At 45.2% G+C, this 71,542-nt stretch overlaps 1 protein-coding gene, 1 long non-coding RNA gene and 2 pseudogenes across 2 annotated transcripts; 2 read left to right on the top strand and 2 right to left on the bottom strand.

The window, feature by feature from the left end:
• Nucleotides 1-12,185: 12,185 nt before the first annotated feature.
• On the top strand, nt 12,186-45,556 carry SDHAF3 (succinate dehydrogenase complex assembly factor 3). Its single transcript, XM_002713688.5, has 2 exons — nt 12,186-12,467; nt 45,283-45,556. Exons 1-2 carry the CDS (start codon nt 12,294-12,296, stop codon nt 45,490-45,492), a joined length of 384 nt encoding a protein of 127 aa, XP_002713734.1. The 5' UTR covers nt 12,186-12,293; the 3' UTR covers nt 45,493-45,556.
• Nucleotides 20,834-22,068, bottom strand: LOC100359299 (cyclin-J pseudogene; annotated as a pseudogene).
• A 7,600-nt stretch (nt 45,557-53,156) lies between the features above and the next one.
• Nucleotides 53,157-53,799, bottom strand: LOC138845812 (DNA-directed RNA polymerase I subunit RPA12 pseudogene; annotated as a pseudogene).
• A 1,742-nt stretch (nt 53,800-55,541) lies between these two features.
• Nucleotides 55,542-56,753, top strand: LOC138845813 (uncharacterized). The gene is made up of 2 exons (XR_011382989.1): nt 55,542-55,657; nt 56,287-56,753. It is a non-coding gene; the product is annotated as an uncharacterized lncRNA (long non-coding RNA).
• The last annotated feature ends 14,789 nt before the right edge of the window (nt 56,754-71,542 follow it).

Raw genomic sequence — 71,542 nt, 5'->3', positions numbered from 1 at the left:
GGATTATTCTCAGTAGTCAAGATATGAAAACAGTCGTAGGGTGTGTCAACAAATGAATAGATAAAAAGTGTTCTATATAATTTAAAAGCAAAGCAGAAGGATGGTGATGAGGGACCCGGGTGTGATAGAAGTGGGGGATGCCAGCCAGTGGGTACACACCTCACTCATGGCATAAATAAGTTCTGGGTCCTACCGTACAGCACAGAGAATATTGCTAATGGATAGTAATGTATTTTCTACTTAAAATTTGCTTAAAAAGTAGATATTGCAAGTAGACACACACACAAGTTACTAAGGAGATGATAGATATATTAATTAATTCTGGTAATCATTTCACAATGTGTACATATAAAAAGCTACTTCAAAATGTTTGTCATGGGGCTGGCACTGTGGCATAGTAGGCTAAGCCTCTACCTGTGGCACTGGCATCTCATATGGGCGCCAGTTTGAGTCCCTGCTGCTCCACTTCCCATCCAGCTCTCTGCTATAGCCTGGGAAAGCAGCAGAAGATGCCCTAAGGGCTTAGGTCCCTGCACCCATTTGGGAGACCCAGAATGAGCTCCTGGTTCCTGGCTTCAGATTGGCACAGCTCCGGCTGTTGCAGCCAATTGGGGAGTGAATCAGCAGATGAAAGACCTCTCTCTGTCTCTCCCTTCTCTGTCTGTAACTCTATCCCTCAAATAAATAAATAAATCTTAAAAAAAAAGTTTGTAGAACCTTTGCATTAATTTCATTTCCTCCTACTTTTTTTTGAAATATCCTTGTATGTCAAATAACACATTGTATACCTTAAATATATATAATTTTTATTTGCCAATTATAAACCAATAAAATTGGAAAAATAATTTAAATATTTAGATAATTGTAGTCTGATTATACTATATCACTAGTCTAGATAATTTAAATTTCATGTATCTAACAGTAATATTATGATCTAATATGAGAATTAGTCAAAAATCGAATTTCTAAAATAGGCAGTGTGGTTTCTACTGATAATTTACATCATAATCATCGTTGTCATCAATCATCATCTAACTCTCAGCATTACTTCCTACGTGTCAGGCACTAACAGTCTAAATGCTTTCTACAAATTAAATCTTTAAATTACACAAGAAGTTTAAATGCTTTTAAAATAATATTTATTTTTATTTTATTTGAAAGGCAGAGAGACACAGACAGATCTTCCATCCAGTGGTTCACCTCCCAGATGCCCGTAACAGCCAGGGCTGGAACAGGCCAAGTCCAGGAGCCTGGATATCCATTGCATCTCCCACATGGGCGCCAGGAACCCAAGTACTTGAGCCATCATTTGCTGCTTCCCAGGGTGCATGTTAGCAGAAAGTTGGAACCAAGGTGGAGCCAGGACTCGAACCTTGGCACTGCGAGGTGGGATGTGGGCGACCCACGCAGCAGCATACTCAGTGTGCCGCAACGCCTGTCCCCTCAGGAAGCCTTTGAGGTACAGGACGTCATTCCCCTTTTATGAGCAGGAAGCTGAGATACAGCGAGGTTAAACAACCAGTCTGAGTTCACGTAGCCTAAAGCTGGCAGAGCTGGTTGAACATCATTTAGTCACATTACAATTGTGGAAATGTGAATTTATTCTAAGTTGGGGTTGGAGTGAGAAGAGGAATAATTTTCTCCATCAAATTTTGTGTTTGCTTATATATTTACTTTCATTTTCTGAAGGCTAAAAGTACAATGGCATTTTCAAGTTGCAATGTTTGAATTATTGCTTAGAATTTTTTTCCTTCAATTTTTTTTTTTTTTTTTTTGGACAGGCAGAGTTAGACAGTGTGAGAGAGAGAGAGAGACAGAGAGAAAGGTCTTCCTTTTCCATTGGTTCACCCCCCAAATGGCCAATCCGAAGCCAGGAGCCAGGTGCTTCCTCCTGGTCTCCCATGTGGGTGCAGGGCCCAAGCACTTGGGCCATCCTCCACTGCACTCCCGGGCCACAGCAGAGAGCTGGACTGGAAGAGGGGCAACCAGGACAGAATCCGGCGCCCCATCCGGGACTAGAACCCCGGGGTGCCGGCACCGCAGGCGGAGGATTAGCCAAGTGAGCCGCGGCGCTGGCCTTTTTCCTTCAATTTTAAGAGTGCCATGCACAATATAATTTCAAAAGTGGGTCAACAATAGTTCAGCTGCAACTTTTGTTTGGTTGAGGCCTGACTTTCCATCCAGCTGTATCCTTGAGGCAAAGATTTTGCCCTGGAAACAATGGGAAAGCTTAGGAAGTGTGTGAGCTAAGGCAGGGACCTGAATGAGGCCATATTTAAAAAAGACAAATCTGAGCATTTTGTGTCCAATTGATTTGAGGCGGAAAAAAAGTAAAGAAAGGAGATCCAATTAGAAGATGATTGCAATTCTTAAATCAAGAGATAAAGAAAGAGTGTAGGCTGCACAAAAGAAAAAGTGCCTTTTTTTTTTTTTTTTTTAAGATTTATTTATTTATTTGAAAGTCAGAGTTACAAAGAGAGAGGAGAGGCCTTCCATCCGCTGCTTCACTCCCCAACTGGCTGCAATGGCCTGAGCTGCACTGATCCGAAGCCAGGAACCAGGAGCTTCCTCCGGGTCTCCCATGCAGGTGCCGGGGCCCAAAGATTTTTGCCATTTTCTACTGCTTTCCCAGGCCATAGCAGAGAGCTGGATTGGAAGGGGAGCAGCCGGGTCTCAAACCAGTGCCCATATGGGATGCTGGCGCTTCAGGCCAGGGCATTAACCCGCTGCACCACAGTGCCAGCCCCAAAAATGCCTGTTTTATGAAAGAAGTTTCAACAAGGATTCCTCGACAACAAGATATATGGAGGAAAGGAAAGGTGTCACAAATGCCACTGAAGTTTAGGTAAATTGAAGAAGGGTGGAGAGAAAGGTCTTTGGAAAAAATTGGTGAGTTCAGTTTGGACAAAGTCCCTGGAGGGATGACAGGACCTGCAGTTGGGACTCATCTGGGGGTTGAAAGAGAGGAAGGTTGAACCTGTTGGAGAGGTCAGAGGTGCAGGTGAGATTTGGAAACGCTTTCCTGGCCCGGTTTTCCTGGTTAAGAATCCAGCCAAGACCTCTGAAGTGATGAGCGTGGGCTTGGCCAGGTGGGGGCAGCAGAGCATTGCCAATTGCTGGGGACAGCTGGACAAGCCAAGAGCAGTCAAGGAGCTGTTTGCATTGAGCCTTTGCACAGGGACTGGAAGAACTACAGTCAGCCAAGGAGGCAGCGCAGCGGGCCCTGGGAGTGAGGTCACTCTGGGCAGTACGAATGCATGGAAGCCCTAGATGCAAAGGTTTCTAGAAAGTCAGGAGGTGGGAGATGGCGGAACACAAGCAAGGGTCTAAGTGTGTGGAGTGTGGAGAAAAAGTTTAGGGGAGTAGTGGGGTCAACACAAAATTAAAAGGGATGAAGTAGGAAATGGTAAGGAGATGGAGAATGTGGGAATATGCATTTTCAAGTCTGTTGATGAAAAGAAGCAGAGTAATAGGTGGTAGTTCAAGGGAGAAGGTGGAATACGTGCAGGTGTGTGTGTGTGTGTGTGTGTGCTAGAACTATTCATCTGAGTGTTTATGTGCTCAACAGAGTGCTACTGGGGAGACTGAGGATGGCAGTGAGAGAAAGAACAAAAGGCCAATTGTGAAGACACTTCCCTGGTGAGTTGGGATAGCGTGGAGAGGCCTGGGAGAAGGCAGGAATTGGAGGAGAGTGGGGATCAAGGTCAAGAGCGTCAATGTTGTGTATTTAAGCTGTGTTCCAAATGTGTGTCAGTTATTTGGAATGTCTAAGTCATTTTCCTAGAGAAATGTGGTTTTGGGGGTGTGGCCTGTGGGCAGATTCTGGGGGGAGTAGCTCAGACAACCCTATGTTCTGATCACCTCCTGCTTTATAACTGGGGAATTAACTCAGTTATTTTTTTGCTCTTTTTGCCTTATAAGCTTTTCCTCAGAGACAGGTTGCACTTTTATGGTTTAAAGTATTGTTAATTATATTAAAACCTTTGTTCTCTTTGTTGCCAGGACTCTTAAGTGTTGAAAAGGCTGAACATTTAGTAACTAGTGGTTGACACAGTAGCTTTAACATCTTGAGCATTTTTCCTGAACACAGTGTCTCCAGGATGAGATTTTGACCGGTCTTACTGCTGGCTGCTCATCAGATTCACCTTAAGGGAGCATCCAAGCAATATCATTGCCAAGTTCATACCCATTGACGTTTAGAGTGATTCCTAATTCAAGTGGTTTGGAGGGAGGCCCATGAATCAGTATTTTTTTTTTTTTTACCAGTTTCCTAGGTGATGGTAATACACAGTGCAAGCTGAGAACCACTGACTTAGACCACGAGGCAATTGCCGTGACACAGTTAGGCAACTTTTCAATGCATCATTTAGGGAAGGCTGCCCCTCCAAAGTGCGTTTCCACAAGCAGTTCTCCCTCCTGACTTCTTTCTTTCTTTCTTTTTTTTTAAAGATGTATGTATTTATTTTTTTTGACAGGCAGAGTAGACAGTGAGAGAGAGAGAGACAGAGAGAAAGGTCTTCCTTTTTCTGTTGGTTCACCCCCCAAGTGGCCGCTACGGCTGGCGCGCTGCCACTGGTGCGCTGTGCTGATCCGAAGCCAGGAGCCAGGTACTTATCCTGGTCTCCCATGGGGTGCAGGGCCCAAGGACTTGGGCCATCCTCCACTGCACTCCCTGGCCACAGCAGAGAGCTGGCCTGGAAGAGGGGCAACCGGGACAGAATCCGGCGCCCTGACCAGGACTGGAACCCGGTGTGCCGGCGCCACAAGGCGGAGGATTAGCCTAGTGAACCGCAGGGCTGGCTCTGGCATGTGTTTGTTATGGTCCATGCAGGGCCTTTTCTTTGTATGCATGGAAGTATGAGTTCATTTATTCTCTCAATAGTGTATCCTTTGCACAGACTGCCAGATTACTCTTTTTTCTTTTCCTGTTACCAATTTAATGTACTTGAAATCTAATGTATTTGAAAGCCGGAGACACAAAGACAGATAGAGAGATATCTTCTGTCTGCTGGTCAAACACCCACAGAAGCCAGGCAAGGCCAAGTCAAAGGCAGGAGCCAGGAACTCCATCCAGGTCTCCACACAAGTCCTTGAGTCTTCATCTGCTGGGTGCACACCAGCAGGAGCCTGGAACTGGGAGCAGAGCTGGGACTGGAATCCAGGCTCTCTGATACGGGATGTGAGTGTCCAAAGTGGCATCCTAGCCACTATGCTGAGTGCCACTCAGATTTTTCCTTATAGAAGACTGTTCTCATCATGTCCTCCTGGCTGAAATCCTCATTACTTACCCTATAAATGACGAACTGCTTTGTGGGCCTTTGAGGCTCCCTGTGATCTACACCCCTCAATTTAGGAAGTTATTTAACTCCCCTGGTTCCAGTTTTACCAACTCTAAAGGCATCATTGACACACATGCATACACACAATGCCCAAGGGTGCTTCAAGAAGTTTGGGGAAGGGCAGGTTAGGTCGTTCGCTGGGGCTGCTACATGGAAGCAATGGTCTGAGCTTCTCTCCACCTCAGATCCAGCTCCCTGTTGATGCGCCTGGGAGGCAGCAGATGATGCCCAAGTGCTTGGCGCCCTGCCATCCGTGTGGAGACCCAGATGGAGTTTCTGGCTATGGGCCGACCTAGCTCAGGCTGTTGTGGCATTTGGGGGGTGAACCAGTTGATGAAAGACCTCTCTCTCTCTCTCTCTCTCCCCCTCTCTCTCTCCCTCTCTGTCACTTTGCCTTTCAAATAAAATAAATCAGTCTTAAAAAAAGAAGGAAGCTCGACTCAGAAGCAGAGCCAGTTCTTGAGTCTCTGAGGTGGGATGCAGGCATCCTAAGCGACATCTTCACTGATAGGCCAAATATCTGCCCCCCAAGGTATGCATGTATGTATCTGCCCCCCTAGGCTGGAAAATAAGGAGAATTCAAGGTGGTCCGGAAACCGTGAAGCACCCCTTAGAAATGGATGGTAAATGGAAGCTGTTTGAAATAGAAAATCCAGCCCAGAGGTCAGCAGAACAGCACAGCCAGCAGCAGGAGAGAGTGATGCCTACAATGCAGAAGACAGAACTCAACAACAGAGAGGGTCTCCGCACCACCAAGGGATTTGTCAGGGTGCGAAGCAGGAGCAGCAGGCGGCTGCCTCTAGGGGGCGCAGTGGGTTTTGGGACCTCGGTCAGAAGGACGGAAGAGCGCCCTAAAGAGGCTGACAAAGGCACAAGGGGATGGGCGTTTCTCCAAGTGTAAGACTGCCCACTAAGATACCCAGGGTGGCTTGATATCCTGGTGGCAAATCCTCTCTGCTCCCCTGCTGTTACCCAAAACAGATGGCCGTGCAATTCCTAGTAGCCTGCATTGGCTCTCTCTTGAACGAGGCAGGGAGAATAGATGGGTGCACTGATTGCATCTGAAATATGAAAGTTAAATACCTAGTTAGCATCGCCTGCATTTGAGGAAAATCAGTATCAGAGAAGATAAAGCACTGAGCAAACGGAAGTACTGGCATGTCAGCTTGACAGTTAACAGAGCAAGCAAATTGGGACTTTTGGATAAGTACAGGAATATCCACAAAGAGGAGATAGTGCGTCATCACTAGGAAAGGGAAAACGTAACTGGGTGATATTAGAGACTTAATGGATGAGCTGACTGGCAGAATGAACACATCTGTGAAGTCAGGGGATTTTTCTGTTACAAAGTACCAAGGGCTACAAACATGGAAGGTAGAGGCATTAGCAACGGACTTGAAGTTCCAGCATCCATCGAATAGAACGTCCAGTAGGGATAGCAGAACAAAACATCAAATTTATTTTATTATTTTTTTAATCTTTTATTTAATGAATATAAATTTCCAAAGTACGACTCATGTGTTACAATGGCTTCCCCCCCATACCGTCCCTCCCACCCACAACCCTCCCCTTTCCCACTCCCTCTCCCCTTCCATTCACATCAAGATTCACAAAACATCAAATTTAAAAAAAGAGTGGAATATTCCACATCTGAGGAGTTACATGCCCTTGGTTTGAGATAGATTAGAAGCAAACCAAGCCAAACTAAATAAATCCAAGCCACCAAAATTCTCCTCCTATTAGATCCTAAAATGAATTCTGGAGAAAGAAATGGGGTACAAAAAACAGAGGTGACACAAGAAATCTGTAAAAATTAATGTTAAATATGTGTCCCTAAGACAAACATTTTAAAGCAATAATCTGGACCTACAGTTCCAAGTGACATCCACACAGGACACTGCAGAACATAGGCAGGGGAGGATTGATTAACTTCAGGTATTATTTCAACAATTTAATATTGTGGATACATGTTCCAAATGCAAGAGTGGAGCCTGGTGGTAACCACCACGTGCGATGCTGCTGTCTCATATCAGAATGCTGGTTTGCATCTCCACTGTTCTGCTTCTGATCCCGCTCTTTGCTACTACACCTGAAGCAGCAGCAGAGGACGGTCCACATGCATGGGTCCCTGCTACCCACGTGGGAGACTGGGATGGAATTCTGGGCTCCTGGCTTCAGTATAGACCACCCTGATCATTGTGGCCATTTGGGGAATCATTCTGTCATTCAATTTTCTTTCTTTCTTTTTTTTTTTTTTGGACAGGCAGAGTGGACAGTGAGAGAGACAGAGAGAAAGGTCTTCCTTTGCCGTTGGTTCACCCTCCAATGGCTGCCGCGGCCGGCGCACCGCACTGATCTGATGGCAGGAGCCAGGTGCTTCTCCTGGTCTCCCATGGGGTGCAGGGCCCAAGCACTTGGGCCATCCTCCACTGCACTCCCTGGCCACAGCAGAGAGCTGGCCTGGAAGAGGGGCAACCGGGACAGAATCCGGCGCCCCGACCGGGACTAGAACCCGGTGTGCCGGCACCGCAAGTCGGAGGATTAGCCTAGTGAGCCACGGCGCCGGCCTGTCATTCAATTTTCTAATCTGACTTTCAGAGAGTAGGATTTCTGTAAATATATTTGCTCTACCATTTCTTGACCTGTATGTATAAACTTGATTCAAGACTATCTACTTTGTTACTACTGCATTTCAATAATTAGAAATACTCAGAAATCAAGTAAAAATATTGTAAAGAATCTTCCCATTTTATATTGTCATCTCCATTTAGTGTTATACCTAACTTTGGGACCCCAAGGTTAGGTGGGAAATAAGGGATCATTTCTGGTGTTGTTTGAGGAACTTGTTGATAGTTTCCATGGTGAGACCAAACTTACTCTTCATCTTCTAGGCCTCTAAGCACATGAAGGTTATTTGGGTGTCTTGCCCCAGATTTTTCATTATTCTCAATGATTTTGAATTTCAAATTTCAGTAACCGTTAATTCAAAATTGATTTGCTTGTAGAACCAAATACAAGCCTGTGAATATTTTGTTTCATTAACTAATAACATGAAGTTATTTCTAAATCATTTATTTTATTTATTTATTTTTAAAGATTTTTAAAATTTTATTTAAAAGGCAGAGTTACAGAGAGGCAGAGGCAAAGGCAGAGAGAGTGAGAGAGGTCTTCCATTCACTGGTTCACTCCCCTAATGGCTGCAACAGTGGAGCTGGGCCAATTTGAAGCCAGGAGCCAGGAGCTTCTTCTGGGTCTCTCATGTGGGTGCAGGCACCAAGGACTTTGGCCATCTTCTACTGCTTTCCCAGACCATAGCAGAGAGCTGGGTCAGAAGAGGAGCAGCTGGAACTAGAACCAGTGCCCACATGGGATGCCAGCACTGCAGGTGGTGGCTTTACCCGCTATGCCATAGTGGTGGCCCCTCTAAATCATTTAATACCAGCCTCTACCTCTCCCTAATCCTTTGTTACTCTTGCTATAGAGAAAAATACTTTAACATTATTTGTAAGGAAGACTTATTTACAACATTTTAGAGTTAAGACTAAGATCTAATTCAAAGTGACTCCTCAGTGTGTGCCATGTAGGCATTCCCTTTCTCTGGGTTTATTTTTCTTTATTCATCATTTTCCCTATCTCTTTTGATCTCAAAATTCTCTATTTTATTTTTTAACTTTTAGCCTTTTATTTAAGGTACACAAACTTCATGAATTTCATAAATACCAATTTAGGAACATCGTGATTCTTCCCACCCTACCCACCCTCAACCTGCACTTCCACCCTTCTTCCTCCTCCCTGTCCTATTCCCAATTATTTCTTTCTTTTTTTTTTTGACTAAGGTCTATTTTCTATTTTTTAATCTTTATTTAAAGACAGAGTTACAGAGAGAGGTAGAGACAGGGAGAGAGGTCTTCCATCCGCTGGTTCACTCCACAGATGGCCACAATGGCCGGAGCTGCGCCAGTCCAAAGCAAGGAGCCAGGAGCTTCTTCCAGGTCTCCCACGCGGGTGCAGGGGTCCAAGGACTTGAGCCATCTTCCACTGCCTTCCCAGGGCATAGCAGAGAGCTGGATTGGAAGAGGAGCAGCCAGGACTAGAACTGGCGCCCATATGGGATGCCGGTGCTTCAGGCTAGGGCTTTAACTCGCTGTGCCACAGTGCCGGCCCCTATTTTCAATTAACTTTATCTACCTAAGATCAATTGTGTACTGAGTAAAGAGTTTGACAAATAGTTAGAAAAAATGTTCCTCAACAATTGAGACAAGGGCTGTTAAAAGTCATCATATGACAAAGTGTCAGTTTTACTTCTATAGATTATCTTTAAGGTGCTCTAATAATTGTAAAACATTATATATATGGTACTTGTCCTTTTGGGGCTGGCTTATTTCCCTAAGTATAATGTTTTACAGTTGCATCCATTTTGTTGCAAATAACAGGATTTCATTTTTTTAACCACTGTGTAGTATTCCATGGGGTACATATCCCATTATTTCTTTTTTTTTTCTTTCTTTTAATGATTTATTTGACAGGCAGAGCTAGAGAGGCAGAGGCAGAGGCAGAGAGAGAGCAAGGTCCTCTATCCACTGGCTCACTTCCCAAATGGCCACAATGCCAAGAGCCGGGCCAATCCGAAGCCAGGAACTTGGAGCCCCCTCCATGTCTCCCGCATGGGCATAGGGGCCCAAGCACCTGGGCCATCCTCCACTACCCTCCCAGGACACAGCAGGGAGCTGGATCAGAAGTGGAGCAGCTGCTACCAGAACCAGCGCCCGCATGGGATGCAGCACTGCAGGCGGTGGCCTCACCCACCACACCACAATGCCAGCCCCCTCCCCCACTATTTCCTCATCCAGTCTTCAGATGAAGGACATTTGGGTTGATTCCATCTTAGCTGTTGTGAATTGAGCTGCGATAAACGTAGGGTACAGATAACTCTTTCATATGCTGACTTCATTTCCCTTGGGTAAATTCCCAGGAGTGGGATGGCTGGGTCACAGGCTAGGTCTATATGCAGCTTTCTGAGGTATCTCCATACTGTCTTCCACAGTGGCCGCACCAGTTTACTTTCCCACCAACAGTGGATGAGGGTACCCTTGCCCGCATCCTCACCAGCCTTTGTTGTCTGTTGATTTCTGTATGAGACATTCTCTACAACATCCTTAGCTGCCTCTTTCCCCCTGTATGTGTGGTAGGTGGTCCGGGGAGGGAATCAGATTTCTCACACTCACACTGAGGACAACGTGCCCCAGCTCGTTTGATATCCTGAAAACCCGGGCCCAGAGTGCTTCCGAGACTTGCTGAACAGCACACACGGGATAGAGAGACACGGGCAGGAAGGTTGAGGAAAAGTTGCAGGCGCTGTACTCTGGTGAGTCAGTGGCCAGGAATATCACTCAGATCTGACTTTGAGTTTGTGGTTGTTTTGACTACAGAATGAAAACTGGAAGGTCAGGGCATCAAGGAAAGTTTTGTCCTCAAAACATAACCCACTGTCCAGCTCGTTGTAAAAACAAATAGAGGTCATCTGTCATTTTCTTCACTGTCATCGCCGATTCGGCTCCGCAAGGCCTAACCACACCACCGTGTCTTGGCTGCTGTCTCTCCCATCATCTCCATTTCCAAGTATTTATTTCCCAATGCTTTGTGGGCCTTTTATGCTCCTTTTACGCTGAATTAATTTTTTAAAAATATTTTATTAATTCATTGGCAGGATGTTTTTTTCCACATTTTTATAAGAGCTTTGGCTCTGAAAGAAGTATTTCTTGTACATGTACTTTAACCCCAAAGGAAACCAGAAAAGAAAGTAAGCTGGAACAAGAAATTAATTTTCAATTTACAGGGATATTAACAGATGAAGTCTGGTTACGAGAAATTTCCTGAAATAAAATAACCACATTGCCATCCAATCCTTGCCATCCGTGTGGTTTTTCACAATTCCAAATTAAGTCCAGTTTAAAAAGTGTTCTGTGTCCCTTGCAACAAACATTTCCCTTAAATTTAAGCACAAGGAAAAAAAAAAAAACTCCATCACGGCAATGAATATTGGAGTGCTTGTATCTGTCGGGTGCTGTGGTGGGCCCTGAGGATACTAAACTGGGTCAGTGGGTGCAGCCAGAGAACCAGGCACAGTCCCAGGCGTTAGCCTCTTAGCAGCCGGCCAATGAGGGGCTGCACACCTGAACTCAACCAGTGGTTACTCCCCTCGTCCCAGGTCCCGGCCTCCTCAGTGCACAGAACACGAAACCCCTCCTGCGTGGAATTCGTCCCGCAGAGGGGAGAAAGTGCGCCACGGAGGAAAAAGCAGCCGGGAGGGCCTGGGAATTCGCGGCTGGTGGGTGCCGCGCGTTGAAGCAGGGTCTCAAACAGGGGAGGCCAGGGGCCCCGAGGCCAGCGGGCCGGGACTGGACAACCGGGAGATCGCCCCAGGGGAAAGGCAGCGCGACCAGGGGCCGGGAGGGCCTGGGTCACTCATGAAAGCCACTGGGGCGAGCGGAGGACCCGCACGATCCCATGGCGGCTGAGGGGGACCACGGCGACCGAGGGTGGTCCCGGGAGGGGGGCTTCGCGCTGAGCAGGTGCTGAAGCCGGCCCAGGCCCCGCTCGGTGGACGCCGTCAGGGCACCTGCTGGGAGCACGGCGGGTGTGTGAATGGGGGCGTCAGCTCCGTTCAGATCAAGGCGGAGAGGCCCCAGGTGCCCAGGCCGCGGCGGGACGCAGGCGCGGCTCCGTGAAGGCCACGCCCCCTTCAGGGCCGGCTTGGGCAGAGACCGGCCCATTTCCCCGCTCGCCGCAGAACTCGCGTTTCCGGGGGGACTGGATTCTAGGGCGTACCGAACCGGAACCAGGCTGCGCGCCGTCTTCCGCCCGATTTCTGATGCTCCAACTCGCGACTTCTCAGGGGGGCGGGGCCGCGCCGGCCCAGTGCGCAGGCGCCGCGTGCGGTGCGCGCCGGGCTCGATGGCCGGGTCGCACGGTAGCAAGGTCCGAGCCTTGTACAGACGCATCTTGCAGCTGCACCGGGTGCTGCCCCCGGACCTCAAAGCCTTGGGCGACCAGTACGTGAAGGACGAGTTTAGGAGGCATAAGGCCGTTGGTTCTGACGAGGCCCGGCGTTTCCTGCAGGAATGGGAGGCAAGTGACCCAGGGTGTCGGGGTTCCGCGGCGGCGTCCGGCTCGTGCCCAGTACCTCGTGCAGGACGGAGGGCTGCCCGCCCGGGCCGTAAAGCTGCTCCGACGTCGCCTCCCCGAGTCGGGGTCCGGGGACGGGAGGTCACCGGCGTGTCCCATGCCTTTGTACGTAGCCAGAGCCCACGAGTAAAGCGAGGATCCTCTCAGGGCCTCTTGCGGCCGCGACCTGGGGTCCGTCTCCGCGGGCAGCGCTCTAGGTTGGCTTGCTGCTGGGGCCGTCAGGTAGCGCGCGGAGGGCTGTGTGGGGCTCCCCGCGAGGAAGAGCGGAGCCCGGCCGCGCAGCGCCAGCAAAGTCGGTCTCCCCCGGGTCCCGATCACGGTACCGCGCCCCCGCGCCCTCCGCTCCGGTGGTAACCCCCAAACAGACTTCTGCGTTAGGGATCGGCTTGGACTAATTTTTTTTTTTTAAGGAACGGAAACAGATACTTAGATAATCTTGTGGGGCTGGGGTGACTTGCAGAAATCAACAAGTGAATGGCTGTTGCACTATCTCAGATTCTTGGGGGAGTCTCGCCCCCAGGGTGGCGAAAGAGGAGGTGACTGAAGTCTCTTTTTAACAGTTCATAAAAGTTCGGATTAGGTGAACGCTGCTTTTTCTTTGAATTTCAGAAGCCTTAGTTACAGGATCCCTGGACACTTACAATGTGAAGTTAGAAGTTTCCTAAAAATCACATCGGATTTGCCTTTCTGGAGCGATGGAAGTTGCATCTTAAAACGCAGACCAGCACGGTTTTTGTGAAGTAATTTGGTCTTAGAGCCAGAAGAACTGGATTCACAGTCGGGCTGTGACATAGTTAGATGGCTTGATTTTTCTGGCCTTACGCGTTTCGAATCGAGTGTTTGCAAGTGTGTTTAAAGGCCCACTGTTTATTGTTAATTGCAGTGAAGCTCTGAGACACTAAACTGCTCATTAAGTGACTTCTTTTAAGTTAGGTCAGTGTGTGGTTGGACGGGAAAACTCATCTTGCTCTGTGTTGGCAAGAAAAATGGCCACTCTGAAAAATGCTGAAGTATAGAGCTTGGAAGTTTTTTGGAGAAAAAAAGGGAACGAGTAGGAACTCCGAATACATTCATAAGTGAGAGAGAGAGGAAGGGTATTAAAAATAACTGAGTACTTTAGGAGTGTTGTTTGACGGAACAGGCTTGTTATTAGGACTGTAGCTGCTGTTTTAACTGCATAGGGTTCCCGTGCAGCCTACAATGGGCTTCCCCTGCTGTGAACGTCCCAGAGAACCAGGGTTCAGTTATCCGTACTGAGAAATGAACATCGCTGTAATGTTATTCACTGGAGGCTGTATTCTCAATTTTGCCAAGACTTCCACGAATGTCCTTGTGCTGCCCCAACATCCGGTCTGGGTCCCATCCGTGCAGACCTGCTTGGGTATTTAAGAAGTACTGGCCAGTTACTCCGTGGAGTGTTCTCTCCTGACTGGATGGCTGCTGTGTGTTTCTGACAAGACCACACAGGGGTAGAGTGTCCTTCTGTACACGTGGTATCCGGGAGCCGGAGATCAGCACGACTCCCCATTGGGGCTGGAGCTGTGAGAAGTCGGTTAAGGTGATACCTGCCAGGTGCCTCCCTGTGAAGTTACTGTTCTCTCTTGAAATTGGTACACGTTCTGGGGGCAGGTGCTCAGAGGCCATGACCCTGTTTCTCTTTGAATTTTGCCGGCTGATTTTGCGGTCACTGATGGTTGTAGCCCCTGTGTTGCAGTCGTGTTTGTCTATTTCCCTGATTTCTTTTGAATTTATTAACTGGAAGACTGTTGGAGCACTTGTCCCTTCTTCTTCCTTTGTGGGGCTAAGCATTCTCACTCAGGTGTTAGGAATAAAAGAAGTCGTGGTGCTGGGCCCCCAGCGTTAATGAATGGGCAGCTGGGTAAAGTTTAAGCCTAGAGATCTGTCTGGAGAGAGCAGTAATTTTCCCAGTTGCAAGGAAGCTCATTGTAAAGCTGGGAGTTAGAGTGGCCGGGTCCTGCCATGTGGTTGCCCTTTCTCAGAGAGAAAGGCTGGAGAAGCTGTGAAAGTTCGGACAGGATTTGGCTCTCCAGACTTGCAGACATTTCAGCGCCACGGTGTTATCTTCCTGGCCAGTCCTGGAAGTGGTTGATGGATGGAGGGGGGGACCTAACCTACTTATGGTGTCTGGAGGGAGGGCCAGGTGGGCGGGCTTTAGGTCCCTGGGGGCTTACCCTGGGTGTTAGTTCCTGGGAGAGGGCTGGTTATGTAAGCTGAGCAGCCGCCTGTCCTGGCTCACCTGTGATCATCCCCTCTCACTAGATGCCCAAGGCAGCGGGGCTGTGAACCACCAAAACTAAGCTGAACTAGTTCTCCCTCCCTTCCTGTCTGGTATTTCAGTGAAAGTACTGAAACGGTGACTGGTACAGCTGGAGTGACTTGCAGGGGAGAAACACCTGGCCAGGGGAGTTATCACTGGAGAGGGATGCCCTTCTGCCTTCCGTCTTGGTTACTTCCCCATGTGCTTTTCAGAACAGATCACGTATCCTGGTTATACCAGGAACTACTAGTGTGGCATGGACTTAGACATCTTTGCTGTGTTTGGTTGGGATTATTCCAGAGCCCACACATGTGGATGCTTCGGTTTCTATCAGGCCAGCAGAGTAACGCCATGGGGGACTTCTGCTCTGCTTTGTGGAGTTAGGGCTCTGGGATTCTTCTACACACTTTAAAATTAGTAATAGACGTGAATGGATTTTGAATTTGTTTTGTGTCTTTGGACAGAGTTGGGTGTAGGCTCCACTGGAGAAAATAAAAAGGAGAATTAAGAATGTTAGAGCCCCAGTGTTAGGAAGAGTGCTCTTCATTGGCTCCAGTTGTGCCCACAGAAAACCCACAAACAGCAGAGAGACAGCTGGAGAAGTTTCTGCTGATGGACCAGCTTGGGGAAGGCGGGAGGGAAAATAAGTGAGTTTCATCTTTAGCGTAGCCATGTAGGTGCATGTCTACATACTAAGGAGCGATTTTGTGCAACTTCTCAGGATAGCTGAAACAGTGTAAGTTCAGGCAGTGATGTGGCCATCTGTTAGGGGCAGTGTTTGGTAATTACCTGGTGCAGTCCTCCAAGCTTGTAGGAGGTAGCTGTCTGAAGTGAAGTTGGAAGTGGTAGATTGTCGCTCCCCCTCTTCACGGAGGAACGACCCAGGACCCTGCGCTGTTCTTTTGTCTGCTCGGCCCTTCCCGGGTTTGCTGCTGGTTCTTCCCGGGTTGGCTGCCGTCCCTTCCACCTCCGTGGAAGGGCGGTGCCCCCTGCCACTTTCCCCACTTCTGCAGGGGAGCGGCACACCGCCGGCCGGCTCTCTCGGGGACTGCTCAGATGTTATTCGGTTGTTCCCCTTAGATGTTCCTGGTGCATATTGTCTCTCTCCTCCTTTATAGTCCTCTTCCACCAATCCCAACTCTGCCACCCACACACTGAGCACGCTGCTCTCCTGCAATCAGGAGCAGGATCAGCTCCTGCTGTTTATTGGTCGAACTGGAGGCAGCTGCGTAAAAGCTGTTTCCTCCTCTCCCAGCGCCATATTGTGGGAGAGCAGATGCATAGAATAAGTCTTAATTCCAGTAACTTAGTCTAGTCCGAGTTGCTCCCCACAGTAGATCAGGAACTTACGGTGTTTTTAAAGTTCTAACTATGCTTATTATTTAAAAAGAAATTATTTATTTAAAAGGCATAGTTACAGAAATAGGGGGAGGGGTGAGATAGAGATTTTTCCATCTGCTGATTCACTCCCCAAATAATCACAACTGGGGCTGATCCAGGCTGAAGCCAGGAGCCCTGAGCTCCATCTGGTTCTGCCACATGGGTGGCAGGGGCCCAACCACTTGGGCCTCCTCCATTGCTTTCCCAGGCACATCAGCAGGGAGCTGGTTTGGAATCAGAGCTGCTGGGACTCGAACTTGGGGTTATGTGGGATGCTGGTGTTGCAGGGGTTGGCTTAACTTGCTGTGCCACAACACCAGCTTCTAAATATGCTTTATTTTTTTTAAAGAATAGCTGATTTAGGTAATGGTTTCCCTTTTTTTCTCCATGCCTGCAACTTTTGTCCTGGGAAGTCAGAATAAGCAGTAAAGATGAAATAGCAAGTCAGCCATGTTGGTGAGTGAAGGTGAGACAACTAGTAACAGTGTTGTTAGGAGCTACTTTGTAAAGAATCTTGTTAACCCCCCCCCCCCCCCCCCCCCGGTTTTCCCCAACTGTCTTGCATTGTTTTTATTTTTCCCTAAATAACAGCTTTGTTGTTTGCAGTGGGGCCATATCTGTGAGTGGAGAAAGCAAAAAGGCATGAACTTCACATAAATAGTTGGGATCACCAGCTGTTGCAGGCGGTGGGCTAGGCCTTGGGGGACATAGAATGATAATGTATTTTACTGTCATAGTGCTCCAAACGGAGTAGACGAGAATGGAGAATTCTAATTAGAAAGAGTATCTGTTCAATGTTGTGGGAGCGAAGAGGAATGGAGGAGATTGAGAGGCACATAGCAGGGTTGAGCTGACTGGTGAGCCAGCCAGAGTTAGCGTGGGGAGAACAGGACTTTCTAGAGGGAATAACTGCGGGCACTGAGCTAAGAAGCAGTGTCACCTTTTACAGGAGCTGTGGGGATGTGTGGATTTTAGTGGCTTGACACAGAACAGGAAGAGATAAAGGTAGAGGTGGTAGGAGACAAGAGTATCAGCTGAGGATTTTACGCTTTGATTTTGGATCATGGAAAAGTTTTAAGCAAAGGCCAGTGTTGTGCAGCAGGTTAAACCACCATGTGTGATGCTGTCATCCCCTAGGAGTGTTCATGGAATCCGAGCTTTGGCCTGATCTAGCACAGGCCGGTGTGGCTGTTGGAAGAATGAACCAGCAGGTGGAGGATCTCTCTCTGTCTCTCTCTAACTCAGCCTTTCAAATAAATAAATCTTTTTTTTAACAGAAAAATAATTACATTTTAAAATTAAGTGCATAGCACTCATCCAGTATTCCATTGGTGTAGACCTTATCACCATACTTGATATTTGAAATTCATGTCATAGCACAGATACATTTGGTTTGCAGTCTGTACTTGACAATGTTTATTTAGTGAACTTTGGCAAAGCCCTTTATACATATCATTAATACCTTCACAGTACACACTTGGTGATGGTCCAGTAATCTCAACCAAAAACAAAACAAAACAAAATCACCCAACTTAACAGGCTAATCGATACATTAAAGAAGACCTATCCAATACCTCCCCCACCCCCCAAAGCCAGCAGCTGTATTTATAATGAAACCTGAATGTTTTAAAATAGTTCTGGTTGTGCAACTACCCTACCCCATGGTGGGGAGGCAGCAACAGTAATCAATTCATTTATTCTGCTCGCCCCAATAAAGATTTACCCAGTGTTCTTTAGTTTTTCAATATAAATTGAGAAAGTGTTAATAAGCTTTTTAAAAAGGCATATTCTTCTATAACAAGAATGACATAAACCAATCAATAAAAGCATTTGAAAAGACATTAAATTACCACAGGCACTGGTTGTTGGTTCAAGTCAGCATTGCTCTCCTACTGTTTTACATTCACAGTATTACTGAGGTTGTTAAAATACTGAAAATAGGGACTCCAGGTTGCTGGGTTCTGAATGTGAATGTTAAAGATATATTCTCTCTTGAACCCACTTTTCCTAAATAACTCAAGTTTTCTTAAGGTAAGAACTACCAAAATCCAATTAGCAGCCTTCTTTAAAAGAAGAGCAAAAGTGATGATTCTTTCAGAAAGCAATTGCCATGCTCGAAAACTGTTGTGAGTGTTCTTACCTGAGTGTTTTTTTTTTATCTACCAGACTAATAAATCCATATTAATCCCTATATACTCTAAAAATAATTTTCCTTTACAGAAGAGGACATTTCTCTAAGAATTCATGCTGGCAGAAGCCACTCACCCACATTCACCCACTGGAGCCTTGTGGATCAGTCCGTTAATGTGGTGAGCCCCTTCCCTTCCTAACAGAGGCCCTGGGCTTGATGCCTGAGACTCCTGCTGCATACCCACCGTATCTTTGTGGGAAGTTTATCAGTGCACCTCGTGGCAGGCACACCCCTGCCGTGCAGAGTCCCTTCTACTCAAGAGCTGTCTTTGAAAAACCAGAGACACACCTTACTACTTTTTAAACCAGAGAGCTTAGTTTCAGTTATTACGATGATTTTCTTTTTAAGTTTATTCTCCCAAAATGGTTTACAGGCAAACTGTCGTTGCTGTCTTGACTGTTGTGCCGTGGTCACTCGTTACCAGCACAGTGAAATGGCCCAGGCAGCTGTGGGGTAAGCCAGTGAAAGCAGTGCCCTTGCCTGCTCAGGCTGACTAGCTGGATTCAAAAGCTGCGTATGGAACTTGTATTTCTTTCTTTTTTTCCCCAATGATTGGCAAATATTTTATTTTTATTTTATTTTTTTAGAAAGCTTTTATTTAATAAATGCAGGTTTCATAGGTACAGCTTTAGGAATATAGTGGTTCTTCCCCCCTTACCCACCCTCCGACCCCCACTCCCATCCCACCTCCTACTCCCTCCCTCATCCCATTCTTCATTAAGGTTCATTTTTAATGGTCTTTATATATGAAGAGCAACTCTATAACTTAGAGTAAAGATTTCCGCGATGAAACCTGTATTCTCATAACAAAGGGCTGCTGTAGCTCAGCCTGGGAACGCCCTGGCCCTCTGCACCTCAGCCTAAGCCTGTGGAGCTCTACTCCAGTAACGACCCTTTTACAGTTAGGCCTTCCCTTGAAACACCGTTCCCTTAGAGCAATGTCAGATCTGAGTGTGCATCATTAATTGTATCAAGAAACGCAAAACATGTATGTAGTGTAAATCATAAGCATCACCATTTAAGAACATATCTTAATAGTATTTTAATCTGTTATAAAGGTAGTTCATATAACATTTCTAAAGCATGTTGCATGACCGTTAAGTGTTTCCAAGTAGTACAAATTCCCTGAATTAAATGTGTGTGTATTTTTTTTTTTAAGATTTATTTATTTATTTGAATGTCAGAGTTACACAGAGAGAGGAGAGGCAGAAAGAGAGGTTTTCCATCTGCTGGTTCACTCCCCAGATGGCTGCAATGACCAGAGCTGTACTGATCCCAAGTCAGGAGCCAGGAGCTTCCTCTGGGTCTCTCACATGGGTGCAGGGGCCCAAGGACTTGAGCCATCTTCTGCTACTTTCCCAGGCCACAGCAGAGAGCTTGATTGGAAGTGGAGTAGCCGGGACTCGAACTGGTGCCCATATAGGATACCGGCACTATAGGCGATGACTTTACCCACTACGCCACAGTGCTGACCCCTAAATGTGTTTTGACTAGAGATTTGAGGTTGATCGCTTAGGGGAAAAAGAATAACAAAAAATTATAAGCATGATGTTAAGAGATCTACTCCACCCTTAATTTTAGTACATAAATCTAGATACCTTTACTGTTTATGACAGGACATTATATAGAATCACCTAAAAAATTGTTTTGCTCCACTGGTTGGTACAGTGTAACAATTCATTGAGTTTAAATTTAGTCAAAAATTCATTTATAGATTAACTTCAGAACTCAAAACTGGGCCGGCGCCGTGGCTCAATAGGCTAATCCTCCACCTTGCGGCGCCGGCACACCGGGTTCTAGTCCCGGTCGGGGCGCCGGATTCTGTCCCGGTTGCCCCTCTTCCAGGCCAGCTCTCTGCTATGGCCAGGGAGTGCAGTGGAGGATGGCCCAGGTGCTTGGGCCCTGCACCCCATGGGAGACCAGGAAAAGCACCTGGATCCTGGCTCCTGCCATCGGATCAGCGCGGTGCGCCGGCTGCAGCGGCGGCCATTGGAGGGTGAACCAACGGCAAAGGAAGACCTTTCTCTCTCTGTCTCTCTCTCTCACTGTCCACTCTGCCTGTCAAAAAAAAAAAAAAAAAAAAAAAAAAAAACAAAAAAACTCAAAACTGTAGAATAATAATAAAGATCCCTTCAAGAATTCATACTGTCACTTTCCTTTGTAAAAGACTGTTTGGCAAGTCCACAGATAAACATTAGTATTTGACATATAAGCCACATTTAGGCCCAGAGCCCACCCACCACAGGTCAAGTTTCAACAGAGTAAATTAGAGTCTGTCCAGATTTTCTGTTGTATTGGGTGTTTTTGAAATACTTGGACCGTCAGCCAGGGCTTGACCGTGTCTGTCATGCAGAGATTCGCTGTAACAGGATTTGACGCTGTGTTAAACTGCCGCAGTGTTTGCTGGTCCTCCCAGGTGTTCCGGGTGCACTGAAAGGGGTGTTTACTCGTGCTGGGACCTGGAGAGTTCCGGTGTCACTGGGATCCCTTTCCTTGAACAGGTGTTTACAGAAAGCTTGCCCTAGAGTTTCAAGTCACAAAACAGCCTGGGCCAGCTTCTAACTTTGCACAGAATCACCTCTGAAAGCATGGAGTAAGCCAGGGGTAGTGTTCATTTATCTGATAAGTCCGGTTATGAGAGACAGTCTGACAAGGCGTAACTTGTACTGGTATTGCCAGTGACATCCCAGCACTGGTCTGCACATGCCCAAGGCCGTGAACACCAGCTTGGAAGCCCACAGGACACGTCTGTAGTGTGTAAGATGAGGTGTGTGTGGTAGACACAGTCTGGTCTGATTGGTTGTTCTGATACAGCATGGTGATACTGAAGTGAGGTCTGATGTGTCTGATGGAGATACTGGGTTGCTGAAAGTGACTTGGCTGTGTGGGCCGGGGGGCTGTTTGGAACATACTTAGCTGTGCCTGTCCTCTCTTTGTTTATTTCTTTCACACATTAGCGTGAGTAGTCAGCCACTCAGTACACTGCACTAAGACATCTCAGTAGTAAGCAGTAAGACGATGCAGTCGTGCAGGCCATGTTGGAGAAAGACAAAGTATGATCCTTGCAGAAGCCACACACGCAGCAGCTGTTAAGGAAGGTGCATAACTTGGAAAGGCATAATCTCACAGAGATACTTCTAGGAAGTCATCTGCACATTTGGCCAGGTAAGTTGTGTTTTCCAAGCAAAGCATTGGCCAGCATCATGAAGATGTGTTTCGTGTACAGCTTCAGAAAGATAATACCCATGAAATGAGCAGCTGTCGGAAGGCAGAGGTTCTGCTGAGAGGTGTCTCATAGTAACAGTTCATATGTAGCAGGTTCTGCTTTGTTGAAACTAGATTCATGTCAGTCACACAAGCCAGGCTGCTGAGCTGCTCCAGCCTAGGCACACTCTCTCTCTTCCTTCGCATTTGCTTGCTGGACGCAGACAGGAAAGAGCAGGTAGATGCAGCTGCTGGGTGGAGATGTCCTGGCGATCCATAAACAGGTCCAGCAAGTAGACAGCAGGGTGTTGGGCAGAGGGGCAGAGTGGGAAGCGGTTACTCACAATGGCGGTTGAGTCACCAGAATACCGTCTGAGACTCGCTGGAGGGGACCGGCCCTTGTAGGAGGGCGGCTTGAGCACCTTGTACCAGAGTGCGTGGTGACTATCTGCAACCAGCTGCCGCTGCCACCACTGCCCCTCCAGCTCCATGGGACCTAGTGGCACGCCCAGCCTGATGGAGCAACCCAGCTGGGGCTTCCAGCCCCGTTCATGCTGCGGACAGTCAGCCGCAAAGCACCGGCCTCAGCTCAGGCCCATGGCCCATTGTTAAAGGACCACCAGTGGCTCCCTTTTTTTTTTTTTTTTTTTAATTGAAGAGCTGGATGTAGTGATCTCAGATATGTGTATGCCTGAAACAAGATGGAGGTGTCGAGAAGGGAGAGTAGAGATTCAGGAGTGATCCTTGTGTAAGCTGAAATGTGGCTTGTCCTGGTGACTGCCAAGGTGTTAGTGAGACAGGAGGTGACAGAGTGGGTAACTCCCAGGTGTGGGAACATGCCAGTATAGGCAGAGCTGGTGAGGAAAGTTCAGCGTGGTGCATTTCATGTTAGAAATTCTGGAGATGTTCGGAGATATGCATCAGTCTGGGACGTAGCACACCTGTGGCGGGAGCTACAGATTTGGAGTCCAGTATCGGAAGTTGGCAGTCTGAAGGTGTGAATCAAAGTGCAAGGATTTACTGTTTCACGTCTTCTCTTTTATCCCTTTTCAGATCATTATTTGAGGTCCATGTGTGGCCAGAATTTTCAGGAAGGTTGGGCTTGGTGTAGAAAACGTAGATGTGACACTTTACCTTTCAGTAAACCACCAGAAGAGGAGCCAGAATGGGTAACATGCAGAACAAACGACTGAGAGGTGCCCAGGTGACCCCACGCATCCATGGTGGGTGTGGCCATTCACTACACAGGGAGCCAGTCCACAAGCTAAGGCAAACTACAAATCAGCAACATAACAATGGCCCCAAACTGGGTAAGAGAGGCATGCAATTAGAAAAACTAGCAAAGTACCCTTCCAACTCTGATTATACTAAGGAAACTTTAAATAGTGGTATCATGCAACTTAATCATACGTTTTTATCGGCTGACCCATTTCAAAGTCATAAATGAGGGGAAAATATTCATGAGTTACAAATAGACAGCTACGTGCACTCAGAAGCTTTTCTTCCTTTCCAAAACATGCAACAAGATGAAAACGCACCTGTGGGGGTTATGGTATCTAAACTGTCACACAGGTCTAAAGCATAACGGTAATCAAGAAGGAATACTGTGTTCCTTTGCAGGATCAGCTAGGAACAACTAAGTACAGCAATGACAGAAAAAACAAAAACCCGTAAGACAGTCCCTGCACAACTGCTTTCATTTTCTTAACTGGGGAATGTTAGTGGTGTTCATCTTTGATCATTGTCCCCATGCTGTAAGGGACGGAGGGCAGATTTGCTAATCTGTGTTCAGTGCTCTCCAGGAAAACAGCCATGATGCCGAGGGGCCCACGGAGTGATCGCCGGAGGGTGGCTTTCTAGTGCAGAGGCACTGAGGCCTACCCGCTTCCTGTGCCATGCTCACCAGGCAACCTTCTGAACACTAATTCTGTTTCTCAGAAAGCTTAGTAGAGGCCCACAATCCTTTATTTGCAATTTTCAAAGTCAAAGAAGTTCTGAAAAGCAAAAGCTCTTTCAGAATGTATCTCACAGGAAATCGTGAACTAAATAGACATAAAGTCTTCACTTCACTTAATGTGAACAGTCAGACTTTTTCTGCAGACATTAATGTTTAATCGTATACCACTGCAGATTCCACTGGGGTTATCCTCAAGTTCACTTGTACTCCTTGCTACCTTTCTATGATCTAAAAGAGTACTGAGTTCTGAGACATCTGAAAAAGTGCCCTGGAAATAAATGTAAATATTCCTTTAAAAAAATTGGGGCCAGCGCTGTGGCATAAGGGGTAAAGCTGCCGCCTGCAGTGGCAGTATCCCATATGGGCGCTGGTTTGAGACCTGGCTGCTCCATTTCCAATCCAGCTCTCTGCTGTGGCCTGGGAAAGGAGTGGAAGATGGCCCAAGTACTTGGGCCCCTGCACCCATGTGGGAGACCCAGAAAGAAACTCCAGGCTCCTGGCTTTGGATTGGTGCAGCTCTGGATATTGTGGCCATCTAGGGAGTGAACCAACGGATGGAAGACACTCTCTCAGCCTCTGCCTCTGCCTGCCTGTCTCTCTCTCTCTAACTCTGCATTTCAAATAAATAAATACATATTTAAACAAATTTATTTATTTGAAAAGCAGAGTACCAGAGTGAGATAGAGTGAGGGGACAGGGGAGAGGAAGAGAGAGAGAGATCTTCCATCTGCTGGCTCATTCCCTGAATGGTCTAACAGCCTGTGCTGTGCCAGGCCAAAGCCAGGAGCCAGGAACTCCCATCTGGGTCTCCCACATGTGTCACAGGGGCCCAAGGCCTTGGGCCATCATCCATTGCCTTCCCAGGTGCATTAGCAGGAAGCTGGATCAGAAGCAGAGCAGCCAGAATTTGAACTGGCATTCCAATACAGGGATTCCCTTCCCTCCCCTCCACTTCTCCCTCTCTCCCCTTCCCTCCCCTCCCAATATAGGATGTTGTCATTGAATGTGGTAGTTTAACCTGCTGCTGGCCCCAGTGTAAATATTGTGACTTTTGGGAAACAAGAGCCGCCTTCACCAGGCTCCACGCCCCTACCAGCAGAAAGAATGGATTGGCGGTCTGGTTTATATCTCAGTGTTACGTAGATTTCATTACTGTAAGCCTGATGCCATGAAGCTGATCAACCCAACAGGTGTTGATAATGTTCAAATCTAGACTACAAGGGTGATTACCAAGCATTACAATTACATTCCTGGATAGCAGTAATCTCTTTCCTATGCTTGCTCATTCCCAAGCCATAAAGGAAATCGGTTTGCTTGTCTTCCATCCTCTCTGACTAAGCCTAGAGTTAACCCATCTCCCTTCCTAATCCTACTTCATTGTTAGTCATCATTCAACCTTCTACAAAAGTTAGAAAAAGTAAAATTTAAATTACAATAGAATACAGTTATTAAGTAGCAACTTAATTTTTGTTTCACTAGAGAATCACTGAATATTGAATGTGATCTCAAAGTGAACATGAGAAGATTCTTTGTGTTGCTTAGAAAGACCTAACAAAGTACCAGCGAGGTGACCTTGATGCCACCAGGTCAAGGTGATTGCTTTCTGATCTCAGAACTCTCGGGACTCCATATATTCCAATGGTTAGATAAAAGTTATTAAAGTTTAATTCTGAGTGTATACATGTTTAGATTTTCTTTAATTTACAAAACTCTGCAAGGAATCTAAAGTATATAGCTGACATTACTATTTAAGAACCATGTTAAAGTCCAGGTTAAGCCTACAGAATTTAATATTTTGTTTAAAAGATAGACATCTCCTCCCTGACTCCCCAAATACCTACAATAGCCAGAGCTGGGAACTCTATCCAGGTCTCCCGTGTGGGTGGCAGAGACCCAACCACTTGAGCCATCACCTGCTGCCTCTCAGTTTCTGCATTAACAGGAAGCTGGAGTCGGGACTGGAGCTGAGACTTAAACCCAGGCTCTCTGATGTGGTATATGGGCCTCCCAAGTGGTGTCTTAGCCACTATGCCAAATGCCTGCCCCAATCCACAAAATGTAAAGGGCAAGATTAGGAAATACAAAGTGCCAGTATTTGACTCATAGAATGTGTCTGTCTCAAGTCCTTTGTAAGACAAGACAGGTATCCAAAATATTGAGTACATCCAATTACAGTTTTTTTTTTAATATTTATTTTATTTGAAAGGCAAGAGCTACAATGAGTGAATGAGAGATATCTTCCATTGGCTGGTTCACTCCCTACATGGCTGCAATGGTCAGGGCTGTGCCACAAGGAATCAAGGAGCCAGGAGCTTCTTTCAAGTCTCCCACCTAGGTACCGGGGCCCAAGGATTTGGGCCATCAGGGAGCTGGATTGGAAGTGGAGCACCTGGTACTTGTACTGATGCCTGTATGGGATGCCAGCATTGCAGGCAGTGGCTTAATCCTTTGTGCCATAACGCTGGTCCCCCAATTGCATAAGTCACTGACTTACGAGAAATAAAAGAACATGATCTTTGCAGATAATCTGGAAAATGTGAAGTATGAAGAAGAAAATTATAGTCACCCTGTATCTTCCCACCAACGCAATACTGTTCAGCAGTTTTCTGTGTCATTCATTCTTAGTGACTGCATACTAGTCCATCTAACAGATGGCTGTGTTATAATTTCATTCTTTTATCACTGGCATCTCCAGCACTTTAAATTTCTCACTTTTACATACATGCAACAGAACAATTTACATCTTTGTACAGAAATAATAGGACAATCTATTAAAATCCCTTTTTCCCTTTTTTTTTTTTTGTTGTTGTTATTGTAGCCATTTTCAGGGACCTGAAAGACTTCAATGTCTTTAAGGCTCATAACATGCCTTTTGCCCATTTTTAAAAAGCTGTTAGTGTTTTTCCTATCAAGCTAAATAAGCTTTTTTTTTGGTTTATGCTGTCAATCATATTAATCAGATACATTCCATTTGCCTTTTTAACTGTAAATACAGGAATTAATAATTTTATGTGAAGTTGGCAATACTTCAAAGACATAAAACACGATTTTTATTACTCATTCTATTGTGATATTAAAACATAGCCCTAAAACTAACAGAAAGTAACAGAAAAATCAGTGATGCCAAATAAAAGTATAAAGTAGGTTAAGATTTGTTTCAGTCGTTTAATTTGTTTCACAATATAATCATATCTGATAATAAAATAAAACTTTTTGGGGCTGGTGCCATGGCTCAATAGGCTAATCCTCTGCCTGCGGCACCGGCACCCTGGGTTCTAGTCCTGGTCAGGGCACCGGATTCTGTCCCGGTTGCCCCTCTTCCAGTCCAGCTCTCTGCTGTGGCCAGGGAGTGCAGTGGAGGATGGCCCAAGTGCTTGGGCCCTGCACCGGCATGGGAGACCAGGAGAAACACTTGGCTCTTGGCTTTAGATCAGCACGGTGCACCGGCCGCAGTGGCCATTGCGGGGTGAACCAACAGAAAAGGAAGACCTTTCTCTCTGTCTCTCTCTCTCACTGTCTAACTTTGCCTGTCAATAAAACAAAAACAAAAACAAAAACCCAACTTTTTGGTCCATCTCTAATGTTGGGCAAAATCACATTTTTCCTGTTGAGAATATGGAGACTCAAGGAGGCCTTTCAAAAGAATCACACATAAAGCAAAATGTGCCTGCCTAATGCAGTTTATCCCTTTCTCCCTCTCTGTCACTCTCATCCTTCTTCTGTTCAGTTCTGCGGGCAGCTGTAACTGCCCCTGTTGTACCGTCATCTTCCTGCGGGGTTGCATCCTTGCTGTATTTGTCTTTTGGATTCTCTCCCTGGTAACTGTAAGGCCGTTTTTTGCTTTCACTCATTCTTCCACATCTCCCCTGGCTCCTTGTCTTCAGTGGAGATGCACTGGTTGGTGGGTTTGTTGGCAGGGTGGACTCTGAACGTCACAGGAAGAGGCCAGCTGTGGTGGCAGTGTGGGAGCATTGGGAATCTCTTCCTGCCTCTCGGCTGCTCCAAAAGCTTTCATTTCTGCATCATCCAATTTGGATTTCCTGTTCCAAGACGTTGTGTTCTACCTCTTAAAGCACTTGTCAGTAAATGATGATGCTAATGGAAGTCTGTGGATTTTCCTTTTTTCTATTTCTGTCTTGCTTGTAGAAATTAGGCAAAGTGGCTTTTCTTTCTCATTTTTATGTGTAATTTTTTTAAAAAAGATTTGTTTATTTGAGAGGCAGAATTATAGACATATAAGAGAGAATCTTTCATTCACTAGTTTACTCCCCAAATGGCCACAACGGCTGGAGCTGGGGCAAACTGAAGCCTGGAGCTAGGAGGTTCTTCTGGGTCTTCCATGTGGGTTCAGGGGCTCAAGCACTTGGGCCATCATTCACTGTTTTCCTAGGCTATTAGCGGGGAGCTGGATGGGAAGTGGAGCAGCCAGGATTGGAACTGGCGCCCATGTGGGATGATGGTACCACAGGTGGAGGCTTAACCTACTGTGTCACAGCATTGAACACGCTCTTTTAAAGATTTATTTATTTATTTGAAAGAGAAAGAGAGTGAGGGGGTATCTTTCATCTGCTGGTTCACTCTCCAAATGGCCTCAGTGGCTAGGAAGCCAGGAGCCAGGACTCCATCCGGGTCTCCCATGTGGGTGGAAGGGGGTTAGGTTCTTGAGCCATCCTCTGTTGCTTTCCCAGGTGCATTAGCAGGGAGCAGGATGGGGAGCAGAGCAGCTGGACCTCATGTGGTGCTCATGGGGTGTGGCATTGCAGGCAGTGGCTTAACCCTCTGTGCCACAAACCAGGCCCCAGTTAAGAGTTTTTGAAGTTTGATACCTGTTTTGTTTTTTTTTTCTTTCAGTATTTTTATTGGATTGTGAGTTATGGTGTAAAAAGATTTCTCCACAGTTGTAAGATTTCACCTATAGTTTTCTTGTACTTTATGGTTTCATTTACTAGAGAATTTAAAAATTTTTTTAGTAAAACAGAGTCCCTGTACATGCAACTTCCTGTGTGTAATTGGCCCTGCAGCAGTCTCTTACAGGTTTTGTCTGCCTCTCAGAAGCTCAGCTGAGACAAACCTGTGCAGCCCTGGTCACCGCCCAGTGGTCCCCGGGTCTGCGAAGGCTCTCCTTTCTCCTGCACGCACCAGAGGGGGGTTAGGCTCGTCAGCTCCTCTCCCTTGGACTCCAGTACCCCGTGATCCATCCTTGAGTCAAGCTAATTTTACCGTCTCTTTTTAAAAATAATTTTTTTATATAAGGGGAAAAATTGGGGCTGATGCTGTGGCAAAGCAGGTTAAACTGCTGTTTGCAGTGCCTATATCCCATATGCTTCACTTCTGATTGAGCTCCCTGCTAATGCACCTGGGAAAGCAATGGAAGATGGTCCAAGTCTTTGGGCCCCTAATACCCACGTGGGAGATCCAGATCAAGCTCCTGGCTTTGGCCTTGCCCTGGCCATTGTGGCCATTTGAAGAATGAACCAGCAGGTGGGAGATCGATATCTGCTTCTGCCTGTTTCTGTAACTCTGCTTTTCAAATAAATAAATACATATTTTAGAAAGTATTTCATTTATACAATTTTAAGAGCATAATGATACTTCTTGCTAGACCCTCCCCACCTTGCTTCCACCCTCCCTTTTCCTTCTTTAATTTTTAAAATGACATAATTTCAGTTTATTTCATAATAATATGTTTTAACTCTCAACAAAGAATGCAACAAGTAAGTAGAAAAACCACTGTTCCTCAAGATTATAGACAAGGGCTAAAAACAGTAATCAAATCTCAGAATGTCAGTTTTGCTTATTTAATTTTTTTTCACTTTGTATATTATCACAAATCAGGGAAACATTTGATATTTGCCTTTTTGGGATGGGCTTATTTCACTAAGCATCATGGTCTCCGGTTACAGCCAGTATTTCATCATGTCTGTATACCACAATTCCTTTATCCAGTCATCAGTTAATGAATATCTGGGTTGATTCCATATATTAGCTGTTATGAGTTGAGCAGGTATAAACATGAGGGTACAGGTAACTTTCATATGCTGATTTGATTTCATTTGGGTTAATTTCTGGGAGTGAGATTTCTGGGTTCTATGGTAGATCTACAGAGACAGAGAGGAAGAGAGAGGGAGAGAGAGAGCGAGAGAGGTCTTCCATCCGCTGGTTCACTCCCCAACTGGCTGCAGTGGCTGGAGCTGCGCCGATCCAAAGCCAGGAACTTCTTCTGGGTCTCCCACTTGGATGCAGGGTTCCAAGGACTTGGGCCATCTTCCATTGCTTTCCCAGGCCATAGCAGAGAGCTGGATCGGAAGAGGAGCAGCAGGAACTCGAACTGGTTCCCCAGTGGAATGCTAGCAATGCAAGTGGTGGCTTTACCTGCTACACCGCAGCACCGGCCCCATGATAGTCGTTTTTTGAAAAGATTTATTTTATTTGAAAGGCAGAGTTAGAGGGAGAGACACAGAGAGAGAGAGGTCTTCTTTCTGCTGGTTCATTCCCCACATGGCCACAATGGGCCAAGCTGAATCCAGGAGCCAGGAACTTCTTCTGGGTCCCCTGTGTGGCTATAGGGGCCCAAGGACTTGGGCCATCTTCTACTTCTTTCCCAGGCCATAGCAGGAAGCTGGATAGGAAGTGGAACAGCCAAGACTCGAGCCAGCACCCATATGGGATGCTGGCACTGCAGGCAGTGGCTTTACCCGCTGTGCCACAGTGCTGGCCCTCTTTATGTTTTACTGTGAAAAGTTTGACTACAGTGTGTTGTGGTGAATATCTTCTCTGGTCCCGTCTATTGGGAGTCCTGTGTGCTTCCTGTACTTGGATGTCCCTTTCTTTTTCCAAATTGGGGAAGTTTTCTCTTATTATTTCTTTAAAAAGGCCTTCTAATCCATTCTCTCTTTGCACACATTCAGGAACTCCTAGGATCCATACATTGAGTTGTTTGTTAGTATCTTTTAGATTTCCAACATTGTTTTTTAATTGTCTAATTTCTTCTTGTTTTTGGTCTGATTGTAAAATTTCCAGACATTTGTCTTCTAGTTTGGATATTCTTTCTTCTGCCTCACCTACTCTGTTGTTAAGACTTTCCACTGCATTTTTTATTTGATCTGTTAAATATTTAATTTCTAGTATTTCATTCTGAATTTCACAGGAAAAATTTTCATTCCTGTCATGTGTAGTTTCCTTTAGATCGTGAATTTGCTTCTGATTGCTTCCAAGTAATCTGCTGTTTAGTTTTCTGAATGCCGTTTCTGGCATTTCCTCCATCTCTTCATCTTCACCTTCTAATATTGAAATGTTGTAGTGTTCCTTTGGGGGGCTCAAAGTGTCTTCCTTATACTTATTCAAGTTTTTTCCTTTGCTGTTTGGCATTTGTGTATTTTATTTATTTATTTTCATTTTCTGGTGGCTTTTATTTTTGGTCTGTGTCTCTATGGCTTAGTGGGATGTCTGTACTTTTACTGAATAGGAAGCGGTGTGCCCTGGATATGGCCAGAGTGCTCTGTTCAGTATTCCAGGGTGTAGCAAGTATCCAAGGTAAGATCCCCCTTGTGCTTGGTAGCTCCCCTCTGGTTATCTGGGTGGAGGAGAACGGTCAACCACCTCTGTTGGTGTGACCCACCCTTCTCCTCACAGGGGCGGTATGTCCTGGTGTCAGTCCCTGGTGTGCTCCGCTCTCATTCGCACTGCTTAATGAACTGTGCGTTTGACCTGTGGAGTCTTTCCTGTGAGCAGGGTTCCGTCTGTTACGAGCTGCTATAGGTAACCCAGGGACTTGGGGGTGCAGGGAAACACTTTGTAGTTGCTCAGGGTCTTGCCACACTTTGTCTCCTCTTATGCAGTCACTGTTTTCTAGACTCAGCTCACAGGGTGGGTTTTTTCCCTCTGGTTACATCTGTGGATCATGGGCACACAGAGCCCCCACCCACTGGAGCCCCACTCACTTCTCGATGGTGGAGGGTGGGTAGGAGATTTCTATAGGCGAGACTTCCTCTCCCCTCCCATTGCTGGGCAACTGGTGCTCAACAGCAGGAGCAGTACAGCTTGCATGGACAGGGAAGAAACTCAGCATTGTTGAGGCCCTTACTGTTTGGGTAGGGGATGAGACACTGGGCGTGCACGGGAAGTAGGGGCTGGAGCCATTTGCCTGCATCCAAAAAAAAAAAAAAATAAAGGCGTGACCTTTCTCCTGGTTGGGTGCAGGTTTCTACTGTAGCAGGGAGTGGGGAGGGGAAAGAGGTGTGCCACCTCCTCATTTATTTATTTATTTATTTATTTTCTCTTCCCACCTCTGCTGTCAAAAGCGGTCCACCAAGCTCTCCCTCCCACTGCTGTCCGCCGCTCCGTGGGCCATGGATTCCCCTCTCAGCTGTTCTGCCAAGGCCGACGTTCTCCCATAATTTCTTTATCCAGTCTTCAGTTGAGGGCATTTGGGTTGATTCCGTGTCTTAGCTATCGTGAATAAAACTCACAATACTGTGAATAATAAAACTGGTATTAGGCATCTGTGGTTCCTGATTGTCAGGACAAATTAAAGTAGCTTAGTATTCCTGTTTCTTTTAATATTTAATATAGTATTGTCAGTGCCTAAGATAAGGGAGAGAAAAGGAGAGAGTATTTAAAGAATTTAAGATCATGAACTGGAAAAGACCTGGAAGAGCTGTAATTGCTGTCTTGGAAATCAAGATAAGATTAAGTGTTTGCCAGTGAGGTTGCTTATGCCACAGGAGATCACTGTCTTTTCTGAGTGGGGTGCAACTCTGCATCCTCATTTTCGCTACGCACTTCTAAGAATATGTGCTTTGTTTACTACCAGAGTAACCTTCTGGAGTATTGGAAACTCCTGGATTATCCTAACACGCGAGTCCAAGTCATCTTGTGTTGTATGTGTAATTTCAACAGTTTCCACATGATGGCAGAAGAGCCTTATATCTGGAGACTGTTGTCTGAGACTCAGAAAACTTTATATTTTATCTGAAAGAGGATCTTTCCTTTTGTTTTCCAACAAGTAATTTCCATGTCTATATTGTCTGGTATATATATGTTGTTACCATTTTAAATATTTTAAATGTATTCACTAACTTCAAAATGGAATCAACATTTTTTTTCTGTTATATATAATTTAATGCATTTTTTAAGGTTTCATGAATAATTACTGAACAGTATTTTCAGTATTTTGCTTTGGCAAATGTCTTTTTTCTTAGTAAGTCTGTTTAGGAGGAATGAGGACAGTTAAATATTTCCTATTTGTAAGTAAATATATGCATATGAAACCCATTATGTAAAATTTTATTTGACTTTATTTTAGAAATTATGGAATTGATTCAACATACATTCTTTTATGTTAACTTTGGAATTTTGAATAACCATCTCTTTTTTTTTTTTTGAAAGCTTTTATTTAATGAATACAAATTTTATAGGTACAGCTTTAGGAATATAGTGGTTCTCCCCCCATATCCACCCTCCCACCCCCACTCCCATCCCACCTCCTAGTCCCTCCCATCCATTCTTCATTAAGATTTTTTTTTTTAATTTTTGACTGGCAGAGTGGACAGTGAGAGAGATCGATCTGAGACAGAGAGAAAGGTCTTCCTTTTCTGTTGGTTCACCCCCGCAATGGCCGCTGCGGCCAGCGCACGGCGCTGATCTGAAGCCAGGAGCCAGGTGCTTCTCTGGTCTTCCATGTGGGTACAAGGCCCAAGGACTTGGCCATCCTCCACTGCACTCCCGAGCCACAGCAGAGAGCTGGACTGGAAGAGGAGCAACCGGGACAGAATCTGGTGCCCCAACCGGGACTAGAACCCGGGGTGCCAGTGCCACAGGCGGAGGATTAGCCTAGTGAGCCGAGGCGCTAGCTAAGATTCATTTTTTTTAAAGATTTATTTATTTATTTGAAAGTCAGAGTTACACAGAGGCGATGCAGAGAGAGAGAGAGAGAGGTCTTCCATCTGCTGGTTCACTCCCCAGATGGCCGCAACGGCCGGAGCTGTGCCGATCCGAAGCCAGGAGCCAGGAGCTTCCTCTGGGTCTCCCATGTGGGTGCAGGGGCCCATGGACTTGGGCCATCCTCTACTGCTTTCCCGGGCCATAGCAGAGAGCTGGACAGGAAGTGGAGCAGCCAGGTCTCAAACCAGTGCCCATACGGGATGCCAGCACTTCAGGCCAGGGCATTAACCCACTGCGCCACGGCACCGGCCCCAAGATTCATTTTTAATTATCATTACATGCAGAAGACCAACTCTATACTAAGTAAAGGTTGTAACAGTTTATACCCACACAGACACACAAAGTAAAAAGTACTGTTTGAAGCCAAGTTTTCCAGTTAATTCTCATTGTACAACTCATTAAAGAGATAGGTACTAAATGGGGAGTGAGTGCACATGACTCCTGTTGTTGATTTAACAATTGACACTTAGTTATGATGTCAGTGATCAACTGAGGCTCTTGTCATGAGCTGCCAAGGCTATGGAAGCCTTTTGAGTCCACACACGCTGTCAGTATTTAGACAGGGCCATAAGCAAAGTGGAAGTTCTCTCTTGCCTTCAGAGAAAAGTACATCCTTCTCTGGTGGCCCCTTCTTTCCACTGGGATCTCACTCATAGAGATCCTTCATGTAGATCATGTTTTGCCACAGTGTCTTGGCTTTCCATGCCTGAAATGCTCTCATGGGCTTTTCAGCCAGATTTAATGCCTTAAGGGCTAATTCTGAGGCCAGAGTGCTGTTTAGGGCGTTTATCATTCTGTGAATCTGCTGTGTGTACTGCTTCCCAGTTGGATCATTCTCTACTTTTAAATTCTATCTGTTGGAATAACCATCTCTTAACCATGTTTTGATTCTTGCCTTCTTTCTTCGTCACTGTGAGGTCTTAAGTATTCTTTAAAAATTTATTCATTCAGTATTTATTAAATGACTACTATTTTTCAGATAATGGCTTATATACCAGTAATTCATATTAGTGTCAGGGATACAGCTACTTGGGCTGTCATTTGCCGCCTCCCAGGGTGTGCGTCAGGAGGAGCTGGACTGGAAAGTGGAGCCGAGAGTTGAACTCTGGTGCTCCTGTAGGGCCTGCAGATGTTCCAGGCAGTATCTTAGCTGTGTGTCAAATGCCTACTCATTGTGGTCCTTCTTAAAGCAAAATACATTTTTTCATGGATTTTTTCAAATATGTACAGCTGAAAGTATTACACTTTTTTTTTTAAAGGATATATATATATATTTTAAAAGGGTTATAGAGGGAGAGATAGAGAGCTCTCTCTGATTGGAATGGCCAGGGCTGGGCCAGGCCAAAGCCAGGAGATTCATACATGTCTCCTATGTGGATGCAGGGGTCTAAACACTTGGGCTATCTTCTGCCACCTTCCTGGCACATTAACAGGGAGCTGGATCAGAAGTGGAGCAGACAGGACACGAACCAGTACCCATATGGGATACCCACGTTGCAGGCTGCGACTTTGCCTGCTTTGTCAACACCAGCCCCATACTTGTTGATTTTAACATTACTGTAAGAGCAGGCACTTTGCCTAGTTCCCATGTCCTGTATCAGAGCACCTGTGTTTGAGTCCTCACTTTGCTCCTGATTGCAGTGCTAATGCAGATCCTGGAGGCAGCAGATAGTGGCTCACGTGGTTGGGTCTCTGCCACCCTGTGGGAGACCTGGATTGAATTCCAGGCAGTCAGCTTCCCTGTATTTGGGCATGAACTTGTGGATGCGAGTTAAGTCTCTCTCTCTTTTTGCCTGTCTGTGGGATGCTAGTATCCTCTCAAATAAATAAAATTAAAAATATAAAATGCATTACAAAGTTATGATAGTTAAAACATGATTGTTTTTGTAATTAATTTTTAATTTTTATTTTTAAATATTTATTTATTTATTTAAAAGGCAGACTTACAGAGAGGCAGAGAGAGAGGAGGAGAGAGAAAGAGGTATTCCATCCGCTGGTTCACTCCCCAACTGGCTGCATCGACCGGAGTTACAGTGATCTGAAGCCGGGAGCCAGGAGCTTTTTCTGGGTCTCCCATGTGGGTACAAGGGCCCAAGGACTTGGGCCATCTTCTACGGCTTTCTAGGCCATAGCAGAGAGCTGGATCAGAAGTGGAGCAGCTGGGAGTAGAACTGGAGCCAGTATAGGATGCTGGTACTGCAGGCAGTGGATTTACTTGCTACACCACAGCGCAATCCTCAAAACAAATGATTCTATCATAAAGACAAGAGTAGATGGGCCAGAAATAAATCTATGAATATATGGTAAATTGATTTTTGACAGAGTGCCAAAAATATGCAAATGAGGAAAGGAAAATCTTTTAAACGAGAAGGTTTGGGAAAACTGGATATGCACATGCAAAAGAAGGAGATTGGATTTTTATCTTACACCATAGAAAAACATCACTCAAAATGGATTGAAGACTTAAACATAGACCTTTACTATTAAACTCTTAAAAGAAAACAGGAAAAGTGTCACAATGTTGATCTTGGTAATATTTTTGGATATGATACCAAAAGCATAGACAGTAGCAATAAGCAAAGTCAAGTAACCCAATTGAAAAAATGGGCAGAAGGCTTGAATAGACATTTCTCCAGAGAAGACATAGAAACGACAAACAGGCGTATGAAAAGAAGGTCAACTTCCCTGGTCATCAGGGAACTTTAGACTGCAGTGAGACGTCACATGTGTGTTCCCGTGGCCATTAGATAACAAATGCTGGTGAGGATGTGAGGAGATAGGAAGCCTTGCATGCTGTTGTAAATGGTGCAGCCTCTATGGAAAACATTAGGGAGCTCCCCACCCCAAATTAAAAATAGAACTACCATTTGTCCTGCAAGTTCGTTTTTGGATATCCAGCCCCCCAAAAAACAACTGAAGTCAGAATCTTGAAGATATATTAGCACTGGTAGTGCTAAATTAGCACTGTAGTGCTGTTCAGGATAATTAAAACATGGAAGCAATCTAAATTTCCATCAGCAGATGAGTAGATAATAAAATTATGGTATATGCAGACAGTTGAGTGCTATTTAGCCTTTCAAAAGAAATTCCACAAAGACAAGATGGAGGACATTGTGCTTAGTGAAGAAGCCAGCCATAGGATGGCAGGTACCACATGCCTCTGTTTATATGAGGTAACTAAAATGGTCAGTCTCAGAGGAGCAGAAGGTAGAATGGTGGTTGGCGTGGGCTGGGGGTGTGGGAGGAAGAGAGTTGCTGTGCCAAAGGTGCAGGATGAGTGAGTACACAGCCTTGTTGACTGGTTAACAGTGCTGGACTGTGTGCTTAAACATTTTAGATCTCATGTGTTCTTACCACAAAGCAAGATTAACCATGTGCGACCTGGGTGTCTCTACATTGTTACAGTAATTGTTACAGAAATTAATAAGATCTACCTTTTATTCAAGGGATTTTATAGTAAAATTATAAGAACCTTTTAAAAATATGTTCCTAATTCTGTTTGAAAATTTAGATTTAAAAATACTGGATAAGATGGGGCCAGCACTGTGGTGTAGAAGGTTAAGCCTCCACCTGCAATACTGGCATCCCATATGGTGCCGGTTCAAGACCTGGCTGCTGCACTTCTGATCCAGCTCCCTGCTAATGTGCCTGGAAAAACAGTGAAGGTTAGCCCAAGTACTTGGGCCTCTGTACCCATGTGGGAGACCTGGAAGAAGCTCCTGGCTTTCGCCTGGAACCAGCGAATGGAAGACCGACCGCCCGACCTCCCTCTCTCTCTCTTGTTATCTCCTCTTTATTTCTGAATTTCAAATAAATAAATAAGTCTTTTTAAGAAATACCAGAACAAATGAAATGGCAAATTTATTTTGTAAAAGAGAATCCATTTTCTTAGGTTGATTATCCTTCAGTGTTGTGTAATATCTATGAGAAATAATCTGGAAATTTATAACCAGGCTTGAAGCCTTCTATAAGGTAGATGAATTTTAAGTGATCAGAAGTTATGTTTTTTTATTTTTCATTCTGAGTCATTTTACAGGTTAGCTGTCATGGAAATATGTTAGATTTTTCTATACTTAAAGTCTAGAATTTCTATTTATAATGATGAAATTATTTACTATAACATAATGTATACTTATTTCTAGTAAATCTAGTCTAACAGGTTAAGGTGCATGAATTTCCTAGAAACTTTAGTATGCTAAGTATTACAACTTCATATTATAGAACATTTTTCTTATGTTGATAAGAAAGTATACTTCTGTTTTTATCCTGAGGCTATATTAAATGCATTGAATTTCCATTTTTAATATAATGGCTCTCTTATGTCCAAAGAATAAAATTTCAGAAAATCTTGCTAAGTTTAAACTCTTATCTTTATGGTTGTTTTCAGTTTTAAGCTGGTAATTTTTTAGAAACTCAAACTCCCCATGTATCATGATTATCCCTGTTGAAATTTACTTTGGTACTAAGCAAAGTTCCGTTAAACTATATTACTCTCTCTTTTCAATAGACACTTGATGCCAGGGCCCATGTTAACTTTTTATCTTTAGAGTAGAAATTGAATTTTCCAAGTATTTACTGAAGTGAAGTATTTAACACACGTGATGATGTGACATTTAAGAGCATTGGGATTTTGATTTGAATCCTTTATTAAATTTCACACTGTCTTCCTGGGCTATGATAAAGCTGTCTAAAATTTGATTTGAAATGAATTCTTGAAGCTGTATTTTGGCTTACCAGCACTTACGGACCTATGCCATAGAATACCTTCCATTGTTGTCTGTAAGAATTAAGAGAGCACGAGGCAAAGTGGTCGAAAGCAGGTACTCTGACACGCGAATGTGTTTTAGTGCTACAGCAGTTGTTAACAGTTGGCCCCTCTTCTCAGCCTGCTTATGGCATTCATGTTCAGTAGAACCCGTTTTCTACATAGGTTGTGCACGTACATACACTCTCTCCTCGGTGTCTGTAGGTTCTGCATACACAGTCAACGAACCACAGATAGAAAATACCCAAAAATTGCATTTTTCCTGAATATGAACAGACTTCTGTTTCTCATCACCCTTCCCTAAACCATATAGTATTATAACTCAAGTAAACTAGAGGTGATTTAAGGTACACAGGACATGAATAGATTCCATGCAAATGTTATGCTCTTTTATTTAGGGCCTTGAACATTTTGGGATTTTGGTATATGCAGGGCGAGGGGGTTCCTGGAGCCAGTTCCTCAGAGATGCTGAGGACAACTGTAATGTTTTTGTGGAAACTGACAGTATACAGTGTGGATCCACTAGAATGGGATGATTTGTGTCCCAGTAGGGATAGAATGGATTAGTGTGATTTCATCATGCTACTCATAGTGGCATGCAATTTAAAATTTAGGAACTGTTTATTGCTGGAGTCTTTCCTTTAATATTTTCAGACTGCAGTTAACCTTGTATAACTGAGTCTTTGGAAAATGAAGCCTGGTAAGGGGAGCCTCGTATGCAGCGGTGATGCCCAAACTTGAGTACACCAGTGCGGTGGGGCGGGCTTCTCAACAGATGACCGATCCCACACGGTTTCCGATTCGTAGATCTGGGACTTCGTCTCAGAGCGCGCACTCCTGGCAAGTTCTGACGATGCTGATGCTTTCTCTTTTCTGTCTTAGAGACTTAAAGCAAGATAAGAACGAGCCAAGGAAATCAGAATAGAGACTCCAGGATGTGAAGGCAGAGTGGAAATCAAAGCAGCAGCTAGGAAGGAAGACATGGGAAAAAGGAGCTAGTTCATGAGCTCCTAAAAGACAGAATTGTCTTAAAAAATTTTTCTCTATGTTTTTATCTCCAAAATCAAGTGGTACCAAAGCGTTTATTTAAAAAAAAACTTTGTCATATCCATTCCTCCTCATTCCTATGTATTTGCTTCCTAGAGGCAATCATTTTTTTTAAGAGTTAGAGAGGTAGAGCCAGAGAGAGAGGTGTCTTCCATCCGCTGGTTTACTCTCCAAATGACCGCAATGGCCAGAACTGAGCTGATCCAAAGCCAGGAGCTTCTTCTGGGTCTCCCATGTGGTTGCAGGGGCCCAAGGACTTGGGCCATCCTCCACTGCTTTCCCAGGCCATAGCAGAGAGCTGGATCGGAAGCTGAGTAGTGGTTACTCGTACCAGCACCACACGGGATGCTGGCGCTGCAGGCCGTGGCTTTAACCCACTGCACCACAGCGCCGGCCCCAATCAGTTTTGTTTTAAGTCATGTGATTGGATGTTGAGCTAATAGATGAGACATACTCACCCAGAATGCCTTTTTTATTTGCTTATTCCCTGGAATAAAACAAAATAAATTCATAAGCATCTGATTGAAGTACAGAAAAGGAAACACATTACATTTTTGCAGTTTACAAATGAATAGAATTGAATACATTGCTATGATTTAAGATATATAAAATAATCCTATTGTTAGTCTGGTGTCTAGACTTTTTCTTTTTTAATATCTCAAAATGTAAGGGGTTTTATCACTTCAGTTTTCATCTGGGTCTTTCTATTCCCTGTAAATTACTTGATCGGTAAGAAGACGGGAGGGAGGCATTTCAGATGGACAGAGTAGCTGCATAGTAGTTTATAGGAAGCATAAAGAAGAACAGAAGTTGATCTAATGAGAGGCTCTCTAAGATTGTGTAGTGGGTTTAACATGACATATCTAGTCTTCAATCCAGGCTCCTGTAGAAGCTATCAATTGTGAAATCCTGATTATAGCATTTTCTTGCCATTCATAAACAGAAGGAAGGCACAAAGAAGGGAGGGCACGGGCAGAGGGTTCAGGAGGATGGAAGAGGGAAGCCCTGTTGGTGATGTGGAGAAAGCAGTCTGCATCCAGTAGGTCATCTGCTTTTGTGGGGAAACCTTCCTGGGAAGTTTTACGTCCAGCAGTCTAGTGGTGGCCGGCCAGTCCCGAGAGTTTCAAGTTGAGGGATATAGACTCAAGTCCCAGTACCTCAGAAGTTTTGCTGCAGTTGGGTGGTGAGTAGAAAAATTTCCTCTCCTTTTCCTTCCCTGCTTCTCTTCGGTGTGTGCACATTAACACCAGGTACTGCCGGATGCTAAAAGCATGTTAGTGTCCAGGCATGAACTTTGCCTTCAAAGTCTGGTGTATATAACATAAAGAATGAGAATTATGCATAAAGATGCTTGGGTACAGAGTGCGAGGGGAGTACAGAGGTGGATGCAGGGCCAGGATATACAGGCATCATGGAGGAAATGACATTTGAGCTGAGTTCATCGTAGGCCAGGCAGTAATAAGGACGTTGCACTAGAGAATGTTGCCTGCAGATGCGAGGATGAACACGGATGTTTGGAAACTATGTGACTGAGGAACCAAGTGGTGAAGGGTCTTGGAGAACAGGAGAAATGTAGTCACCATCCTTGCAATTTGAAGAGTCACATGCATGTCTAGAAGTTATTTGATACGCATAGACTGGGTGATGTATAAGGGATTTCATGGCTGAACTTTGACAGTGTTACACCTTTCTCCACTGCAGTTAGAGGAGGAGTGTGTTCAGGGTGGATTTGCACGTTCACTTGGTACTTTTTGCCTTTTCCAACTATCTTATTGATGTGAGATTGTATTTTCTGTATTTTTGTAGCTCTTTTGATTGGGATTACTTTAATTCCTTTCTCAGAAATTTTGTTATCGTACAAGAGTACTTTTGTGTGTGTGTTGCTTTTGTATCCAGTGACATTACTGAATTTGTTAGTACTAACAGTTTTTTTGGTGGTGTCTAGGTTTTTCTGAATCTGAAATTATGTTGTCTGCACATAGAGATTATTTGACCCCCTCCATTTCTGTTTGGATGCCCTTTATTCTTTCCTTGCGACTTCCAGTGCTATACTGGAAGATGAGTTACTGTCTTGTACTTATCTTACAGGAAACGATTTCTGCTTTTCCTGCTCAGTCCGATTTTGCCTGTGGGCTTACATGTGGCCTTTATTATGTTGAGCTGTATTTTTATGTACCTCCTTTATTGAGGGTCATGATGTGAAATTTTACTGAATGTTTTTTATGCACCCACAGTAATAAAATATGGATGTTTGTCCTCCAGTCTATTGCTGTATTACATTTGTTGATTTACATATGTTGGACTACCCTTGCATCCATGGGATAAATCCCACTTCATCATAATGTCTAACCTTTTTGATGTGCTATTGATTTGATTTGCTAGTATTTTGTCAAGAAATTTTGCATCTGTGTTCATTAGGGATATTGATCTGTAGTTTTATTTTTGTTTGTTATAATTGCAGTGTCATAGAATGAGGTTGGAAGATTGTCCTCTCATTCAGTAGTTTGGAATAATTTGAGGAAAATTGGCATTTCTTCTTTAAAGGTTTGGTAAAAATCAGCAGTGACACCATGGACTTTTCTTTATGAGAAGCCTGTTTATTACCCATCCAGTCTGGCTACTTGTTTGTTCAGATTTTATAGGTACTCTCAGTTCCATTTTGTTAGGATACATGCATCCACAAATGTTTCCGTTTTCAACAAATTTCCAATTTTTTGGTGTATAGTTGTTCATAATAATCTGTAATGATCCTTTATATTTCTGTAGTATCAGTTGTAATGTCTCCTTTGTTATCTCTTGATTTTAGTTACTTGGATCTTTTTAATTCTTGTTTGGGCTAAAGTTTTGTTGAATGAAATGTTCTATAAACGTCTTTTATGCCCATTTGCTGTGTAGTATAGATGAATCCTGATATCTCTTTTTTGGTTTCCTGCGGTCTGTCATTGATGAAAGCAGGGTAGTGAAGTCCCTACCTGGCTGTTTTAGAGTCCATCTCTCCCTTTGATGTTACAGTGTGCGAGTGCTCCAGCACTAGTGCATACAAATCTGCAATTGGTACTTCTTGGTCCCTTGACTGTTGGATAGTAACCTTTTTTGATTTAAAGTCTGTTTTGTCTGATACAAGTATTGTTGCTCCTTCTCACTTTTGGTTTCCATTTATGTGGTGTATCTTTTTTAATCCCTTTACTTTCAGTCTATGTGTTTTTATTGGTGAAATTTTTTTTGAGGCATCACATTATTGAGTATTTTTATCAATTCAGCCATTATATATCTTTGGATTGGGGAATTTAATCCATTTACATTCAGGGTTCTTGTTGAGAAATAATACAATTTAACAAAATGACAAGAGTATGTTTTTTTCTTTTTTCATCTTTGTTGTTTGGTAGTTTTCTATATTGATAGGGTTTTTATTCTGTTTTTTTTTTTTTTTTTTTTTTTCTTTTTGACAGGCAGAGCTAGACAGAGAGAGGGGAAAGGTCTTCCTCCGTTGGTTCAACCCCCAAATGGCCGCTACAGCCGGTGCGCTGTGCCGATCTGAAGCCAGGTGCTTCCTCCTGGTCTCCCATGTGGGTGCAGGGCCCAAGGACCTGGGCCATCCTCCGCTGCACTCCCGGGCCACAGCAGAGAGCTGGCCTGGAAGAGGGGCGACCGGGACTAGAACCCCAGGGTGCCGGCCTGGCAGAGAAAAGGGTCAGTGTTGGTGATGTGTGCAGGTATCACAGTGGCACTTGGGGGTTATATGGTCAGCTGGGCTGTAGCTCTCTGTGGATTCTATGGGTCATGTCGGCACTGTCACTCCAGCGCACCCAGGGTGGTTTGGTGCCTGGCAGTGTTGGCGGGCTTCTAGTAGCTGAGCTGCTCAGGGCAGTCTACTCCGCTGCTTTTTGTTTCTGGGCTCCATGCAGGCCGCACACATCTGTCCTGATGACACCATGCTGTGTTGTGGTGACTGGCGCCTTTAGTAAGTTCTGAAGTCGGGAAGTGCGAGTCTTACAGGTTTGTTCTTCACATTGTCTGGCTATTCAGGGGACCTTATGACTCAATTGAGTGAAGTTTAAGCCTGCTTTTTCAATTTTTTTTAAAAGATTCACCCATGTTGGTACATAGACATTTCACTAATTTGCTCTTCTAACTCACTAACTTAAATGAATTTGTCCTTTCTTCGCTTGACGTACAATTAAGATTATTTCCAATTTTTAGTTTTAGCAAACAATACCCCAGTGAACATTCTAGCACATGTTTGAAGTTTCTGTGATGTAGTGTTGCTACTGGCATCTAGTAATTAAAAGGCCACAGGCGCTGCTCCACACCTGACAATGCAAGAACAGATTCTCACCCACCGAAGAGAATTACCCAAGTACTGTAAAATCCTAACAGTGCTGTGAGGCAGGTCTGATGAAGCTCATGTTGTATGCAGTTTTAAGATTTTTATTTGAAAGTTACACAGAGAGAGGGCTCACTCACCAAATGACTGCAACAGCCAGAGCTGAGCTGATTTGAAGCCAGGAGCCTCTTCCAGGTCTCCCTCGCAGGTGCAGGGGCTCAAGTATTTGGGCCATCTTCTATTGCTGAGAGTTGAAGTGGAGCAGCTAGACTTGAACTGGCGCCCCTATGGGATGCCGGCACTGCAGGCTGGGGCTTTAACCCACTGTACCAGAGCGCTGGCCGTAGTTTTTGCTTTGGTATTATGTGAAATGGGTTTCTGTAAAACATTTCTGGGGCTGGTGCTGTGGAATAGTGGGTAAAGCTGTTGCCAGTTTGAGTCCTGGCTGCTCCTCTTCCGATCCAGCTTCTGCTATGGCCTGGGAAAGCAGTGGAAGATGCTCCAAATCCCTGAGCCCCTGCACCTGTGTGGGAGACCCAGAAGAAGCTCCTGGCTCCCGTCTTTGGATTGGTGTAGCTCGGGCCGGCCATCTGGGGAGCAAACCAGCGAATGGAAGACCTCTCTCTTTCTCTCTGCCTCAAATCTTAAAAAGACACTTCCACCACATGGGAAAGTTTGGGATAAAATGAAAGCTTCTCTGGGGATAGTGGATTATCTCAAACCAGATTGAGTGACAATATTCTATAGAGTTGGCCATATCATTCACTTACCCAGAGTATGCGTGTATTCTTTAACTTCATGAAGTGAAATGCATTGGAACTGCTGGTCTGATTGGGGCTGTGGTGTAGTGGGCTAAGCTTCTGCCTGTGGCACCAGCATCCCGGCTGCTCCTCTTCCAGTCCCGCTTTCTGCTAATGGCCAGGAAAACAGTGGAAGATGGCCCAAGTGCTTGGGCCCCTGCACTCAATGTGGGAGACCAGGAACAAGCTCCTGGCTTTGGATGAGCCCAGTGCATGGAAGCCCTTTCTCTCTGTCTCTCCCTCTCGCTGCCTGTAATTCTACCTCCCAAACAAAATCTTAAAAAATTCTAGAGTTGGTCTGTTTCATAAAGTAGCACTTGTGTGGACAATGACAGTTAAATATTAAGCCGAATATGCCAACTGAATAAGAGCAAAATTACTTTCAAAAAGTAGTGTTTTCTCCTGACAAAGGTACTGCTGAAGGCTTAAAGATTTAAAATATATTGCAGAGAAACTTTTTAATTAAAATTTAATTCAAGAGAGAAATGAACTTAATGAATTTTGAGACCTACCTTTATAGCCGCCGAGACCCATGGCTCCCCTTCAGAAATCTGAGAGAAGTGCTGGCTCCAAAATGGTATTGCGTGGCTTGTACGTGCTCTGGGGGCCAGCTAAGGGCCCTGCCCGACACTGACTTCCGGGGTAAGAACTTTCCCGGAGTCCTGAAAATGACATATTTCAAATTACTGCTGAATAGTAAAGACACAGCTATACTTTCTATATTCCGCTAACCAAATGCAGAAGGGTTGGTGATGGAGAAAAATAGACGACTTGGGTTTAGGCTTCTTCAGTCCTCTGACACTGAGTGAGCAAGCAGGTATCTCATATGAGTTCTGCATCTGTAACCCTCGTTCGTTCTTCTCTTCCTAGGTGTATGCGACAGTGTTATGGCAACAAGCCAACAACAACAGACAAAATCCAACTGAAAAAGCATGTTTTGGCACCTTTCTCCCAGAAGAAAAACTAAATGACTTTCGTGACGAGCAGATTGGACAGTTGCAAGAGCTGATGCAAGAAGCCACGAAACCCAACAGGCAGTTTAGTATTACTGACTCTACAAAGCCAAAGTTGTCTAGATGAGGAAGCTGAATACATAAAATTCTGTTTTCTCTGCCATTCAAATAAATAAGAGTAAGAAGTTTTACACATTGGTTATTTCAGCCTTGAGAGTGGTTGGCACTTCTATTTTTTGATGTTTTGAATACAATATTTAGATCAGGACCCCTAATAAACAACTGATATTATTGGAATAATAGGTAGCTTTTGATTTTCATCCTAAACAAGAAAGAACGGCTCTAAAATGGACACGCTTCTGGAATTGCACTGAAATTTTTTTCTATGTGAGTTTGTTATAAATGCTTCTCATGCCTCAGTCTGTGGCTTTTCTTTGGCTTCATCAGTTGGGTATTTCAGGATAATGATAGATGGTGGAATTCTAACAAGAGTATTATTGAAATGCATCATCATTCTGAAAGTTCTTCGTTTCTGCTTTAATTATACACACAGGGTAACTATTCTACCCTTCAAGTCGTTATTTGTTCATAATGAAAGGTTAAAGAGAAGCACTAAGATTCAGTATTACACTATCATTTGTATGATGGACTATATAAAATATATTTTGATAGTGCTTATTTATAACAAGTAACACCTTAAATAATTTGCAGTTACCTTGAGAATCTCATTTATTGCCTAATAGAGTAAAAACGTTTTCATGAAGTTTTCTTATACTTGACTTATAGATTTAAAAACTCAGATGGTGGGGCTGGCATTGTGGCATAGTGGGTTGAGTTGCCGCCTGCAATGCCGGCATCCAGTATGAGCACTGGTTCAAGTCCCAGCTGCTGCACTTCTGATCCAACTCCCTGCTAATTGCCTATGAAAAGCAGCAGAAGCCACCCACGTGGGCAACCCAGAAGCAGCACCTGGCTCTGGCCTGGCTGTTGCAGGCCTTTGGGGAGTGAACCAGTGGATGGAAGATACCCACCCCCACCCCCAACTCCTTCTGTCTCTGTAATTCTGCGTTTCAAATAACTAAGTAAATCTTTAAAATTAAAAAAACTCTCAAATGGTAAACTCATTCATATAATATGTTTGCAAGTTTTATATCCTGAAACTCCTTACAGTGTTGTTTTTCTTGCCTAGTAGAAACCTAACGTGGGCCAGCACTGTGGCACAGCAGGGTAAGCCTCCGCCTGCAATGCTGACATCTCATATAGGTGCTGGTTCGAGTCCTGGCTGCTCTGCTTCCTGTCCAGCTCCCTGGGAAAGAGTGGAGGATGGCCCAAGTCCCAGGGCCCCTGTATCGATGTGGAAGACACGGATGAAGCTCCTGGATCTCTGTCTCTCCCACTCTCTGTGACTCTTTCAAATAAAATAAACATATTAAAAAAAAAAAAAGAAACCTAATGCTTGTGAAGACACTGCTCTTCTGCAGCCTGGGAAGTGGGAGTTGTGGTTTCTTTACAAAGAGCTGCTGCCTGCTTCCCCTTGCAGATTCGTGTGAGGTCCCTTTCCCTCCTGGGTTTTTTCATCCGGGCTCCACTTGCCTTTTCCTTCTGTTCTTTGGCCCCTGACTCATGCCTCCCCGTCTCTGGTCTTCCCATCATTGTGGTGACCTTACTATCTATGTGGTTGACTTACCAGTAGCTTGATAGGGGTGTAAAATCACTTTCCTCTTTGAGCCGCCTGTATTACGTCTGCACTTGAACCTTCACCCTGTTTGGCATCTGAAATGGAGAATTCAAACATGCCAGGCTTTTGTCATTCTCTTTGCCTTTACCGTGTGATCTGCTTCTTACTCCCACAACATCTTGTCATTCACTCAACGGATACCTACTCAAAACCTCAGTGTGCCAGACAGAACCCTAGTGCTGGGGATAGAGTATGTATCAAAGGCAAAACACCCATCCTCGTGCAACCTGCACTCTGAAAGAAGGCAATGAAATGGAGGAAACATGTAGGGTGAGAGAAACAAGCAGCCAGGAGAGGGGATGCGGCTGTGGTTCCCGAATTGGGCCGAGATGCACTGCGCACCACAGAGAGCCAGGGGTGCCGAAACGCAGCTTGTGTTTTTAAGGAACCATAGCCATGTGTGTTGTGAGGCCGGCCAGTGGGCCTGGGGTCTGTGGCCCCTTCAGACAGAGGTGGAATGTCCTTCACAGGCAAGCTGTCCGCTGTGGCCGGAAAGCCTGTCTCCAGGCCAACTGGCATCTCCCCCACCAACAGCTCCTTGTGCTGCATGTGTGACCTTGTGGCTTTAATCACTCCTTCAGGGTGGGTGGCATCTTCACTCAGGGGCTGAGCACCTGGGGAGAGTCAGGTGGGCTCAGGAGACCCTGTCTCTCTTGTGGGACCTTGCGGTTTTAAACCACGCCTTCAAGTTGGTTGCAGTCTCACCCAGAGCTAGCAGATGAGGGGGCTGAGCCCCTAAGAATATACAGTCTCCAGGAGACTCCTGCTGTCTCCATGAGCCCCAAGCCCATCAGCATACAGCATGTGAAACCCCCATCCAATGGGTACACCCCCCCCCCCCAGAGTGACAACAGTAATGCCTTAAAAACCCAGGACACTTCCTCAAAGCCAGTGTCCTGCTCGGGCATGCCGCCTGCTCTCCCCTGGGACCGACGCTTTCTCTGTCACTTGCCAAATAAAAGTTTCTGCCTCTTTGTAAATTGTTTCCTGGCTTTTTATTTCTACACTAAGCTGAGGAAAAGAACCCACAAGACTTGAGATGAGACTCGCTCTGGGAAGCGGCCTCCCCTGGTGACTGGTAACATGCTGCTAGCTGAAGGCACATGCTGTCTTCCTGAAGCTGAGCAGCCCTCAGTGGTGGCTGTGGTGAGGCGAGTGACACAGAAATCATAATCGTAGCAGAGAATGAAGCTGGTGTCCAGCAGGTGCTAGTTAAGGCATAAATCCTTAGAAGCTGTTCGCGTGGCTTTAGGAATAAAACAGGCTTTTGTTGCCTTTTCCTTGATGTGCTGTGAACATGCTGACACTGAGAGGGTCTAAGCTGAGGAAGCTTGTGAACTGTTGGACTGGGGAGTGTCAGGGATTGGTCACAGCCTTGGCTCCCCTAATTTAACGTCCTTCTATTGCTCTCATTTCCATTGCAATCTGCCCTGGTTTCTGGGACCTGTCACTTCTGCCAGCCCCAAGTGAACCCTGCTCTCTCTGCTTTTCCCTCCTCTGCTGCATTTCCCAAGGCAATCATTCACTTGCCAGACTCAGGGATGTTCGCCAAGCTGAGACTCATGCTATCTGCCAAGGTTTGATAGCATTCATTAGTTTCTACTGCCTTTAAACCACTAGTGCTTTTTATATTGCCTAATTCTCCTGTAAGTTTTCCAGTTTTTGCAATAATGTTTTCTGAGTTTTCATCCTTTGGATTCCTGCATTACATATCCATTACTTCAAAATATCAGCTTCACATCCAAATCTGTACTACCAACCTAAATCTCATTTCTGAATTCAGATCTGTGTTAGAAATTCAGATTGAACTGGTATTTTCAACTCATATCTGGAATCAAACTTCCCTTTCTTCCTTCTCAGTGGTGAATGGTATTAACACGTACCCAGTTCACGCGTTCAGAATTCTGTGATTCAACTGAAATTTCAGCAGATCGCTACAGACCTCTCACTTTTCACTAATTCTGACAACACAGTGTGGTGGGCTGTAGAATACACCGTTCTGTACTGCTTCCGGCCCCACCCCTTCTCAGGGTGCCGCACTACCCATCTGTGCCCCGCCCCTTGTCAGGGTGCCGCACCAGCGACGCTGTCACCCATCTGTGCCCCGCCCCTTGTCAGGGTGCCGCACTAGCGACTCTGTCACCCCATCTGTTTTCCAGCTCTGCAGCGCTCCTCTTGCCTTGTGACTTGATTGGCTCAAAAGACAGCGATAGTGACATTCTGCGAACTTGGAGTTTGGGCCTCAGAGCTTCACACACTCACACTGTTGGGAACCTGCCCATCTACCCACCAGCTTGTACTGGTTTACAAGAGAGTCAGATCATGGGGAACGGAGTGAACTAACCCAGCTGAAGCCACCAGAGACCAGCCAGCCGTGAGCCACCTGCTGACACAGGAGTAAGCCCCGCCACAACAGAAGTGCCCGGCCAACCCCAGTCCAAGTTGCCAATCAGAAGCTGAGTTCCTGGCTGTTTTAAATCAGTGTATTCCAGGTTACAGCTACAACTGGCATTTTATCGTTGCTGGTAGTTGAGAAGAATCTTACATAGCTAACGGAAAATCAACTAGAAATCATGTGTTAACATTAAAATGATCATTACTTTGGAACCTGTTCTAAGATTCTGTCATCTAGAAAAAATACTCAGCAATGTGGACAAAAATCTTTCATGTGAACCTGTTATTAAAAATGATACTTGAGAGAGTGATAATTTGAGAACAGCCAACAACCCTCCAACCTCAGGAAGGTGAAATGAGTTGTGATAACATGCATAATTAAATAAATTTGGGTTTCCAAATAATTTGTAATGAAATAGGCAATTGTCTAACACTAGTGAGAAAAAGAGACTACAAAATACATGGTTTGTTCACACATTTTTTCAGTAATGTGACAGACTATACTAATCTTAGCAGTTTCCAGTTGGATACTGAAACTTAGAATTTGAGAGAGGCATCTAGGAGCTTTCAATACCCTAAGAGGTTAAATAATTACGAGTTGGTATTGCTAAGTGAACCTCTGAGGGTGAATTTCAGCTCCAATTTTGAGGCTCCTTTGAGACTCAGTGGGCAGAAGGTAAAGCAGGGAGCCCCTGTGAGATGGGACCCTGAGAACTGCACCCAGGGGTAGGAGTGGGCTGGAAGGAAACCTGCTGTCTTGTGCAGAATGGCCGGCCTGCCCCATTCCGAGTCATCTGTGTGCTGAGACAGCTTCGGCTGTGAACGTAGCACAGCGTGGCTCCAGAGTGAATGTCTGGCAGATGGACACAAATGTTTGGAGGATACTAGGGTCACAGTTCTCCTGGGAAAGGGAGTTGCCTCAAGTTTCAATAGATGAGCTAATTCCACAATGAAAGGTAGCAGTGACTAGGGAGCAAAGACAGACCCGCCAGGCACTGTGTGTGGTCTAAGATATCTTTGTGTATTTAAAAATAAATTGCTTTAACATATCTATAAGAAAATTATAAAATCTGACCAGGTTTGGAAGAACCAAAGAAAACTGATGTGGGGAAAATTAAACATAAATCTCAAAAGACAGGTTTAACAGAGGGTTGGGTGGACTTGGAATGAGTGACTACCATTTAGGACAGAAGAAGTTTTCCAGAATTAGGCACAGAAGAGGAGCTTGAAGGTAGGAGACTGGAGAGGAAAAGCTAAAGCATCTATAGTATATACCTCTCATAGTTTCAAGTGGATAGTAGGGTGGAAGCAATATTTGATGATACATTTGCTGAGTTTTATATATATATATATATATATATATATATATATATATAGATGAGAAACACCAATCTACAGATTTATCCAAAGCAGGATAGATAAGGAACAATCACCTAGACGCACCTTGGAGAATTAGTAGCATGCCCAAGGCAAAAACTGGTTGAGGGGCCGGTGCTGTGGCATAGTGGGTAAAGCTGCTGCCTTCAGTGCCACATCCCATATGGACGCCGGTTCGTGTTCTGACTGCTCCACTTCCAATCCAGCTCTATGCCGAGGCCTGGGAAAATAGTCCCCTGCACCTCTGTGGGAAGACCTGGAGGAAGCTCCTGGCTCCTGGCTTTGCATTGGTGCAGCTCCAGCTGTGGTGGCCGTTTGGGGAGTGAACCAGTGGATGGAAGACCTCTCTCTCTCTCCTCTCTGTGTAACTCTTTCTAATAAAAAAAAAAAAAAATCTGGCAGAAGAAGCCAAAACAGAAGTCACAGATAACCTTAAAAGGAACACGAGCAAGTGGAAAGGACATGTCCTTGGATAGTTTCGGTGACTCCATTCTTTCCCTATTTCTCAATGTCATTCTCAGAAAAAAAAATGTGTTGGGAATGCAACATCCTGGGATCAGGAGGAACTGTCCAGAACAGCCTGGGCTCCATTCCCGTCCCCTGTAGGTCAGGACATCCTCACCTGGGGACACGGAGCCCACGATGGCCTGCTTTCTAGGGACCCTCAGCTGCCGTGCAAGTGGGGTGTGCACAGATGAGACTGTCCGCCCCGGCCAGCTTTCCTGACCCCTGGACGACGGGCTGGTCGTGTATCCAGGCAGCAAAGGGCAGCAGCCTATCAGCAGCGATAAAGCCACTTGATAGAATCTGTGGTGTGAATTTCTGTCTCAGTACTCCTGCTGCAGTGCAAGATGCAGGGGCCCAAGTGGTGACAAGTACCTGGTGATTCTTCCTCGCAGCCGGGCCTTCCCTGGCTTCTAACGATAGTGGAAGTCAGAAACCCACTGGATGACTCTAGTGGGTTGATAAAAGAAGTTTCCAACTTGAAATTTGATCCCCAGAAAGTATTTCAAGAATGACGATGGACTAAGGTCATTTCAGAGAACAAAACGTGAGCATGGTTGCCACTTAGATTCTTACTAAATTCTAAATGATATGCTTTACGCAGTACAAGGATTAAAGAATGAATAAAAGACAAAGAAGTTTGTAGATATGGTGAGTCTATATGGAATAACAATGTTTTATATTAAAATGACAGGGTAATGGCCGGCGCCGTGGCTCAATAGGCTAATCCTCCGCCTTGCGGCGCCGGCACACTGGGTTCTAGTCCCGGTCGGGGCGCTGGATTCTGTCCCGGTTGCCCCTCTTCCAGGCCAGCTCTCTGCTGTGGCCCGGGAGTGCAGTGGAGGATTGCCCAAGTGCTTGGGCCCTGCACCCCATGGGAGACCAGGAGAAGCACCTGGCTCCTGCCTTTGGATCAGCGCGATGCGCTGGCCGCAGTGCGTCAGCCGTGGTGGCCATTGGAGGGTGAACCAACGGCAAAGGAAGACCTTTCTCTCTGTCTCTCTTTCTCTTACTGTCTACTCTGCTGTCAAAAAAATTAAAAAAAATTAAAAAAATAAAAAAAATGACAGGGTAAGCCTCAACCTGTGATGCTGGCATCCCATATGGGCACCTGTTTGAGACCTGGCTGCTCCACTTCTAATCCAGTTCCCTGCTGATGAGCCTGGGAAGGCAGCAGAAGACGGCCCAACTATTTGGGACCCTGTATCCATGCAGGAGATCCAGAAGAAACTCCAAGCTCCTAGCTTCAGCCTGGTCCAACCCCAGCCTTTGCAGCCATTTGGGGAGTAAACCAGTGGATGAAAGATTTCTCCCTCTCTCTCCTCTATTTCTTTCTTTCTTTTTTTTTTTTTTAAAGATTATTTATTTGCTTGAAAGGCAAAGTTAAAGAGGGAGAGACAGATCTTCCATCTGCTGGTTCACTCCCAAATGGCGGCAGCTGAGCTGATCCAAAGCCAGGAGCCAGTGAGTTCTATGTGAAGACTAGGGGCCCAAGCAGTTGGGCCACCTTCCACTGCTTTCTTAGGAGCACTTTCAGGGAGCTGGCTCAGAAGTAGAACAGCCGGGACTCAAACCAGCTCCCACATGGGATGCTGGCACTGCAAATGGCAGCTTAACTTGCTACGTCACACTGCCGGCCCCACAATTGCTTTTATATTAGCCTAATTTCTGGCTCCAGTCTTTTGGTCTTTTCTTTTTTCGTGGCCATTTTCATACAAATGTAGCTCAGAAAACTTAAATTCCTTTGGGATAAAACAAATTATAAATAACATGTAGAGTTCTTAGAAAAAATACAACTTTAATAAGTAAACTCAACTAGAGGTAGAAGTACTCTGGGGACAATGGTAGTCCCCACATGATGATTGAGCCAAACTTTGCAACTAATATCCAATGGACAAGGCATCTAAGAACCAATATGTTTTGCTTCTCAAGGAAGATTTGTAGAGTTGCCCAGAAAAAAGATTATGAATCTTCCTTCTCCTGGAACTTGCAGCTGGTGCAGGTGTAGAAGACGGTCTGCCCCTCGTCGGCTGAGCGCATCTGCCGGGTGTGGTACGCCATTCCCTCGTGGCCACAGCGAGAGCAGCGCCTGTCAACCACGGGTCCCTGGAACTCGGGACCTTCCTCTGCCGCAGCAGGCACGGCTGCCCCCAGCTTGTGGAACACAAAGGAAGTCTGCACAACCTTCCCTTCGAAGTCCCGCATGTGGATGGAGAAGCCACAGCGAGTACAGACGACCGTATCCTGAGCTCCGGGCAGGGGCAGGACCGAGCCGCAATCCGGACAGAAATCCAAGTCCGACTGAAAGCTGGGGCAGGTGCTGGCGCCGTCCATGACGGACACGCGGCGGAATGGTCTCCGGCCTCGGCCACCAAGCAACCAGCCGGCGACTCGGAACCCCGCCAGGGCAGGCGAGAGTGGCCGGGTCTCTCTCCTCTATTTCTGCCTTTCAAATAAACTTTATTAATTTTTTATTTATATAAATGGAACAAAGTTCTTGTATCTCATACAGTCCCCCCCACCCCGACCCGAAAGAAATCTTTTATTTAAGGAATATAGACGTCATGCATTTCGTAAGTACAGCTTTAGGAATACAGTGATTCTTCCCACCACACCTGCTCTCCCACCCCTCTTCCTCCTCTCTCCCATTCCCAGTCCCCTTCTCCACTAAGATCTGTTTTCGTTTAACTTTATACATAGAAGACCAACTCTATACTAAGTAAAGCTCAACAACAACAACAAAAAACATACAAAACAAACTTCCTCGTAGTCAAGACAAGGGCTGTTCAGAGTCACTGCATCTTGCAGTTAATTTCACTTTTATTTCACTTTTTTTTTTTTTTAAAAAAAGAAACTTAACTTTAACAAAGCACCCAAGAATGACACATCTTTTGGGAGCACTTAGGCATAGTTATAATACAACTCTTAAAATTCCCATGCAGGACCTCTGTCCTCAAAAATTTACTTTTTTGAAAGGCAGAGTTACAGAGAGGCAGAGGCAGAGAGAAATCTTCCATCTACTGGTTCACTCCCCAAATGGCTGCAACCACTGGAGCTGTATGATCTGAAGCCAGAAGCCAGGAGTTTCTTCTGGGTCTCCCACACAGGTTCAGGGGCCCAAGGACTTGGACCATCTTCTGTTGCTTTCCTAGGCCATGGCAGAGAGCTGGATCAGAGGTAGAGCAGCCGGGACTTGAACCAGTGCCCATATGGGATGCCAGCACTGCAGGTGGTGGCTTTACCTGCACAGTACTGGCTCCATAAATATTTTTTGAAAAGAAAATGCTTTATATAAAATTTATAGGTTGCAACTAAAACTACTTGAAAGAAGTTGGTAGAACCAATGTGTCTAGCAGTAACAAAGAAAGGCTATTAGAGAAACATCTTTTTTAATAAACTACAAAACCAAAACAATCTTAAAAAATAGAAGGAAATAAAGATTAGAGGAGAAATTTTTAAAATCAAGTTAATTCTTGATTAATTCTTTGGGAACACTCTTAATGGTGATAAACCTCTGGCAAGGTTAAGAAAGAAAAAACACATAACCTGTATCAGGAATGGAAGAGAGGATACAAGTGTATTGTCACTTTAAATAAGTGATGTGCCACACTTTAACAAAAAATGACATTTCTTTGAAAGGCAGTTACAGAGAGAGTGAGAGAGACAGAGATCTTCCATCTATTGGTTCACTCCCTCAATGGCTGTAACAGACAGGGCTGGACCAGGCCAAAGCCATCTGGGTCTCCCACATGGGTGGCAGGGTTCCCCAACATTACGTATTTGTATCAAAGGCAGTAAAGAATGCAAACTCGAGCCTTAGAGTATGGAGAGAGTTGCAACATGTAGAATGGCCCACAGAACATCTAAGGAACTCTTATATCAGCGAGAAAGAGGCCAAAGCCAAGAGAAATCAGGCAGAAAACATGAAGACATTCACACACAAGGAAACTTACATGGTCAGTAAACAAAAGAAAACCCTTGGCTTTCTTTGTAGCAGAGCAATGCCAATATAAATCATGAAGTGTTTGTACTATGCAACTTCCAGAGTGAGCGAAGGAACAAAGTCTGCCAACAGAAACTTACCTTGCTGGTGGGAGTGTTGATGGAAAACAGCTTAACAATTTATGCTAAATTTGAAGATGTTTCTGCATAATGCTAATGCACTATTTTGATCTTAATGCATTAATGCTGAGTACAGACATTGCTGCCAATGACTTGGATTTGAATTCCATCGGCCTTGCTCTGTGACCTTGAGCCTGTGGCTTTCTACATAAAGCAGGTAAGATTTTGCCTCTCTTGCTCCCTCACCACCCCAAGAAACACTTTCTGCGTATGGTGTTGTTGTGGAGATAAGATGAATCTATATGAAGTGCTGAGGACAATACCTGAACATAATAAACACTATAAAGCATTTGCTGGCATTGTTACTGCTATTATTAATATTGTATTACCAACCATAAAACCAGTCCTAAACACTCTTACACGAGCCCTCGGACCAGGACACAACACAGGAATGTTTGTCAGAATTGGTTCAGCAGCTTCGAGCTATGAACAGTGCAAATGGCCCTGAACCATAGAATTATAAAAAGTTATGGAATACAGCAATTAACCTGCATGAGCTATCATTTTTTGAAACATACTACTGGCTGAAAGAACTCAAAGAGATACAGGTTGTGCGAGTCCACTTGTACAAAGTTGAAAAGCAGACAATGAGACAATATTGCAACATGCACACATGAGTGGGATAGCTATGAAGAAAAGCAAGCAAATGACAGTCAGCCAATTGAGGTTGGAAATGGGTACCTGCAGGCCTCGGGGGTCCTGGGAGCAATGTTTTAGACTCCAAACTGGCTGATTTTATATGTGTGTTTTCTCTTCAAATTATTCATGTTCCTCATCAACTTCTAGTTTTAAGCTGGTGAAAACTTCTGAAGTGCAAAATATAACTGCTCAAGGAAGGGACATGAGGAAACAGAGATGAAACGGAACAGTTAAATGGACTCTCTAGGGGCCAGCGCTGTAGTGCAGTGGGTAAAGCCGCCACAGGCAGTGCCAGCATCCCATATGGGCACCAGTTCGAGTCCTGGCTGCTCCTCTTCTGATCCAGCTCTCTGATATGGCCTGGGAAAGCAGAAGATGGCCCAAGTCCTTGGGCCCCTGTACCCACATGGGAGACCCGGAAGAAGCTCCTGGCTTCAGATCGGCGCAGCTCCGGCTGTGGTGGCCATCTGGGGAGTGAACCAGTGGATGGAAGACCTCCCTCTCTCCCTCTCCCCCTCTCCCTGCCTCCCTCTCCCTGCCTCCCTCTCCCTCCATCTCCTTTTTTCTTTGTAACTCTGACTTTCAAGTAAATAAATAAATCTTAAAAAAAAAAATGAATGGACTCTGATGGGCTTTTGGAGATCCTTGCTAGAGATCACGGGAATAAATATGCATAGGATATGCAACTCCTTTGCACTGGAACCAACACAAGGCACACTGGGCGTCACTGAAGGAGGAAGTTTCACCTTTGAGTAACGTGTTGGATCTTACAGTTGTAAATCATCACACGGGGCTCCTGATTATTCTTGGTGGGCGGGGCCTGGGCACTTGTAATCTAAGCAAGCAGTGCGGGGCATTCTGATGGGTTTCTCTCACTGAATTCCACGGCTGTATTAGACATAAGTCAGCATCAAAATAAACCTTGAATGAATTAAACCCAGTGGGTTCAGTTGCACTTGGGACACCCACAGTCGCTTCTGAAGAAACATTCCGCGAACGCACACTCTGGGCGGCAGCAGATGCTGATTCAAGGACTTGGGTCCCTGCCAGCAACGCGGGACACCTGGCCTGAATTCCAGGCTCCTGGCTTTGACCTGACCCAGCCTCGGCTATTGGGAGCGTTGAACCAAAAGATGGCAGCTCTGTCTCTTTACTCTTCAAATAAAAATGTGTGAACTTAAAAAAAAAAAAAAAGGACATACTCTAAAAGAATCCAACAAAGCAGGGAAAATAATTTTATTAGAGATCCACCAGTTTTCCCTTTTAGCATAATTAGCTCCTCTCTAACATAATCCAATCCCTTTAGTTTTGAATTTATGTCATGAACTTCTTTAACATGTAAGAATATACTTGCTACATTTGTGTTTCCATTGTTTTATTTATATTATAAAGCTCCCTACTTTCTAGCCCATAGCACCATTTTATATTGATGTGTTTCAACAAGCTGGCTTTGCAATGAGTGACATTTGACATTTGTTTGCATTTGCATTATCCTTTAGTTTCTGATTTATTCCTTCGGTAGGAGGCCTGATAGGGGAGGACTGTATGACTGGCGCAATGTCAGCTGCATTCATATTAAATTATTGAAGGGTCAGCACGTGGCGCAGTGGGTTAAGCCTCCGCCTGCCATGCCAGCATTCCATATGGGCGCTGGTTCATGTCCTGGCTGCTCCACTTCCAATTCCCTGCTAATGGCCTGGGAAGGCAGTGGAAGATGACCCAAGTGCTTGGGCCCTTGCACTCGCATGGGAGACCCAGAAGCAGTTTCTGGCTCCTGGCTTCGGATTAGCCCAGCTCTGGCTGTTGTGGTCATTTGGGGAGTGAATGGATGGAAAACCTCTCTGTTTTTGTACCTCTCTAATTCTACCTTTCAAATAAATAATATTTTTTTTTTATCTTAAATAAATAATATTTTTTTAAAAAAATTATTGAATCACAAGTTCAACTAACTACATTTTCCATGCTTTTAAGAATTTCTTTGATCAAGAAGGGTGTCTTGGGGCCGGCACTGTGGCGCAGTAGGTTAATCCTCCACCTGTGGTGCTGGCATCCCATATGGGCACCGGTTCTAGTCCTGGCTGCTCCTCTTCCTATCCAGCTCTCTGCTGTGCCCTGGGAAAGCAATATAAGATGGCCCAAGTCCTTGGGCCCCTGCAGCCATACGGGAGACTGAGAAGAAGCTCCTGGCTCCTGGCTTCAGATCGGTGCAGCTCCGGCCATAGCGGCCATTTGGGGAATGAACCAACGGAAGGAAGACCTTTCTCTCTGTCTCTCTCTCACTCACTGTCTAACTACCTCTCAAATAAATAAAATATTTTAAAAAAAAAAGGATGTCTTGACTCGTGAATCTGAAACACAGAGTCACCTATTCTTACTAGTTTTGTGCTTCAGATAGCTCCAAATCTGATTTACAGAAACATAGAAATGCAGGAAGTATTATGAGCTTCAAGAAATTGGTTATTTTTGTACAAATTATAAGATGAACTTGGGCTGTTTTAGTGAAGAAATAAAGTTTAAAGCTCGATACCTGAAATAGTACACCCTTTTCAAGGTTTCAAATTGCCTTAGTGTAAAAGCTGAGAGGAGCTGAATGTTGAATAACTGTTGCTAAGCAACCTTATGAGGATCACTGTCTGCACAGTAACAGGGAGCCTAGGGAGCACTGCCACTCACGGTGGCCGATAGAACAGACAGCCAAGCACAGACTGTACAAAGAGTAAATCCTACACTTAAAGCGTGTACATAATCAGACACATGAAAAAATGCTCTGGATCACCAGCCATCAGGGAGATGCAAATCAAAACCACCATGAGGTTTCACCTCACCCTGGTTAGAATGGCTCCCATACAGAAATCAACAAACAACAAATGCTGGCGAGGATGTGGGGAAAAAGGTACCCTAATCCACTGTTGGTGGGAATGCAAACGGGTCAAGCCACTACAGAAATCAGTTTGGAGATTCCTCAGAAACCTAAATATAACCCTACCATACAACCCAGCCATTCCACTCCTTGGAATTTACCCAAAGGGAATTAAATTGGCAAATAAAAGAGCTGTCTGCACCTTAATCTTTATTGCAGCTCAATTCACAATAGCTAAGACCTGGAACCAACCCAAATGCTCATCAACAGAAGACTGCATAAAGAGATTAGGGGATATGTACTTTATGGAATACTACACAATGGTTAAAAAACATGAAATCTGGTCATTTGTAACTAAATTGATGAATCTGGGAAACATCATACCTAGTGAAATAAGCCAGTCCAAAAGGGACAAATACCATATGTTCTCCCTGATCTGTGATAATGGGAGAGGGAATAGGAGGTGGGATGGGGGAGTGGGAATGGGGGGAAGAAACACTATATCCCCAAAAGCTGTAGATATGAAAACTTGTATTCACTAAATAAAAACCTTCAGAAATGTATACATAATGAAGCCCAAAGACGAGCTTGCTCAAAAGCAGTTAGATTTTACAATATGACCAAGCAAGATTATGGTAAAAACACTTGAATATTTGAATTTGGATCACCAAGTTTTGTAAGATAGGGAGATGTGAATGGGATCTGAACACTTAGCCTTGAGAGAGTGTGTTTCAGAGCCAGAGACCTCTCAATGGGCAAACTCAGTCTCCCTACGGACAATGCCGCTTCCCCAAGGGCAGGTGCTCTGTCTCATTCCCTGATGTTTCCCAATTCAGTAACACAACATTTTTGAAATCAATAATAGTTAAAATAGTGTCATCACCCAGAGTTCATTCTGGAGATAAGACTGTTTAACATGAATGTGAAAAGCTCAATACAGAAGAATTAAATAGGGAAGCAACTATAGGGGTAAGGGAAACTCCAAAGGCTGTCCAGGGTTGTGTGGGGGCAGACAGCAGCCCAGGGGAGAGCCCGGCTCCGACTGGAGGGCAGAGATGCAAGCCAGAGCTGCTTCCTGGTTGCTGAGTAAGCAGAACACTGCCCCCTGGTGGTTGTGGTGACGCTGGCCGGCAGGCTTCCCAGTGCGAGGTGGGTTCTGAGATCCTGCTCACTGCTGAGGCAGTGTGCCAGTCTGCAGGGCCTTGGGAAGCAACTGAAGCAGTTCCAACGGGCTGAGGTTGGCAGCAGCCACACTGAGTGAGGCCTCAGGAGCTCTGGGCTTGGAGTGTGTGGTCCCCACGTCGGTAGGGACACCAGGAGCCCATCTGGGGTGCAGATGGACAGAGGCTGGTAGCCAGGGCAGCAGGAGCCTATTTGTGGGTGGAAGGCCAGGCAGCCTGGGGTGCTCGGGGGCCGTGTCAGCGGGTCCATGGAGGCGATCACTAATCCAGGGTAGGTGACAAGCTCCACCAGAGACCACAGGCCCTGGGCTCCCGAGCATGCAGCTCGGATAGATCCCCTACACCCTGCCCCAGGGCCTTAGCACATGTGCTGATGGCCAAGCAGCAGGAGCAAGACTGCAACAACAATGGCAGCACACTGAATCAGGGAGAGGAATCCTGGGGCTTGCAATGTCCCTCCAGCACTCACCACTGACCAAGCCTAGCCGTGTGCTCACTGCAGAGGAGAAATACGCTGGTCTCCATGATGACAAAGCTGGCACAGAAGGGTGACTAGAGAGTAGCAGCTGTCGCCTGGTGTCCAGTGGACAGCTGACGTAGAATGCCTACAAGCCAGGAACTGGGATTAATTTACATTATGTGTTACACACACATGCACATTATATAATAGATTTAGTTGTTAACCTACTATGTAGATGATATTACATAAGTTATTTAAACCTCAACTTCCCTATGAACTTGGGTTGCTATTTCATTCTCCATTGCACAGACGAATCATTTGAAACTTAGAGGAATGAAATCACTTATTAAAGGCTCAACAGTTGCTAAGTCCAGAAGTTGGGGTTGCAACGCTTTTCATTAGCGTAGTATCTGTGCCTTTTACCACTATTCATTTACACTTGCTCCCAAAGGAAAACCTAACTGAATTGGTAAGGGCGACCTGCTGGGCTAGCATTATTGGATGCATCCCTATTAGCAGGTCTTTGACACTTGCTTTCCAGTGGCCCTGCCCATGCTCTGTTTCTCCTGTTGCCCATGGGGCCCTCAGCATTTCTTCAGGCACCTCTGCACCAATTCCTCACCGATAAGCAGCACCTCGTTCTGCTCAGCCTGACGTTAGACTACCAGCAGAGATTGGCCCTGGGAGAGTTCCCTGTGCAGGGCGCTACCACAGGCTTGGCAGTGAACACCACGTGAAAGCTGGGATTTTAAAAGGAGATCGTGAGGTGCATTTCCTGATCTCACACAAATGGTCCCCAGGTCTGGACACAGACAATAATGTCCTGCAAATTCAGGAACAGAGAAATAGCCCTGCTTACTCAAAGAAGGACAGCACAAGGGGTAAGTGGATGAAACCGCCTTCGAAGGAGATTGAAGACCAGATGCATGCCGATGGATGCTCCTACTGCCTGTCACCTTTGAGTCACCCTTACAGGATTAGCCGGGGCATGATCTTTACTCCCTTAGCATAATGCTTCATATGCTTTTTTCTTCCAACAATGGCAAGCTTCCTAAAGACCTGTAGCATTTCTTACCTGTTTGTCAAATGGGTGGAGAGTCACAGAGCATGGCGCTTTACATAGAGAAGGCATTCGATGAGTATTTTTGAAGTGTTACAAGTAAACAAATTCAGAAGGACACAACTTTTCAGAAAGCACCAGTTTCCAACTAAACGCTAGAAATAGGATCACTAAAGAGAAGAAAGGCAATTTCATGGAGAGTCTGCTTCAAGACCATGAACATGGCCTAGGAGATCTCTTCTTCCTATGTGGAGTTATTCTGTGCCAGGCTACAGGCTACGGGCTACACCCAATAATCCCCTAGGGTAAGGACTAATTTCCACTCAGTCCGATCCCTCCAGCATCCACACAGCTTCAGGCACTGAAGGAGGCGGTAGAGGCAGACCCATGTTCAAGTTCTCCTTTTGCCGCTCACCAGTTCAGACTTCAGCACATTATTTAAACCTGAGAGCCATCATTGACCAGGATATCAAGAGGGGATCTTTGGTCAGGTGGGAAAATGGAAAATAAGCTGCTAACCAAATGATGCAATAGATTGTACAAAAATGGGATCTGTGAGAACTGAAGGTTTATCCTGGGAATAAACATCTTAACCAAGCTGTAAGGACCGATTTCTTTCTTCAATGTGAATCTCCTATACCCAGCATCTCCAGAGTCTGCTTGAGCCCTTTCCTCTGTTTTCCACTTCCCCCTTCCTCTGGGTCAATCATTCCAGCCAACAGGTCCTCACAGCTCCCTCCCCTCTTCCCTTCAGTCCAGTTCTCCCCCGCACACAGGGCCCTTTGTCCAACCCCCTTTGTCCCCAGACCCAATCCTTGTCCACCTCATTACAGGTCCACAGGGGCAAAGCAGACAGCACAGAGACTGAGCACTGGGGGCCTCGAGCAGGGGAGATGGGTCCGGGAAGGAAGATGGGGAAAGGGGACGAGACCTTGGGTAAGGAAGGAAAGAAAAAGGGAAGATTGGTGTGTGCTCATGCTCACAGAAGCACCCACGCACCCACCATGAAGTGCCAGACAAATGACAATGTTTTTTCCTTGGATTCCGTGAGTGAGCTTAGCCTGCGGATAGTGCGGTTTGTTGCTATTTGCTTCCTTGTTGGCAATGGGTTCTTTCTGCTCTTCTGTATTTTAAAGCCATGAGGTCATCGGGACTATGTAAGATAAGGTACCAAGGGCTACGGTCAGTTTAAAGGAGCAAGCGTTTAATTTTAGACTATTTCACAAGGAGAGGTGGACGTGGAAGGTCTAGGATGGCTGCATCTCGAGGCCATTGGACACCCAGGCTTGCTGCGGCTTCCGGGTCCACCGGCAGGGCGTGGTTCTCATCCTTGTGCTCAGGTAGAGCGGCAGGCATACCCGTGATTCAGGCAGTGGCAAGGAGGAAGGTCACGGGCTGAGTCCCCTTGGAGCAGCTGTCCCAGAAGGCCCACATTCACCTGCTCTGCTCCAGGACCAGTCCCACACCTACATCCACAAACAAGCCTGCGATGTGTAGTCTTCAAGCTGAGTGCGTTGTCACCCAGGATAAGAGATGCTCCGTGAAACCCCGGGTCCTGGGAAGCGGACATCATGACCCATTCCACACACATGAGGGCATTCCTTCAGGTGCAGGGAAACGCTCTGTTGTAATTAACAAGCAGGCATCACTGGACAATCAATCAATGCTAATACATTTGCGTATGCCCATGCGTCAGGATTGGAACTGGCCTGCAGTCACTCAACTCACTGGAAGCCCATAGATCATGCTTAGCTATGACTACCGGCAGCCACACCATGGGAGTCCTAGGATCAGTGGGCAGAGGGGACACAGCTGCCCCATGAAAAGACCCTCCCTCCCTGCTGCTTTGTTGCTGTTCTCTGTTTGAGGACAAGCAGGTGAATCGTGGAATGAAAGATGGTGACCCTCTTCAACAAGCCCCTTCTCTTGCAGTTCCCAAGTTATTTCTCTGCTTTGTGCGTGTGATCATCTCACCAGTCTCCTGTTTCCTGTTTCTTGTTCAGCCTGTCGTCCACCATTTGGATGGCCCTTCTGCCTCCTTTCTCTTATCTCAAATGCTGCCTCTTCAGTTTTAGCACCCAGCGGCCTTAGGGTCCCTGGAGTCAGACACAGTCCAGCTGCTAGCGTTTTCCTTTCCCTGGGTCCACTGTGCACTCCTGGATGAAAGCAGGTCTGGGAATGACAGTTGTAGCTCCAGAGGGTACAGGAAGCCTATCCAGAAAGAGGTTTGGGCAGATGCTGTGTGGCCCAGAACAGAGTCTGCACCACACGGTCCACTGGTTCTAAGCAAGAGCAGGTGACCTGAAGAATCCCTGGTACAGGAGTGTGGGGAGTGGGTGCTAAGCCCACCCGCCCTAAATGGGGACTTGGGACAGACCACAGACTCACTTTGGTTCTTGCGTCCTCAGCCGCCACAAGAACGGCTGGGGCTGTGTCGCCTTAGTGGTTGATCCAGCTGTGACATGACATAATCCCATCATTCACGGTGAATCCATTCCACACTGCTGAGCCTCCACGCCTCGGAGGACCTGCGACTAGAGAGCCTGTGTGCGACTGATGTCTTTGAACTCCAAATCCACCCTGCGTGAGAACCTCAGCTGCTCTACGTCGCCAAGCTGCTTCAGATTTGTGAAACAGTCTGCCTGCTCTTGTGCCAATGGGCCTCGTGTACAAGTCAGCTCGCTTCAATTCACGTTTCATAATGTTCAATTTTATAAGCTTAAAGCTTGAAGCACACTGTAAATTACCTCAGACATAGCTCTGGAAAAAGAATTTTATCTGGAAAATAGAACTACACATAAAGAAGTGTGCCAGGTGGCATTTCATCCACTTTGGAGGCAGAAATGGACCTGCCTGTATTGGTCTGCCCTGGCCGTGTAACACAGTACCTACTAACACAGCACAGGGCTGGCTCATACGGCAGAAATCCACTTTCGCAGTTCTGGAAACTTTAGGTTCAAGATCAAGTTGCCAGCACCCTAATGACCTCATTTAACCTTACCTCCTTAAGAACCTCTCCAAATACAGAAATATTGCAGGTTAGGGCTTCAGCATTTGAGTTTTTGTGGGACCCAACACAATTCAGTCCCTAACACGGCCTCGATGGGAGCTAAACCGCACGTCGGGGAGAAGTTTCACATCCTTGCTCTGAGTGAGACCTCACCAAACCAGATCACACCAGTGGTTGAATATCAGTGATGTGCTTTGCGGCCTTGAAATTCTTGGCTTGGGCTTAGCTTCCGCGTCGATTTGCTTCCTAAAGGCCCTTGCCTGGGCATGGGCAGGTGCATGGTGCACTGTCTCTTTAAGAAGAAGTGATGGTGGGAATGTGCTTTCATCCACCTGGGAATGAAAATCCTCAGTGACAGCTGCTGTTCGCCCCAGACTGCATTTGGCTCTGGGTAATTTTACCATCTTAATGGACCCTGACCTAATTGTGTCGAGTCGTTTAGTTCTGATTATAGGACCACCTAAGCAGGGATTAAAAACACGAGCATATTTTGGCTAATTGCTCTGAATATTTCTCAGGGGCAGTTTATCTTCTTGCTTGGAGGGTGGGTTTGGTTTTGGACAATCAAATCCGACAAACACTGTGATTGATCCGATGCGTGTATTGCTTATATACAACGTTAATGATGAGAGCAGTGGAAATGGGTCGCGCGCTGAAAGGTTTGCGTTCAGATTTTTGCTTTCACAGTGCTCATGTGCCTCACAAATTCCCAGCTCTCAGATCTGAAACTAATGACCCAGGTGATAGATCTTGAATTATTTAGTTCTCAAAATGGCCTGCGGATCTGCCGGCCTTTGGCTCGGTTGCATAGCACTGCCATGATACAAGAGAGCAACGCTCCCCTCCACCTGAGGAAGTCTGACAACCTTTGTTAACCAGGAGTAGAGAGAGCACGGAGGGGCCAGAGGAGCTGTCTGTAACCCTGTCAGCCTCTGGGGAAAGCAATGACAGAAGTGGTCCCCGCGTTTGTTGACCTCAATGACATCATCAGGCCTTCCCAAGGCCCTGGGGTCTACTCCCTTTTCACTTGAAAATTCTCAGAGGTCCGGCAGGGAGGGCTGCAGGACGTCTGGGGCTCATAAATATTTCCTATTCCATGGCTTCGGCTTTAAACGTGTTTTATCACAAAAAATGAACCTAATGGCAGCTATGTACTTATGAAGCATCTTGTCTATAATAAAATAGAGGAAGGATTCCAAGGAGCATTGAAGGAATGAATAAAACACAAAGAGTGGGTTGAGTAGTGGAAAATAAAAGTGGGAAAATAAATAAAAGATGGGGTAGACATCAAAGTGCAGACTTGAACTGTGAGGTTGTATCTGGGAGGTTGGTGGTGCCAAGGAGGGATCTGGGAGGAGAACCTTCCTCTGCTAATTTATTTTGTTTGGTTGTTTGATGACTGTCCTGATGTTTGCTGTGGTGACAGGGAAAGAACACAAAAGGGCTGAAAGTTAGTACAGAGGTCAGATAGCACGTGACAGGACATTGCGTTGCCAACTATGGGTTGGAGAGAATCAGGACAGTGACTCATGAGCGTGGGTTCCATTGGGAAGGAACACTGAGCAAGTCCCAGAGAGAAGCAGCAGTCTCTGGGGGCGATTCTGGAGCAAGTATGATATCTTAGAGGCAGGGTTGGTTGCCAGATTTCATTAAAACACACACACAAAAACAAAATCAGGATACCAGCTAAATTTGAATTTCAAATTAACAAATTTGTATTTATAGAGAATTAAAAGTGGTAGTATGAAGTATGTGGATACTGTTAGTATGTCCTAGTGGACATACTAAATGAACACATATGTATACACACATGTACAAACCTACCCACATACGTACTAAATGTACCAACCCTTTCTCTTACTGTCTGGGTGACTTTGGAAAATTAGCTTTTTGAAAATCTCAGTGTGTCATTTGTAACATGGGACGCTTATATTAGACAGTCCTCACTCACTGTGGTTTTTTTTGAGGTATAAATAAAACCCCGGGAGAGTTCCCTGGGTTAGCTACGTCACAGTAAGCATCACTCTGAGGCACAGAGATGAGCAAGGCTCCAAGCGAATTTTCAGTCAAAGCAGTTCAGTTCCTAGCGCTCTGACAAAGTCATGTGAAATTTCTGGTGGAAAATGAGTTTTGCTAACAGCTTTATTCCTGGTTTCCAAAGTGTGGAAGCAACCTAGACGCTCTTCCATAGGTGAATGGAAGAATATGATGACCTACGACTCGGTGGTAACTGTAGCCAGGCTGCTGTGCACCAGCTCATCAGAACCCAGTCCTGGCTAACTTTAGATCGACTGACCACACCTGTAACCCCCTCTCCCTTCCCCTTCCCACCTCTGGTAACCACTGTTCTGCTTCTGCATATACCAAAACGCTACATTATGCCCAGCAAGTTTTGTATGATTATCTGTCAACCAAAAAAAGCCCAAAATTAGAAAAATATTTCAATCTTTGCTAAAAACAAGTTAACTATTATTCCATGAAAAGATGGGAAGAACCTTAACTACATGTTGCCAAGTGAAAGCAGCCAGTCTGCAAAGGCTACATCTTATATGATTCCAACCAATGTGACTTTCAGGAGGTGACGTTACAGAGGCAGTGATCAGTGGCTGCAGGAGTTTGTGGGGAAAGGTGGGTAAATCGGCAGACCACAGAGGAATCGGCACTATTTCAAGACTTGAAACTCAACACCTAATTCCACTCTTCATGCTGATTTACCACATCCTAGAAACAGATTCTGTTTTCCTGAAAGAAGAGAGCCCTTTGCCAGTCAAGGTCTCTTGCAGACCCACGTCAGCTAGAGCTTGTTAGAAATGCAGAGCCCTTGGCCCCTCCTGCAGTGTGCCAAGTTAGCCTCAGGCTGGGTCTGTGCACAGTCACAGTCAGGAACATGGCTCACGATGCCAGACTTGGATTTGAGTCGTGGGCGTCTTGCTTATTCTAACTGTGCCACCAGGAGCAAGTTCCGTAACACCACAAAGCTGCCATTTGCTTATCAGCAACAGGAGGCAAGCGAGAATACCATTTCAAAGGGTCAGCAGGAGGATGAACTGAGGGAACTCCTAGCATGTGCTTGGAAAATAAAATTATTCAGTGTGAAAGATTAAAATCCCTACCAAAGTCAAAGGTAGCCAAAAATCTAAGAAGAACACAAACTCCTGATGTGAGTGTTTTACCTTTTTCACTTTCAGGATACTTGCTCTCTAAAGAAGAGAGTAAGGAAGGAGGGAGGGAGGAGGAATGGGGAGGGGGAAAGGACACAGGAAAGAAAGGTCATATTTCCTAAAGTGACAGGCAAGCTCAAGTCGCCCCTCAGAGAGCTGGACAGTTCCTTTCTATTTGAGGAGATAATTGGCATTTCTTTCGGAGCTCTGCATAAAAACCCAGTGAATCCTCCTGCCTCAGATTGATACCATGTGGATGAACTCATTTAGCTCTCATTCAGTCCAATGACTCCTGGATAGTCAGCCACTCCACAGGACACAAAGAAACGCAAAGGTCTTCTTCTAGCCCAGCAACAGCAAAAGTGCCAGTGTGTCTCCAAGTTGGAACTTGTCCAGCTCTCTGCTATGGCCTGGCAAAGCAGTAGAAGATGGCCCAAGTCCTTGGGCCCCTGCACCCACGTGGAAGACTTGGAGGAAGCTCCTGGCTCCTAGCTTCCAATTGGTGCAGCTCTGGCTGTTGTGGCCGTTTGCGGAGTGAACCAGCGGATGGAAGACCTCTCTCTCCGTCTCTGCCTCTGCATCTCTGTAACGCTGCCTTTTGAATAAATAAATAAATCTTTAAAAAAATAAAATAATGAAAATATAGCATGTTTTTTGGTCTGAATCCCTAATTAGTAAGTTGTGAAAATTTATGTAGTTTGAAGTTAGACAAAGTTTTTTTGTGATAAGAGTACTTTGAATTGAATAATAAACTATCATTTATATTCTATTTACAACCCAAATATTCTTTACTACATTTGTTAGATATGTCACTCCCCTACTGACATTTTTTGGATAAAAGGAAATAATGTATTCCAATATTATCAATGATAACATACATTAAATTTCAGAATATGCTTCTATATGTAGATTCTTATTTTCTGTATGACAGAACTAAGAACTTTTACCCTAGAATTCTTTTGACTTACAACAAGCACCTAAAATGTACAGATTTTTTTTAAATTCAATAATTTGTTTCCAATTGTTATAAATACAATAGTATCTTCACTCACAAATTTATTCTACTGTGGACTGGAAGTTTTTTAAAGCTGTGTTCTACTGAATATATAGATTTTTTTCTTGGTCCTGAGTCCCCAAACAATGCTAACAACTATTTACATGGAGTTCACATGGTATTAGGTGTTGTAAGTGACCTAGCAATGATTTAAGCTACACAGGAGGATTGTGTAGACCACATGCAATGGCTGTGCTGTCTACAAGAAGGGACTGGAGCACGGGGAGTGAAATTGCACCTTATCTAAACTGGACTACGAAAGGTGTTTTAAATTTGACAGGCAGAGTTAGTGAGAGAGAGAGAGACAGAGAGAAGGGTCTTCCTTCCATTGGTTCACCCCCCCCCCCAAGTGGCTGCTACGGCTGGCGCTGTGCCAATCCGAAGCCAAGAGCCAGGTGCTTCCTCCTGGTCTCCCATGTGGGTTCGGGGGCCCAAGCACTTGGGCCATCCTCCACTGCACTCCCAGACCATAGCAGAGAGCTGGCCTGGAAGAGGGGCTACTGGGACAGAATCTGGCGCCCCAACCAGGACTAGAACCTGGTGTGCCAGCACCACAGGCAGAGGATTAGCCTACTGAGCTGCAGCACCGGCCCCTTGAGCATCTTTTATAGGGCTGGGCAAGTAGTTACAAATTGTTTCAATTTCTGTTTGTTGTGGAAGATCCTTATTTATCCTTCATTGGTAAAGGAGAGCTTTGGAAGGCACAATATTTTGGGTTGACAGATTTTTCTCTTTGGACTTGGAATATATTTCACCATTCTCTTGCCTATAGAGTTTCTGATGAGAAGTTGGCAGTGAGTCTAATTGTGTTTCCTCTGAATGAGGTTTGGCATTTCTCTCGTGCATATTTTAAGATATTTTCTTCATGTTTTATTGTGGTCATGGTGTCATGGTGCAGATCTTCTCTGGTTATGTCTATTGAGAGTTCTATGTACTTTTGTGCTTTGATGTCTTTTTCTTCAGATTGGGGAAGTTTTCTGTTATTTCTTTAAGAAGGCCTTCTAATCCTTTATCTTTTTCCATACATTTCAGAATTACTAGGATCCAGATGTTGGGTTGTTTGATAGAATCTTTTCTTTTCAACTTTTATTTAATAAATATAAATTTCCAAAGTACAACTTTTGAATCACAGTGGCTTTTTCCCTCATAACCTCCCTCCCACCCACAACCATCCCATCTCCCACTCCCTCTCCGATCCCATTCTTCATCAAGATTCATTTCCAATTATCTATATACAGAAAATCAACTTAGTATATACTAAAAGATTTCAACAGATTGCACCCACACAGACACACAAAGTATAGAGTACTGTTTGAGTTGTAGTTTTACCGTTAATTCGCATAGTACAACTCATTAAGAACAGAGGTCCTACATGGGGAGCAGGTGCACAGTGACTCCTGTTGTTGATTTAACAATTGACACTCTTATTTATGGCGTCAGTAATCACCCGAGGCTCTTGTCATGAGCTGCCAAGGCTATGGAAGCCTCTTGAGTTCGCCAACTCCGATCTTATTTAGACAAGGCCATAGTCAAAGTGGAAGTTCTCTCCTCCCTTCAGAGAAAGGTACCTCCTTCTTTGATGGCCTGTTCTTTCCACTGGTATCTCACTCGCAGAGATCTTTCATTTAGGTCATATTTTTTTTGCCACAGTGTCTTGGCTTTCCATACCTGAAATACTTTCATGGACTTTTTTTTTTTTGACAGGGAGAGTGGACAGTGAGAGAGAGAGACAGAGAGAAAGGTCTTCCTTTGCTGTTGGTTCACCCTCCAATGGCCACCGTGGCCAGCACGCTGCGGTCAGCGCACCGCACCGATCCGATGGCAGGAGCCAGGTGCTTCTCCTGGTCTCCCATGGGGTGCAGGGCCCAAGTACTTGGGCCATCCTCAACTGCACTCCCTGGCCACAGCAGAGAGCTGGCCTGGAAGAGGGGCAACCGGGACAGAATCCGGCTCCCCGACTGGGACTAGAACCCGGTGTGCTGGCGCCGCAAGGCGGAGGATTAGCCTAGTGAGCTGCAGCGCCAGCCCAGAACCAGTATATTTCTAAAGTTGATTTATGAAATTTGTACTCATTAAATAAGTTTCTAAAAAGAGAATCACAGGTAGCCTGATAAATAGAACATTAGGGAAAAAAGTCAAAGTATGATAATAAGAAATATGAGGAATATTAAGGTATTGCTCACCTAGAATTTTGATATTCACTTACTGAATAATAGTTAAACACAGTTTATAATTGTCAGTAGGATGAAGTACTATTATTCTTTACATAGATCTGACCCAGGTATTAGATTTTTAGATGCTTACTCTTATCCTGTTAACTCAAATTTCCTTGAAAATTAGCAAGCTTGCTGGTAGCCCATATTCTGATAACTTCAGTGAATAACAAGAGAAAAGCAGGTTAGTCAATTCCGGAGGCTAGCATGAAAAGGACGATGAAACGCTGAAAACCTAAGATTTTAGCAGGTGTTGGAAGTATTGTCAACAATGGCTGCCAGCATTCTCTGGACTGCCATCAACACCACTGATGCTGGTAATTGACAGCCCAGCACCATGCTGGAGGAACAGGGAGTCTGGCCAACTCTGGCAGCTGTGGGGGTCCCAGCTCAGGGGAAAGCAA

This window comes from Oryctolagus cuniculus, chromosome 16, assembly GCF_964237555.1.
Source record: "Oryctolagus cuniculus chromosome 16, mOryCun1.1, whole genome shotgun sequence".
Taxonomy (NCBI): Eukaryota; Metazoa; Chordata; class Mammalia; order Lagomorpha; family Leporidae; genus Oryctolagus; species Oryctolagus cuniculus.
Note: the sequence above shows the minus strand (reverse complement) of the source record. Positions and strands in the feature narration are given on the sequence as shown.

Coding starts and splice junctions, on each gene's coding strand:
- SDHAF3 (XM_002713688.5), top strand. CDS start 12,294: ATGGCCGGGTCGCACGGTAGCAAGGTCCGAGCCTTGTACAGACGCATC. Junction 12,468..45,282: donor GTTTCCTGCAGGAATGGGAG/GCAAGTGACCCA, acceptor TTCTCTTCCTAG/GTGTATGCGACAGTGTTATG.